This window comes from Zingiber officinale, chromosome 10A, assembly GCF_018446385.1.
Source record: "Zingiber officinale cultivar Zhangliang chromosome 10A, Zo_v1.1, whole genome shotgun sequence".
Taxonomy (NCBI): Eukaryota; Viridiplantae; Streptophyta; class Magnoliopsida; order Zingiberales; family Zingiberaceae; genus Zingiber; species Zingiber officinale.
The window spans coordinates 48,724,300-48,796,388 of record NC_056004.1 but is presented as its reverse complement, the minus strand read 5'-3'; the positions used below and the strand labels follow the sequence as shown (position 1 = coordinate 48,796,388).

Sequence of the window (72,089 nt, the reverse complement as noted above, 5' to 3'; positions counted from 1 at the left end):
TATCTAGAGGATCGTGCTGGCATCAGGTAAATCTCCTAAGTGGAGTAGGTGAGGACGCATTCCCCACAAAGGGAACAGTAGGCATCGGATCGACCTAGAGTTTCTGGCTGGAAATCCGAAGTCAGACCCGTGCAGTTCGAAGACTGTCAATATCTTATTTTATATGCTAACTTTGTTTTGCAGGGTATGTGTTTGAGACTAACACATTTTGCAGGAACAAAGGAGCAAGTCACACCTCGGATGAACAGTGTCCGAGGCGCCTCCATGGAGCTTGGAGGCGCCTCGGGTGCAGAGTGTGAGATGACTGCGAAGAGGTGCTGGAGGCACCTCGGACGGAGCTGAAGGCGCCTTGGACCAGTGCTTGGAGGCGCCTTGGACTGGCATGGAGGCGCCTTCAAGTGGATAAGTGGTGAATTCTTCAGCGCTGATCCACGCGGCTGACTCGGCGTGTTGGAGGTGCCTTGGAGCTTAATGGAGGCGCCTTGAACACCCTATATAAGAGGGTCTCGACCAGCAGCTAGATATATCAGATTCTAAGCTATTCCTCTGCTACAAGCTGCTAATGAGACGATCCCGAAGTGCTACAACAACATCCTTACAACCCGGAGCTTTAGTTTTCAGTATTCTGTTGTCGGTATAAAGTTTCTTTATTACTTTTACATTGTATTTAGTTTGTAATAACTTTTTCCGAACTTATAGTTGTTGCCCACCGGAAGTGATCAACGATCGCGGGCCTTCGAGTAGGAGTCGCCACAGGCTCCGAACCAAGTAATCACCTTGTGTCTTTCTGTGTTTTCTCTTTATTATTTCCGCTGCGTTATCTCGATTAGTTTTAAATCGAACGAAATAGCCACGAGCGCTATTCATCCCCTCCCTTCTAGCGCTTCTCGATCCAACATGAATTTCCTGCTCACCGATCCCGATCGCCTTCAGAGGATTTGGGTTCCGACGACCAGCCACTCCACACAGGTCCCGACATAGGTCTACGGGACCAGACCTAGCTACGACAGATCCCCCCGTTACTCAGACTCCCCCAGCTCCTTCTACCACTACTTCGGGTTCATAATTGTCGGGCGCTTTTGTTGCCCCACGGAGGTTTGAGAGGGAAATTCTCGAGGAAAGGCTCCAGTAGTTAAGGAAGAGATCCTCCCAGAACCTTCCCCCATTCCCGTGGGCCCTTCTTCATCACGCGTGTCTCGCCCTACTTCGGCAGCTCCTTCTGCATCCTCACCACCCTCTACCTCTGTTCACTTCGAGTTTCAGGGCACAACTGCAAGGCCTTCGACTCAACCTACTCATGATGAAACCTAGGCTGGACCCTCCCATTTGCGGCGCTCTTCCTATTCTTACTTCAGAGCCGCCATGCCCTCTGAATAGCACCAACGGGGTCAATCGGATGCTCCCACCAGTCGCCTTACTCTAAGAGGACAATTGTTGACTCGTTGGGAAGAAAGTTTACAGCAGATGCACGCCCTTCCTGTTCCCGTCTAACTGGACCTTTTCTCTGAAGGGACTATTTATGTAAGTCTCCTCTTATACTTTTCCTCATTATTTCCTTTTCTATTTTATGGATATCTATTGTCTGCCTAGGGCTTTGCCGAGTCCTTGGTGATGAGTCAAACATTCTCCTTTCTGTATCAAGAAAACAAATCTTTGAAGGATAGAGTGGCTGACTTAGAAACCTAATTAAATGACCCGGCTGCAGCTGGCTATCAGTTAAGGGGTGAAATAACAACTTTGTAGAGAACAAACGCTCTCCACAGGCAATCCTTTAGAGAGGTTGATCAGGAAATCAAGCAACTCCGTGAGGAGAAGAGCAAGCTCGAGGCTTTCTATAAACAAGAAATAGATCAATGAACTCAAGAGCTACATTCTAAAGAGGTACTTCTAATGAACCGGAGTAGAGATTTGGAAACTCAAGCCAAAGAATTACAAACATTCTAGGCTGAATTAGCCCAATCCCATTCCGTTTCATCGGAAATCGCCTCGGCTCTGGCAATGTATAAGGCAGGAGAAACCGAGTGCTGCAGGCTAAGCAAGGAGGTATATTTACATTCCTAGAGTTTGGCACTCAAGTGGGCGATCGCTTCGTCATCGCAGTAATTTATGGGGCAGTAGGAGCGCTTAGACAATTATATGAGCAAGGATATTTATCAGCTGCCCCCCTTATGGATTTCCTAGACCACCGCCGGATCTTGAGAGAAATTCTAGACGATGTTTTTGGTGAATTTAAATGACCCTGTCTGTGTGTTAAACCTTCTGTGTTTGTAATATGTTAATTAGGATGTTGATTATTATCGTTCCTAGCTTGTATTTCACTATAACCACACCTACGTATGTTATTCCAGTTTAAATCTCCAGTGAGCCTGGAATTTACTAGCAAGAAGAACCAAACATTCATGACCAGGTAAATGTTCCTGACCAGGAAATTATCATACCCTACCAGCCCTGTTTTTATACTAGCCCTCTTTACAAAAAGACGAATTAGCTAAGTGTGGTAGGGTTGTAAGTAATTAGCACTCCAAGGCCTATCCAACTTCTTACCACGAGCGTCCTGCAAGTAATAGGCCTCTGATGCTAATTTCTTAATGACTTTATAAGGTTCATCCCACTGAGGTGCTAGCTTGGTTACTTGACCTACTGGCTTGATTTGCTTCCATACCAGGTCTCCCTCTTCGAAGAATCGAGGGATTACTCTTCTGTTATAATTTTATCGCATCCTTTGTCGGTAAGCTTCCAATCTGGTTGTTGACCGCTCTCGGCTTTCACTAATGAGATCCAGCTCTGTTAGTCGCCGCTCAGTATTTCCTTCATCATATAATATTCGTCTAATGGAAGGTACCCCGATCTCTATAGGCACCACCGCCTCATTACCATAGACCAAATGGAATAGAGTAAGCCCCGTACTCTCTCGAGGGGTCATTCGATATGTCCACAGGATACTAGGTAATTCTTCCACCCAATTACCTCCTATATGATCCAGCTTAACCTTCAATCCCCACACTATCTCTCTGTTGATGACTTCTATTTGCCCATTGCTATGAGGATATGCAACAGATGTAAAGGCCTGACTGATACCAAATCCTTGACACCAATCCCGGATCTTGCGGCCCTGAAATTGCCTCCCATTGTCAAAGACTAATTTATGCGGTATCCCGAATTTGTAAAGGATATTTTTCCATAAGAACTGAATGATAGCTCCCTCTATGATCCTGGCCAGGGCTTCTGCCTCTACCCATTTGGAGAAGTAATCTACAACTACCAGTAAGAATCGCTTTTAACCAGGTACCATGGGGAATGTGCCAACTATATCCATTCCCATTGGTTGAAGGGACAAGAAACTATGGATGTCTTCAGCATTGCGATGAATCTGTGTGTCAGATTTTGATGCTTCTGGCAAGATAGGCAAGTACTTAGCAACCTCTAAGCATCTTTTTGTAAGGAGGGCCAGAAGTACCCAACCAGTAATACCTTCCGGGCCAGCGTCCTACCTCCAGCATGGTTTCCGTAGCAACCCAAGTGTATTTCTTGCAAAACATGCTTTGCCTCTTCCATGCCTAAGAACTTTAGGAGTGGTCTAGAGAAGGCTCAGTTGTGCAATTGGTCTCCGATCATAACATAAGCATGGGCTCTTTTCCAAACCAACCGTGCTTCCTCCAGATCCGCTGGCAAGATGTTTTGTTGAAGATAGCTAATCATTGGCACCCTCAAATCAATTAACTCCTCCATGTTATTTTGTATATCTATGCAAGTTATCAAGAAGGTCTGCGCTATTGACCTGTCCAGCACCCAAGTGGTCAGAGAGCTAGCCATCTTGGCTAATTCATCAGCTCGACTATTTTCAGCTCTGGGGATCTTAGTCACCGTAACCTCTTTGAACTCTTCCTTCATCTTTTCATATGCCCCTCGATATACTTGTAACTTGTCGCTGTTAACTTCGAAATTGTCTGTTACTTGCTGAGTCACCAATTGAGAATCTGAGTAAACGATCACCTTGGCAGCTCCTACATGCCTAGCGGCCTGCAACCCTGCCAACAAGGCCTCATATTTTGCTTCGTTATTGGTAGCTCTGAAATTTAATCGGACAGCTAGTTGCAATATGTCCTCTTGAGAAGATATCAAAAGAAGTCCTACGCCACTGCCCTGCTAAGTAGCCGACTCATCCACATAAACTTTCCAAGTCTCCTTAGAACCTGCTTGATGGACTTCTGTCAAGAAATCCGCCAGGGTTGACGCTTTAATAGCAGTGCGAGGCTGGTATTGTATGTCTTATTCTCCCAACTTGGTCGCCCATTTGATGAGGTGGCCTGCAACTTCCACATTAGTGAGAGCTTTCCCCATGGTGTCGTTAGTTAATACGATAATGGGATGTGTCAAAAAATAAGGTCTCAAGCGACGAGCCATGAGCACCAATCCGTAAACTAATTTTTCTAAGACTGTGTACCTGGTCTCGGCTCCCTTCAGTAAGTGACTAAAAAATTACACTGACCGTTGTACATTGTCTTGTTCCTTCACCAATACCGCCCCCACGGCCTCAGGGGTGACTGAGAGGTATACCCAAAGTGTTTCCCCTATCACGGATTTGAACAAAGAAGACAGGGTCTCTAGATACTTCTTTAGTTCTTCAAAGGCAAGAGTGCACTCCTCATCTCACTGAAACTTAGTGGTCTTCCTGAGCACTTTAAAGAAAGGCGCTGCTCGATCTGACGATCGGGAAATAAATCTGGACAGAGCTATTATTCTGCCTACTAACTTCTGCGCCTCCTTCAAGTTTTAAGGAGCTCTCATGTCTTGGAGTACCTGAACTTGCTCAGGATTAGCCTCAATTCCTCGTTCGGTCACAAGATATCCCAGAAACTTCCCTCCCCGAGCTCTGAACAAGCATTTCAACGGATTTAACTTCAACCCATATTGTCTAAGAGTGTGACATGTTTCTTCCACATCGGTAATCAAGTTTATGGCCAAACTGGAATTGATGAGAATGTCATCTACGTAGACCTCCACATTTCTCCCGATCTACTCCCAAAAGATCTTGTCCCTCATCCTTTGATATGTAGCTCCTGCATTTCTTAGCCTAAAAGGCATGACCATATAACAGAATGTGTCGTTTGTTGTGATGAAGATAACCTTTTCTTGATCCTCCAAGGCTAAGGTAATCTGATGATATCCTTGGTAAGCATCCAACATGCAGATCCTTTGACAACCGGTCGTGGAGTCTACCATCTGATCGATCCTGGGCAGTGGATAACAATCTTTGGGGTTGACGCAATTAAGATTCCGGAAGTGAATGCAGACTCTCCACTTATTGTTGGGCTTGGCCACAAGAACTACGTTAGAAAGCTAAGACGGGAATTGTAGCTTCTTTAAAATGCCCAACTTTCGAGAGCTGATCCACTTCAGCTCAGATGATTTTATTCTGCTCGACCGAAAAGTTCCTCTTCTTCTATTTGACTTGTCGGGAATCAGGTAGGAGATGTAGCTTATGCTTTGCCACTTCAGATTAACCCCTGGCATCTCCTCTGGGAACTAAGCGAAGACATCTTTGTTGCGCGTCAAACATTGGACCAGATCCACCTTGAGATCGGTGGGTAGGTAACTCGCTATGCGGGTGAGGCTTTCCGGGCGATCAGGATGAAGCTGGACCTCCTCCCAAGGAATGGGCTCCTCTGCTACAGAGATACGCTCTTCTTGGATGGCATGGACGCCACCATCCTGAGTTCTGTGTGCTTTGCGGGCCTCCACTTTAACCATATCGATATAGCGCTAACGGGAGACCCGTTGCTCTCCTTTAACTTCCCTGACCTGGTCTTCCACATGGAACTTGATTTTTTGGTGAAAGGTGGAGATCGCCGCTTGGAATTCATGTAATGCCGGTCTGCCCAGGATGATGTTGTAAGACGAGGGCGAATCTACCACGATGAAGGTGCTCCTCCTTGTTCATACCAGGGGCTCGCTGCCCAGGGATATGGCCAACTTGATCTGGCGCATGGGCTTTACTTCATTTCCTGTGAAGCCATACAGAGAAGTAGCCACTGGTTGAAGCTCATAGGTGTCTATCTGTATTTCTTTAAACACGGTTCTAAACAACACGTTGATAGAGCTTTCGGTGTCGACGAAAACCCTGGACATGCGACTGTTGGCAATGACAGCTTTGATGATGAGGGCATCATTATGGGGCAGCTCCAATCCCTCTAAATCTTGTGGTCCGAAGCTAATGACAAGGTCGGCCGCTTACTCTTGGCTACATCTAACAGCGTGAATTTCCAACCGTCGTTCATGAGACTTCCTTGCCCTGCTTGAATCTCCATCTGTAGGCCCTCCAAAAATCATGTCTATCTCTTGAATGGCCGCATTGCCTCTATTCTCCTCCTCTTGAACTTCTCCTTGCTCCCTAGCACCTCCCTGCTACTGACCATTTGGCCCCGCACGATCTGGTCGGGGCCTACTGGCTTGACCCATTGCTATACGTTGGTCGTCTATCATTTTCTGCACTTGGGGAGCCAGCTCGGGCGTCGGTAAGCCTAACTCAGCAGCGCGTCGAGAGTCGTGGGCAAATTGGAAACAAGCATTGGTGGCGTGCGTATGTGACAGATGGTAGGTACAGTAGCGAGGACCCCACGGACTAGGTCTGGGAGCATGGACCGTGGCCACCCGGGGGACTGACCAGGAATCCTGACCAGGCAGAAAGGGAGTTCGGTTTCCCGGGCGCGCGGAAGAGGTTGAGCCGGTGGTTGGGGTGTTCTTTTCTCTGGCTTGCTAACGGAGGAGGGTGTTTTATCAACCTTCCTTCGTGCCGCCTATGCTTCCTCTACATTGATATAATTGGCAACCTTCTCCACCATTTTGTCGAAATTCTTTATAGGATTTCTGATGAGGTCTCTAAAGAATTCTCCCTCTACCAATTCATGAGAGAAGGCGCTCATCAATATCTCTGAGGTGGCAGAGGGAACATCCTGAGTCACTTGATTAAAGAGCTTGATATAACCCCTTAGAGGCTCGGCCAGGTCCCTGCTTGAGGGCAAAGAGGCAGTGGTTAGTTTTTTGATATTTCCTGCTACTAGCGAAGTAGCACAAGAAAACAGTTTTGAAGTCCTGAAAACAAGTGATGGACCTGTGTGGCAGTCCATCAAACCATTTCTGTGCTGAGCCAGATAAAGTGTTCAGGAATACCCGGTACTTGACGTCATCACTATATTGATGCAACAGTGTCGCATTCCTGCATTTGCGAAGATGATCCTCAGGGTCCTTGCTACCGTCGTATTCCCCAATAGCAGGGGGCTTGTACCCTTTAGGTAGCTTCTCTTCTAGTACCCTTAGAGAGAAGGGCACTTGTTCTTCAGGTTCTATCATAGGCTCTTCCCTGGGGATAATGGCTTTTCCCTTCTTAGAATCCCTAGGCGGTAACTCTCTGCTATGGAAGTTTGTGGTTGCTCCTTCTTTTGATTTTAGCACCTAGGGTCCCGTTGATAGAAACACAGACTGGGCTCCCTTAGAAGGCCGGGGGAAACTCCTCAGGCTACTTTCTTTTAGATCCTCGATCAGAAATATTCGTTGGATCTTTGGAAACTTCATGCATCTTGTGTGGTCGGGAAATGGTGGTTTGTTTTACCGAAGCTGCACGCCTTTTGGCCTCTCTAAATAGCTCGTATTCTCCAACAGTCATGGTCACGTTGATTTTGCCAGTCTCATCCATCTTCACGTTCCAGAACAGGTAAATCTGTTCCCACAGACGGTGCTAAATTGATCCCGTTCGGAATCTGAGTTAGATGAAGGTCGGCTATGTTGTCGCTAGTGTTGACGAAAGGCGATGGAGACCTCCTACGAGTACAGTACTTCACGAGTGGGTTCCACGGGCCGCTGATGAGAGGCGGTGACGAGGATGACGAAGTAGGAGTTCCCTGCACACACTCAGACGAGCACCCTCCACGTTATAGACCAAGAACTAGGGAAAAAGTCCCCAGAGCAGGCCCTCCGACGCTCAAGTCAGGTACTTTTCCCCCAGAAGAACAGTAAAAATTGTAGAAAGTATAAGACAGATGCGAAAAGGTGAGTGAGCATACCTGTACTAGGGAGAGGACATCCCTTTTTATATGGTCATGTGTACTTAGGGCTTCTGGCAAGTGTCAGGGAATGTCGGATGTCAAACTCTATTTGGCGGTAGGTGACACTTGGCTATCAATTGGTCACAGATCGTTAAAATATACCCTGACACACAGCAAATATTCTCTGACAGGTTGTTACGATTCTCTGACTCTATTGTCATTTTTGTTGATCGAGCGAGAACAAGACAACTTCTGACAACCAGTGATCGCCAAGCCTGACTGGTAACAAGAGAACTCCTGATAACCAGCGATCGCCCAACCAGACCAAGGTACATCTGAGTAGTCCGTTATATCCCGACCAGGCGCATCAAGTTAGTGTATATGAAGCATCTCCCATGTACGGGTAACAATATGAAGCAATAAATACATACACACAAACAACATATAACATATTCATCAGCCCACGCGGCTGGAACATACATAACCACGCAGTTTATATAACACAACTTACCCAGCTGGACATAAATCAATAAAGCAACCACGCAGTTAATCTTCAGCCCACACGGCTATATTAAAAGCACAGCGAAAAAATGAGAAAAAAAACCCACAAATGCAAAGTCCACAAAACATCATAGCTACAAAGTCCACAAGAAAAGTATCAAAACATATTTAGTTCTCACAACACTAAATCCAACGAGTGTGAAATGCAAGTGAAGAGAAACAAAACCAAAAAGAAGACTATCCTCGAGTGTGACGTGGAACTGGCAATCGGGACTCTCCAAGCATCTATAATTCATCTACTTGCTATCTGGCGAAAGAAAACTAGTTTGTGGGGTGGTGAGTATTGGAACTCAGCGGGTAAGGAAAGATAGTGCATGAACATAATGTATAAATAGTAAGTGAGCTAAGAGTATATAGTCTTATAAGAGGAATAGCAGATACTAAAACAAAATCATAATAAATGCTCATACCTGAAACCATATCCTAGGCTAGTAATAGAATGTCAGAAGTAGTACTAATCTGCTACAGTACTGCTCATAACTACAGAGGAAATATGTAAGGTATATACAAACTTCGAATAAGTAAACCAAGGACTAAACACCTATAACAAGGATATATCTCAACATAAGCAAGCATAGCAAAATAAGTGAACAACAGCAGTAATTAAGCAATAACAGCATATGTAAACAGCAGCAGCCAAAGCAAGTATAATAACAAGCGTATGCACGGATGGTCACTCTCGCCCACCTCTCTGCACCATGACCCCTGTATGGTAGAAAGGTCGGGTCAGTGACAGACTGTACACCACTCCAGCTACCACTCTCTCGAGTGGTCGAGGGGACAGTTGCATAGTAGATAACTAGCTACATCTGCGACGAGGGTCCCTGCTGCTCGCAACTCCTGCTATCACTACCTATGAGTGACCGAGTGAAAGCACGACAGGACAAGCGGCATCAACTCCAGCTACCACTCTCTCGAGTGGCCGAGGATGCGGCCTTGGTCAACGACTCTCTCGACCGTAAGGGAGAATTGGTCGTTGACATGCATGTCATGATATGATACGCCAAATGCAACAGTCATCATACAAATGTAAGCAAAAATTAGGTATGTCACATGAAGCCAGCATACTCAATATAGTACATAACTAAACAACAGTTAAAACATACAAATACGGTATCTAGTATTTACTACTTATCATGGGCAACAACAAGAGACTGTATAGATATGGAAACGAATATCTCAAAGATCATGTGGAAGTATCAAGCGCGGAAAAAATAAGAGTGAAGTCAAGGTAAAACAGTCCTTATCTAAAAATAGTTCATGCTCAAAGTTCAAAGAACTATAGAATCAAGGTAAGAAATACTCACCTCAAAACATAATCTGAATCCAATACCTCCTTCGTCACGACGCCCGCCTCAATCAAAGCCCTGCATCAACGTAACAATTTTAACTAACTTCATATGAATTAAAATATCTAAACCCCTTTTTTATCCTAACAATTGGTATCAGATAAGCCTACAGCTAAGCCCACAATGAAGAAATCCAAAACCTTAATCATACCTTGAGGTAAGTTACTCTATGTCACTTATGTGCAGGACAACAATAAATTACAGTAATTAATAGGTAAAACAGATAACTAAATTTGAAACTTCCCTGGATCACAACAATAAACACTTATTGCTACTCAAGAAATTGTGATACAAGGCAAAACAATTTGGTCATGATACCATTAACCCGATCTACATGTAAAGAATTCATTTGGACCATCCAGATTGAACATTCTTAAGGGGACAATTTAAATCATGCTTAATCTGGCATGCTAATAATGAATAACCATGAATACCTAAAAGAAATAGGTCATTCATTTTGTTGGTGCAACCATAGGTCAAGGTTGACCTGGTTGACCTGACTCGAGTTGACCTGACTCGAGTTGTATTTTGATGTTTGACTTAGGAAGATTGTTGGTGCAACCTTAGGTCAAGGTTGACCTAGTTGAGTTGTATTTTGATGTTTGACACTCGTGGAAGAGTTGTATTCTTGATATGGGACAAGAATAGATGTTTGGGAGATTATTGGTGCAACCGTAGGTCAAGGTTGACCTGGTTGACCTGATTCGGGAAAGAGTCCAAGTATGGAGACTTAGCAACGGAAAAAGACCAAGCAGGGAACTTGGCACTGGAAAAGTCCAAGCAGGGAGCTTGGCACGCGAAAAGTCCAAGTGTGGAGACTTGGCACGGGAAAAGTCCAAGTATGGAGACTTGGCACTGGAAAAGTCCAAGTATGGAGACTTGGCACGGAGAAGTCCAAGCAGGGAGCTTGGCACGAGGGAAAGTCCTAACTGGGATGTTAGGCAGGTGGAAAGTCCTGGTGAGTGAAACCAGGCAGTGGGAAAGTCCTAACTGGGATGTTAGGCAGTGTGGAAAGTCCTGGTGAGTGAAGCCAGGCAGTGGGAAAGTCCTAACTGGGATGTTAGGCAGTTGGAAAGTCCTGGTGAGTGAAGCCAGGCAGTGAGAAAGTCCTAACTGGGATGTTAGGCAGTGTGGAAATCCTGGTGAGTGAAGCCAGGTGAAAGTCCGGGTGAGTGAAGCCAGGCAAGGGAAAATCCAGATGGATCAGGGATGATCGGACATCTGGTGTTGAGGAAAGTCCAAGTAGGTCAAAGGGATTGACCGGACACTTGGCGGGGAATTCTAGCAGGTCAAGGGAGTGACCAGATGCTAGGAATGAAGTACCAACAGGTCGAGGTTGACCGAATGTTGGTTTGGAAGGCTTGGGACTTGGTTTGGGCAAAAACCAAGTCACTAGTTATCTGATCGGTCTGGTGACCGATCAGTAACCGATCAGTGTGCTACTGATCGGTATCTGATCGGTCTGCAGACCGATCAGAAGGTGATCAGTAGCCGCGAGAAAGACGCCTGATCGGTCTGTGGACCGATCAGGAGCTTCCCTGATCGGTCGTGGCGACCGATCAGGAGACGATGTCGCGGAAGGAAGAGCTTCAAAGCCAAGAGTTGGGATCGGTCTGTGGACCGATCCAGCTGTGGCCTGATCGGTCCACAGACCGATCAGAGTACGCACAGAATGTTTCTGTGCACTGACTGATCGGTCTGGGGACCGATCAGCGCAGGGCCTGATCGGTCCACAGACCGATCAGGGTTCTAGCCGTTGCAACGCAACGGCTAGTTTCTTCGCTGTTTCTTCTTCGCAGGTATAAAGGAGACGAGGGCATCTTCTGTGCGACTTCTTCTTCCTCTTCTCTTCTGCTACAGAGCTGCTGTTCTGGTGCTTGAGCTTTGTTGAGCTCTTCTTCGCAAGCTTCGCGTGAGCTTCTTCCTTCGGCTGGGACTCCGACTGAGCTGCTGCTGTGGTTGGCGTCTGAGAAGCTGTTGCTTCTTCAACAGTCGACAAGAAGGCAAGGGTTGTTTACATTTGCTGTGTATTTACTTCTTGTTTCTCTTGTATTTGTACTCCTTATCTTGCTGTTGCAAGAAGTAGTTGTGGCGAGGTTTCTCCACCCATAAGGAGCTCATATTTAGCCGGTTCTCCGGGGACTCATCCACCGACGGATTGGTAGGCTTCGTCCACCTTACGGACACGCCGAGGAGTAGGAGTTCATCTCCGAACCTCGTTACATCGGTTTGTTTTTCTTCTCCTTAGTTTCTTCCTTGTATTTCCGCTGCGACTAACCCTAACTGTAGGAAGAACGCGAGAATTTGGGGCGGCTATTCACACCCCCCTCTCTAGCCGAGTACGAACGATCCTAACAAGTGGTATCAGAGCGAGGCCGCTCTTCGACGGATCAACACCCGGGGGAGCACGGGCTAGAGATGGATCTCTATGGAGAAGATGTCACGATTCAACCCTTCTACGAGTCTCACGACAACTTCACATATTGGAAGGTAAGGATGATGTATTTTCTTAGGACTAATATGTTAAATTGGTTTTGTGTACAAGAAGGGTTTTCCCCTCCGATGGATGAGGAAGGAAAACCTATCAAGAAGAAGGAGTGGACGAAAGAGCAAATCCGACAATCCGAAATCAATGACGAGGTAACAAAAATTATTGAATTTGCTTTACCTAATAATGTTTTGTGCAAGATAGATAGGTACAACAACGCCAAGGAATTATGGAACAATTTGGCAAAACTCCATGAAAAGGAGCCTAGTGAGCCAAGTAGCTCACATCATGGAGGAAGCGAATTGGGAGTTGAGGGCTACTCAACATCCAAGGAAGAAGAGGAGGAGAGTTCTTCTTCAAGATCGGAGCATGAAGAAGAAGCTTCTACCTCCGGGAGGGATGAAGAAGAGAGCATCCATCCATCCTCAACCCTAGGTAACTCAAACACTTTAAGTTCAAGTAAATTGCATATAATGTGTTTTGAGTGTAGGGAATTTGGACATTACAAGAGTAAATGTCCAAAGAAGACTAAGAAGACTCCACCGGCGCCAAAGATCAAGGAAGTCGGAGTCCCAAAACGCAAGGGCAAGGAGCACGTGGTGTGCTTCCAATGCAAGCAACGGGGACACTATAGGAGTCAATGTCCAAGGGGGAGGCAATCTCACAAGGACAAAAGACCAAGCACGTGTAAAGGGGGAGCGAAGGCAAACCCTAAGGTATCCTCTAAGGTTCATTCTTGCACTTCTAATAAGATACATGCTAGTAGTCTTATTGCAATTGTCAAGAATGATAAGCATGATAATCATAGAAATCAACATGTGTGCTTAGGTGCTAAACATCTTAGCTTAGATAAGAACAATACTAGGAAGGCCAACCCTAGGATTAACTCATCTAAGGCTAAGGAGAACCTAGGTAGAAACCCCAAGACAACTAGACATATGCCTAGGAACACCTCAAGAAAGAATGATAAATTAAAACTTGAGGTTTTAGAGAAAGAAAATCAAGTCTTGAGGTCAAGACTTAACACTCTAGAAAAGGCCCTAAAGAATTTAGAGAAGTCAACTCTAGGGTCTAAGGGTCAAATCTCAAAGCCCAAGGACAAGAAAGGTTTGGGTCACAAACCTAAGTCCCAAATGGTCAAGCCCACCTATCATAATGTTTCATTCGATTATGGAACAAAATCTAGGGCTAGGAAGACCACCACCAAGGTCACAAGGGGAGTCACCCCTAGAGTTGATCTTGATGAGTCCCAAATGACCAAGGCTTTAAAGCCTAAGAGGGTCATTAGGAGGGTTGCTAGGGAAGTTATCCCTAGTGAATATTTAGTGAACCCAATGAGCTCTAATAGGTATTGGGTTCCTAGGAGCATCTTCTCTACCCCATAGATAGGTTAGAGAGTGTCAACTCCAATTAGAAGGGTAGTTAACCCAACTTTGAGGAAATTGACACTCAAGGAGCATTTTCAAGGTTTTGAGAACTTTTGAAAATGAAATGGAATTATCATTTACTCCTTTGAAGAGTTAAATGTGCCTAAAAGATTGGAAATTTCATTTTTAATCTCAATTGGCACAATTTGGGAAAATCTAGAGAACTCTCGAGGAAAAATGAAACATGCCAAGTTTTGAGGATAAATTTGATCTTTAAGTGGCATGAATTAATCTAGAGTTCAAGAAGTGTCAAAATTAGGATTTTGGCATTTTGGGGCAATCTAGGATTAAATTTGAAGTTAGCCGAGTGGTTAAGGATACTTAGATAGGTAATCTAGGTATATTTATTTATGCTAAATCTTGCCATGATTGTTTGCCTTCACATGTCATGACATCATGTTTAGTTTTATTATCATTTGAAATGTCATGATAATGCTTAGGCTAGTTTTTATGTCATGTTTATTTAAGTTTCAAACTTTATGTCACGACATCATGACATTGGCACATGTCTTCATTTATGATACCATTTTATGCCATGTCATCATCTCTTGCATTAATAATCAATTGAATTGATTTAAGGATGAAAAACACATTTTGATATTGAGATCAAATTTGTGTTTAGAAAATGCATGAGACCTTAGTCTAAGATACCTAAACCCATATCTCACATCAAAATTGCCATGGATGTGTTTGATACACTTTAGATGTGTGTGAGATATTAGGATCATGAATTAGGATCAAGGTGCATAGTTCTTGTACCTAGATGAGCCTAATTCAAGAAATGGAGGATCATAGGGAAAGCTTGTGTACAAGTCATGTACATTTAGCCCTAAGATTATGGTCCTAAATTAAAAGGTTTAAAATCATTTTGAAATTGATTTGGAAAACCTTGATGAAGCCATCTTAGTGATTGCATTCATCATTGAACATTGTGATACAAAGTTGAGTTAAACTTGAACTATTTCAAAGTTTTTGAACTTTGTATCAAGATTGAAAAATGGAAGTTATTTTCATAGAAAACTATTTTTCCATGATAGTATATGTTATGAGGAATGTATCCTCAAAATTTCACAATTTTTCGAATTTTCTGGAATTTTCTAGGAGTTTCTGAATTTCGGGAAGGAAATTTCAGAAATCTCCTGTCAGAGTCTGGATCGGTCTGGGGACCGATCCAGGGAAGTCCTGATCGGTCTGCGGACCGATCCAGTGAAGCATGGATCGGTCTGCAGACCGATCCAGTAAGATCCAGAGAGCTTGGTGCGATCTGGTGAAGGCCTGATCGGTCTGGTGACCGATCAGTGACGATCCAGTGCGATCAATGAAGCATGGATCGGTCTGGGGACCGATCCAGGGGGCTTTTGATCGGTCTGAGGACCGATCAGTGCGTGCCAGTTTCTAATTTTCAGCATGTGTCTGAAATTTCAGTTTTTGGGAGTTGAGTTTCGGGTTTCTAAAGGTTTGAAACTCTCCGAGACATTGTTGGTACAATGGTCAAGGGGGAGTTGACCTTTAGGGGGAGTTTTTACCTAATTGTCAAGGGGAGTTGACTCTTAGGGGGAGTTTTTACTCCTTAAGACTTTTGAGGATTAGTGACATAGGATTGTCACTAAGTTGATTGTTGAGTTTAGTATCAAGGGGGAAATTAAGAGTTTCAATGAAATGTATGGGACTTTCATTAGGAGGAAACTCTTGACCTTGATTCTCTCTTTTTGATGTGTGTCAAAAAGGGGGAGAGTGTTGGAGAATGGGAGAATGTTCTAGATAATGTTCAAGGAAGAACATTGAAGAACATTGGGAAACCTAAGTTAGGTTATCGGATTAACCTAACTTGATTATGGTTTTGTCAAACATCAAAAAGGGGGAGATTGTTGGTGCAACCATAGGTCAAGGTTGACCTGACTCGAGTTGTATTTTGATGTTTGACTTAGGAAGATTGTTGGTGCAACCTTAGGTCAAGGTTGACCTAGTTGAGTTGTATTTTGATGTTTGACACTCGTGGAAGAGTTGTATTCTTGATATGGGACAAGAATAGATGTTTGGGAGATTATTGGTGCAACCGTAGGTCAAGGTTGACCGGGTTGACCTGATTCGGGAAAGAGTCCAAGTATGGAGACTTGGCAACAGAAAAAGACCAAGCAGGGAACTTGGCACTGGAAAAGTCCAAGCAGGGAGCTTGGCACGCGAAAAGTCCAAGTGTGGAGACTTGGCACGGGAAAAATCCAAGTATGGAGACTTGGCACTGGAAAAGTCCAAGTATGGAGACTTGGCACGGAGAAACTTGCACGATCCAATAGGAAAATCCTGGTGAGTGAAGTCATGCAATTGGGAAATCCTAGTGAGTGAAACTAGACAGATAGAAAGTGCTGGTGAGTGAAGCCAGACAATAGGAAAGTCCTGGTAAGTGAAGTCAGGTAATTGTGAAGTCCTAGTGAGTGAAGCTAGGTGGTGAGAAAACCCTGATGAGTGAAGCCCGATGGAAAAATCCTGGTGAGTAAAACTAGGAGGAGAAAAGTCCTAGTAAGTAAAGCCAGACATTAGAAAATCCAAGTGGATTAAAGGTTGACCAGACACCTGATGTTTGAAAGTCCAAGTGAGTCTGGAGGACTGGACACTTGGCAAGAGGAGAAAAGTCCAAGTGAGTCAAAGGATTAACCGGACACTTGGTGGAAACGTCCAACAGATTATGGTTGACCTAATGTTGGACAAGGAAATCCTACACTTGGATTAAGCAAGTTACGGTTGAGCAATTCATTAGAACAATCAATTGGACCTAAGCTAATTGATTAGGTAATCAATTAGGAGGTTATTGCGAGAATACAGAAAGGGTCCAAATTGATTGGTTAATAGATTGGGCCAAGCCTAATTGATTGGAGCAATCGATTAGGGTCAGGAGATTCGTGAAGAGGAATTCATGAAAAACAAGGTTGAATCAATTAGCCTTTAATTCAACCACTTTGAATCAATCGATTAGGCAGTGTTTTGTCACGAGAAGAGGGAATCAATTAAGAAGGTTTAATTGATTGGGCTAATCGATTAAGATCTTTTTACGAGTAAATAGAGAGTTGCAGAATCGATTGGGTAATCAATTAAGGCGTCTTCTTCTTCCTCTTCTCTTTTCTTGCTGTTCGTGCTTGGGCTTTGTTGAGCTCTTCTTCGCAAGCTTCGCGTGAGCTTCCTGAGCTGCTGCTGTGGTTGGCGTCTGAGAAGCTGTTGCTTCTTCAATAGTCGACAAGAAGGCAAGGGTTGTTTACATTTGCTGTGTATTTACTTCTTGTTTCTCTTGTATTTGTACTCCTTATCTTGCTGTTGCAAGAAGTAGTTGTGGCGAGGTTTCTCCACCCATAAGGAGCTCATATTTAGCCGGTTCTCCGGGGACTCATCCACCGACGGATTGGTAGGCTTCGTCCACCTTACGGACACGCCGAGGAGTAGGAGTTCATCTCCGAACCTCGTTACATCGGTTTGTTTTTCTTCTCCTTAGTTTCTTCCTTGTATTTCCGCTGCGACTAACCCTAACTGTAGGAAGAACGCGAGAATTTGGGGCGGCTATTCACACCCCCCTCTCTAGCCGAGTACGAACGATCCTAACACATTTAACATACTACCCAAACGAAAATCCATACCTAATTCACCTAGCAAACTCCAATTCTAGGTTTAACAAGCTATAAGTCAAGAATGCTATAGACAGATATGTAATACACAACTCCTAACACATCAAGAAATTCCAGATCAGTGCACCTCCAGAAATTCGTACTGAGACCTAACAATTCAAGAAGCCAAGATTGCAACAGTACAACACCAACACCAAGAATCCATCGCATAGAACATAAACCAAATCCAAAGGCAAAGATGATCATAAACTTGAGTATAATCCTTCAAGAACCCGAAACAACACAAGACTAACAATACCCCATTTAGTTCTTCAGTGATTACACAAGATCAGGAAAATGAAATCAAAACCCTAAAATAACACCACTAGATCTGAAGAAAATTCGAGAAAACAACACAAAACACAGCGCCGCATCGTTAACCACACGAAACTCAAAACCTCGATCTACCGATCTAACATCCCGAAACTGTAAATGCCTTACCCAATCTCGATGTCCACAGCTTCCTCTCCGGCTGGAACCCTAGGGCTGGCGACGGGGGGTCGAAGCTAGGGTTCGAGCTTCCCCTCCTTGACCGAAGGTCAACCCGCGATTGGAGACGACGGGGTCGGATGGTGTGGCTACTACGGAAATCGCGTGAGGAGGAGGAGAGGTCGGCGGGTCCAATTGCGAGATCACACGAGAGGGAGAGGGAAGGAGGTTCGACGGTGGTTTGGGGCAAAGAGGTTTGGCGCGGGTGGAGAAGGGAAGGGATCGGCGAGAGAAGAAGAGGAAAAGGGAAATTAGGGAAAATAAACTTAGGTATTGGTTTTATACCTTAGGTTAATAGAATGAATCAACTCCCAAATTTGAGTATTCCAAGCAGACCTTTTCCAAAGCCTATAATTTTATCCCTTCAAAATACACCCTATAGGCTCCGATTAAATCTCAGAAAATTCCTAAAAATTTTGTTAAAATTATTTGTCAAATAATCTTATTATTTAAATATTATTTAGGTACTGTATTTTACACTTCACGAGTGGGTTCCACGGGCCGCTGACGAGAGGCGGTGACGAGGATGACGAAGCGGGAGTTCTCTGCACACACTCAGACGAGCACCCTCCACGTTATAGACCAAGAACCAGGTAAAAAGTCCCCGGAGCAGGCCCTCCGACGCTTAAGTCATGTACTTTTTCCCCAGAAGAATAGTAAAAATTATAGAAAGTATAAGACAAATGCGAAAAGGTGAGTGAGCGTACCTGTACCAAGGAGAGGACAACCCTTTTTATATGATCATGTGTACTTAGGGATTCTAGAAAGTGTCAGGGAATGTTGGATGTTAGACTCTATCTGGCGGTAGATGACACTTGGCATCCTCCTATAGGTCAGAGGAAGGTGCTGCTATCAGTTGGTCACAGATCGTTAAAATATACCCTGACACACAGCAGATATTCTCTGACAGGTGGTTACGATTCTCTGACTCTGTTGTCGTTTTTGTTGATTGAGCGACAACAAGAGAACTTCTGACAACCAGCGATCGCCAAGCCTAACTGGTAACAAGAGAACTTCTTATAACCAGTGATCGCCCAACCAGACCGGGATACATCAAAGTAGTCTGTTATATCCCTACCAAGTGTATCAAATTAGTGCATATGAGTCTGCTGCGAGAAAACCTAGCCAGTATAGATGGCTCCTTCCCCTTCTTCCTTATTCCTGATGTTACTAATCTGACTTTTTGACCTGAGCATCCCGACCAGTTCACCTGTCCACATTTGTAACGACCCACCTTCTGGGTACTGGCTGTAAGGCCGGTCGCTACAATTATGCTGTGCGGAAAGCTGGGCTAATTAAAATTTTAGTCTACTAATGACGGATACAACTGCTAAGAAAGGTCTAAAGACCTTCTTTGCTAGTGTACATATGCTAAGGAGGGGAAACTGAACATCCCAACCAACTACAGTCCTGCCGATCGATCCGCAGATCGATCGGAGCTATGGGGCATTCGGTTCCCAACTGGATCGGTCGGGCAGACCGATCCATGTGTGGCTGGATCGGTCGGGCAGACCGATCCAGGTGTGTCTGGATCGGTCGGTAGACCGATCTAGGCACCCGAAACCCCTGGAACTCTACTGTATCGTGCTGGATCGGTCGGCTGACCGATCCAGGAGGATACAGTAGCATACTGTATTTGTCTGGATCGGTCGGCTGACCGATCCAGAAGCCTGGCACACTGCAACCACTCTAACATATACTAATAACTATTCTACCATACATTGGCAACATTCAAGACATAATATAATGCATGTTCACTAGTTCATACCATTAACCATACTAGAATGCGAAGCATAAGGGAAAAGAGAACAAGACTTTAATAACTAGGCTTGCTACAAGTTCTAATGCGTAGTAAAATAAAACTAGATCCCTAGGATCTTTATTCCAGTTCCTGCCACACACATCCTCATCTGCACTGACCTCCAGCCTCCACTGCTAGTCCATTTTCCTTTTACCTGTATCTGCAGTATAAGGAAAATAGTATCTGTAAGCTAAAAAGCTTAGTAAGAAACCATCTACCTCACTAAATCATGCATACGATGCAAATATGCTTTTAAATCATGCTGTTTGAAAAACATACTGAATATGCAAGCATGACATGACATGGTATCATACAAAGCATGGCATAACATAAGCTGAGCATAAAATAAAACTGATCATAACATGTCTATAACTGTATATGAAGCTATCATATTTAACAACTGAAATAAGCTGAGTTGATACAAAAGTGAGCTAAGCTGAAGCTGAGCTAATACTGAATTCCATTATGTTTTAAAACTGATTTGGAAAACTATTATAAATAATAGATGAAAATACTAAACATGCTGCTGTAGGGCCTTGGCAACTGTACTTGCTGTGCGCGCATCCCTATCTACACCCGGGATTGCAAGTTCCGAATCTAGTAGGGTTTACTAGGTTAGCTAAACCTAGGGACGACTATGGGAGTCCAGCCCAGTGGATATCTAATCCAGTACAGTGCCGCTGCTGAAAGTAAAATACTAAAATGCTAATTAGCTGAATCTAGGTTATCTGAACCTAGAACTAGGTTGTCTGAACCTAGAGGCGACTGTGGGAGCCCACCCATTGGACATCTAGTCCCATAAAGCTGGAATAAAACTGATATGCTGTTTTAAATGCTTCTATACATTTAACTATGCTGTTAAAACTGTCTAATGTTGCACTAAACATTTTTATCGAACACCTAGTGTGCTCCAACTCTCCTCTCTAATGGGGAAACCACCTCTAGGCACCCGACGACGTCTAGAACCTCTATCTGAAGAGGAGAAACGCGTCCGGCCCATCCAGAGATACTCAACTAACCCCTAAATCTGCGAAGAGAATTAAATACACTCTAGATGTCGATAAAAACCTACATATAACTAAAGTATAAGCATGCAATCAAACGAGAGCTACTTATACTGCAGGTGAGGGGTTTCTTACCTTGTGTGCTAGATTTCTTACAAATCTAATCGCTAGGAATTCCGGTGGAGACGACTTCTCGACGATCCGCTCGCGTCCACGTGCTCTACTCGCCTCGTGCTGAAATCGTCGCCGGAAAGTGACCTTGGGACCCTAGGGAGAGAACCCTAGGTTGTTTGGGTGTTGGCGCCGAGAGAAGGAGAGGAAGGAGGGGTTGGCGTCGGTGAGGGTTTGGAGAAAAGAATTGGCGTGAGGTTTTGTGAGGAGAGGGCTGCCGAACCAAATTAAACCAAACTCACACTTAAGTTTTTCCTATTTATATTAAGCGGATAACTATGCCCAACTTAAATATAAATATATTTGATTCTCCTTTCCTTTCAGCACGGCCCTGCTGGGTTCACCGGTTACTAAGGCTAACTAAAGGTTTAGCAGACCCGAGAGGTCCCGGGTTCGATTCCCACTTAAGCCTTTTTATTTTTCTAATTATTTTTGCTACTTCCGCTACTCGAAAAATTCCGGAAAAATATCTAAAAATTCCAGAAAAATCATAGAATAATTCTAATGCAAGTTTGAGAATTTTCGGGCGTTACAACATTCCCGACCTGGACCTCTCACTCGAGTAGCCTATCTTAGTTCCTGACCTGGACATCCTGACCGAGCATCCATCCTGAACTCCTGACCTGGACCTTTTGCCCGAGTAGCCCATCTAAATTCCCGACCCAGGCATCTTGACTAAGCATCCATCCTAAACTCCTGACCTGGGCCCTTTGCCCGAGTATCCATCCTGAACTCCTGACCGGGTCCCCTCGCCCGAGTAACCCATCTTAATTCCTGGCCTGAGACTCCCGATCAAGTGTTAGCTGAGTAACGACCCTTAAACATTACAACTCCTCTATGGGGCGATACATTTTCTTAACCTCTGACTGCCACGTCGTCTTGACTTCTGACTGTCACGTCCCCTTGAATTCTGACTGTCACGTCCATTTGACTCCTGACTACCACGTCCCCTTAACCAGACCCTACCTTTATGCACGGTATCATCTATAATAATTGATAAAGTTTGATATGAATCTATCAAGTAACATGGCACAATATAGTTACTAAGAATTTCCTGATCTGATCAAAATTCTAAGGAAAATGTGTCTGTTTCGGTGCTGAACGAGGAATGGGTCAACTCTTTTGAGTGATGAGCAAGAAATAATTTTCTTTAAGTCGGGAAGTCGGATGTTGAGAAATCAGCACTAGGAAGTCACGTACTAAAGAATCGGATGCTGGGAAGTCACCACCAGAAAGTCGGATGCCGAGGAATCAACATTTGGAAGTCAGATGCCGAGAAGTTAGCACCAGTTGGATGCTAAGAAGTCAACACCAGGAAATCAGATGTCGAGGAGTAGGATGCCGAGGAATCAACACCAAGAAGTTAGATGTCGGGGAATTGGATGCCAAAAAGTCTGCACTATGAACTGGGATGCTGAGAAATTGGATGTTGAGGAATCAACACCAAGAGTAGGTTTTCTCTGAAGAGAGTCGAACACAATGTTAGAAGGGAATCAAGTTTTACTTTGACATTGACCTTTCGACGCTTAAATTAGAAAAGAATGGAAATGAAAATAGTAATGTTGTAGTTGTACGTATTGGATTGATCATACCTTTGGTTGAAGATGTACTTTTTATTATAGTAAAAGATGAAATTGTCACATTAACAGTCTCTCTAAAACGGTCCTACAATTTTTGAAAGGAAGTAAATGATAAAGACATTTATCCTAGTGTATCAATCCTTTGTATAGGAAAAGTCAGACATTCAATGAGGTATTTATACTCGTTGACAATTAACCCCAAGATAAATTAGAGTAATCATCCATGTAAATATTAACATGTGAGAATAAGTTGTCCTCGTGGGATGCCCAATTTCTAGAGGATGTCAAATTTACTATATATAATGGGATAAGATATAAATTTCTTATAGACGTATGCTCTCGGAAAAAAAAAATTCATTTCATCCCCTAACTAATTTGATGATTGATTATAAATTGACACTATAATTATTTTTTTTCATATAATTAGGACAAACTGTGAAGGAAGTCTCAGAAAAATAAAATTACCTTTTATTACAAAGGATGACAAGTAAAAAATCATTTACTGAAAGATATTCACTTCACGCATCCTTCGTAATTCGTCCACGGATTATAGGACAGAAGATAAATTGTGAAGTCAACTTATTAGTCAAATTTATTAGGAAATAGTAGAAAAAGTAAAGTATCGTTTACAGATTATAAAATAAAGAACCACCTCTTCATTAATTAATTGAAGCCCTTTGCTATGAATACGACTAATGGGTGAGGTCGTGAATTTTCATTGAACTCTGGTCTGACTTTTGAATCGGTAATTAATATTTATATTTATAACTGTCTCCTCACGATGGATTTGAAACTTTTTGTATTTATGTTCTGCATTATAAATAACTACTTTAATTGCAGAGGCTTCTCTGCAAATGTTTCGACTTCTTTTATAATGAATGAATCTGAATTGATGGATGATGATCAGACTTTTTTCCATAGCGGATCGGAATCGTCGAAAGAAAAAACCGACTTCTGTCTAAGTTAATTGAAAAAGATCTTACATTCATTAAATCTTGACTTTGTTCTATATAATCCTAAGGATGTTCCGGATTATGATACCGTGATAAAATATTTAAATTATTTCTTAAAAATTTATAGTTTGATATTCAGTTATAATATATTTATAGAATTTTTGTTTTTCAAATAAGGAGTACAATCAAAGAATGTTGAATTTTTGGATTGGTCGTCACGTTCGCTTCCCGATTTATTTTGATGATCGATAAAAAATTTCGATGAGATCGAATTAATCATCTCATAAAATTAATAAAATTAACTAGGATTATAATCCCAAAAGGCTAGATAGAATGGAAAGACATAAATTGGCATCCACAGTTTTAATTCTAACTACCCGGTCCAATATTACTTGATTTATTTATTTTTTAATTTTATTCTAAATAGCTTCAATAGTGATCGGTCGAGACTTTGGATCTTTACCTTACCTCCATATTAACATTAATAAAAAAAACTATGATTCAAATTTTGAACATAATTATTGAGAAATTTTGCAAGCTGACGGGTGGTGCATAGAGGAGGGAAGGAGTTTTAGGGTGTGTTAGTAAAATAAAGTAACTTTTAATGTTATTGCATTTTAAACTTGCTTACCATCTTGAATGATAACATGGTAAGATTATCATAGATACACGAAAAAGAAAGAAAAGAAATATTTATGATAATTATATGGCCATAGTAATATTGGTGAAAATTTTGTATCATTACTGAAGGATAGCAGCAAAAGTTTTTGGTCATGATATTTCGATCCATTCCATCGTAATAAAATATATATGTGACAAAACATAACTTGAAAGTATCGTCATTGCAAAATACTATCACAATATATATGACACTTAACTACAATGTCTTAAATATATTTTGTAAAGTCATCACAAATTACAACAATTTCAAAACCTATCAAAAATGCATTATTATATAATGACTAATGATGCGGATGTAATTGAGTAGGGCATAGGAGCAATAAGGGAATAAGGGAGGGGAATTTTGATTTTTTGGCATGAGTAAGGGTTTGTTTTAAAGACAACACTGTTCACAAGGGTGAGGGGGGATGGGTGCCTCTGTATTCCGCCACCGCCAAGCACAAGGAGAGGCGAGGATTTGGTTCGTGCAGAGTTCCGGTGCCAAGGACGGACTTTCTTCCTTTTACGCTCCTTGCCGACGCTGACGCTGACGCCAGCCGCCGGCCGCTCCCCTCCTCTCCTCTACCTCCTTTCCTCCAGCCTCTTCACGCCATAGTCGTCGCCGTTCCTCCCCTCGCCGATGCTGACGCCATTGAGAAGGATCGTCACTGCCTCTGGCGGGCGTTGCCGCCAGCAACCGCTGCCTCCTCCCGCGGTCGTTGCCGCCGCGGCCGTCGCCGCCGCCTCCAACAGCTGTCGCTGAGTCCAGCAGTCATCGCGGCCAACTCTAGTGGCCACTGCCGCCCTCCGACTCCACCTCCCGCGATAGCCACCGGCCGACCCACGGCCTTCATCGGTGGCACAACATCATCGTTGGTGGCACAGCGCCATCGTCGATGTCAACCCTCCTATCGCCAAATCGGAACATCCAACGCCGCTGCCACGTTCGTGACGCCTGTTTAGCCCTCGATCCGCGCTTTCATACACTTCGGACACCGATTCGATATTCGATCTATGTCGGCGTATGGTTTCGACGATGAGCCGGCTCTCGAGCCACCACTAATCCGGCCTTCAGTTTACTGCTATTGCACTACTGTTGTGATATGTATTCTGCTCTGTGTGCTGTGTTCCGGCCACCGAGCCGCTGTGTTTCGTATCTCTATTATGATTGCGAGTTATTGGTATTATCCGGCCTACGCGCCGTGTCCCGACCTGCGAGCCGTTATAGTATTCCGGCTCAGGAGCCCTCGTCATATTTCGACCGATATGCCGCCTCTTGGATCCATGTTGCACCGGATTCCATGCCACCGCCTCCAGATCCGACTCATCGGTTGCCTCACTTTCGTCCACTCTTCAGGGTCGCGACGACTCGACCCGCATCGCGACCAGCCCATCGATCCATCCGAAGGCGTCCCCCTAGGCTAGGGTACGTTCTTGTACTCATTATTCGTTCATCTTACTGTTCTACTATTACTCGATTGCTTATACATTCATGGGATTCGCCTCGAGCATTGGGGGGTACTAGGGACTGGGGCAACCCGGTCACTGACTGCAGGTACTGTTGACCAGAGACTTCGGACGACTTGGTCAACACAGAAGACAGCTCACGATCCAGGTCATAAAGATACGATCAATATTCCAGACACATCATTCCGATATCCCCGTTTTCTCATATTCCCGACCAGAACAACTAATTTTTTTACTGCCCACGTTTATCCTTTCTTATCCAAGTACATCTTTGGCAGCAACAACACAAATGGAGGGCCTGACCCATGCCCAACTCTACAAGACCCTAACCTAGCTATTTCTTTTGTAAATAACTAATAGTGAGTATAAATTTTTAATTAAAAAAATATCAATTCTAATAACAATTTTTAATTTTTAAAATTATTCTAGTATTTTTAAAATGAACATTAAATAGACTCAGATCTAGCCAAGTCCAGATAGCGTAATCACCTGTACCATATGTGGGCATAAAAAAAAAAACCAATAAAAAAACGTGGAAGTAACGGAAAGGAGGTGAAACGAGCCTTCAATGAACAGGACTGGCATCAATCAAGTTCGCTGTGCTTGAACAACCTGGATTGATCGGTCTCAACTGCTTCCGCTCTACAAAAGATCCCATGTACGCACTCCGATGGCAACAACACCTATCCTTGAATGGAACCTCTTGCCGCCGTTGGTTTGCAGTGTTGGACACCAAACAATATGTAGTCGGAGATTTACAGGAAATTAGCTGAATCTAAATACTCGAATTAAATTAAACTCACAGTTAAGATGACCTGAGCAGATAATCTCAGGCTGCCAGCAGGGGCTGATTTTTCTGACCTCAGAGTCTGAGCAATCAGATCGTCCGAGCAGACTGAAGGATAGACAGGCAGAGCGGGAGACCAGTCGGGCAGATCAGAAGGGGAGTGGCCGACCCAGCAAATGAAGAGTCCAACCGAGCGGACAAACAGAGCACCAGACCGAGGCCTGCGATCGACGCAGTTTCCTTGAAACAGATTCATCCCACCTTCGGCTGTGCTTCGAGGTTTTCTCGGATTGTCTGTTTCCCAGGATACAACGGCAAGACCACGAACGCAACCAAGCACTGGTTGTTCGTGGCGAACTGAGAATGCACCTGAGTGCTATCACAAATTGTTTAGCCGAGCGGATGCACGACTGAGAGAAAAGAATCAGGGAACGAAGGTGGAGGAATTCTCTTGCTTTCGCTTTGCTTTCGTTCTTTTTCTTTTCTTTGCTCAAGATCCAGCCTCCTTATATAAGAGCTCTCATCTTGCCTGCAATAAATGATCACATTATGATCATTTAATGCTGAGTTTAATTTCGTCATTAATAGGTTTAATGTCTTCATTAATGTCGAGACGTTACAGAATCATTATTAATGAGATTAATGTCGTCATTAATACTGAGACGTTACGAAATCACCATTAATGTCGAGACGTTACGGAATCAGCATTAATTTCACATTAATGCTTCCATTACATCCTTGAGCAAGATTCAAGTGACTATATGTTGGTTCATTCTTTTGGGTAAATTTTACCTCAACCGGTCCGACATTCGACATGCACAAGTCGTACTCGCGCACGAGTCAACCTTGGTTCGGTACAATCTGGGCCCTGGATTTGCACCCACCCTTGCGCACTCACGCGTGAGAGAGCTCTCCCCATGCATATGTTTACAACGTCAATGCATGTGTCATAATATAAACTAACAATAAAGCCAAGAGACTTCTAATGTGGGACTAAACTCATGCACAATAGTCTCTTCGTCTCCATCTCTTTATTCCATTCACATTTCTAACATGCAGCAACCAGCAATGCGTAGCTCCAAGGGATCGGAGTAGGTAGACGATTGCTCCTGTAAAAGACTAGAAGTGGAGGTGAATGCGACCGAGAAAAAAATAAGATGACTGCAGCAATGAATCGCAACGATGGTTAATTAATTCAACTGCAGAGGCTGAACAATTATTAGTTTTCTCTCCTCATTTGTTGCTTTTTGTTCAGTTTTCGCCAGTTAGTTTTTTTTTTCAGGAAAGTTTGGTTTCAAAAGAATCAATAACTTGCCCTTTCTAACAAGACTTTCTTCAAGATAGATAGAAAGAGGGAGGTCTCTGCACTGACTTCCCTATCTCCCTCTTATTTTTACGGACTTTTTCTTAGCATCGTAATATCGCAGGAGATTTCTAATTTAGTAACACCAATAAGGGTCAACTAGGCCATAAAAAGTCTCAATGCCCAGATCAATGATTGTTACTAGTTCTCGAAATTAAATCATACTAACAACTTATTGGTTATTAAATTTGGGTAGTCTATACATTCTGTTCGCCCAAATTAAGGTTTCTTGCGGCAAAAAGATAATTTGCTCACCTAGTGCTTTATCAATCTGTTCCTAAGTTAACACGAAAAAGATAAATTACAGATGACTATAAATTATTAGTGCAAATGACCAAGGTACGAATGAGAACATTAAAGTCTGTGACTTGTACATCAAAATTTTCTCTAAAACTAAATTGTACTGCCACAGTCATTTGGGACCATCTCGCTATTCTGAATATTCAATAGATACTTGCACACGATTTATAAAATTAACCTGCCTAGCTAGTTTTGTTTCTCTCCGAGATAATTAACTACATCGAACTAAGACTCGAGTTTTTCATGTTCTCTTTATCGCGCGCTAGCGAATATATAATGACGAACGTGCTAAAAGAGATAAAACAGAATTATCAAAATTGACCGGATCAAATTACCAAATTAAATCATATTAGTATTTGAATTATTCTAATAATTATGTTATAATTATTCTCAGAATAATTTTGTTATTTATTAATTAGTTAATTGACCAAGTACTTTTTGAACATTATATATTGTATTATCCTTAGGGCAAATATCAATGAACAAAAGATTTTATTACTTTCATATTATTTCTTGCTCTCTCCCTATTCTTCTTCTTACATAGTATCAGAGCCATCGCTTTTTTTTTATTGTATCTTCCCTTAATTCCTTGATGTGGAGATCCTATAAACGGCAAATTTTAAATTTTTCCCTCAAGCCTCTTCTTTTCTCCTACGTATTTTAATTTTCTTATTTTTCTCTATTTTTCAGAACATACGAAAAATACTTATTTTCTTCCTCTGCCAACCCCTTTGCTTCTCTTTCCTCTTCCTTAATCTCTATTATTTTTTTTCGTCTCCGTGGGTTTTCTCCACTGCCACCAGATAAGTTATTTTTTACTTTAGATGTCAAATACTCAACGACATCAAAGAGGCCAAAAGTAAAGTTCAGACCGATATCAGATTTGTCACATCGTTGGTCATACTGGAAATATATGTCCTAAAAAACTTGATTGGTCTAAGGTAAAATGTCAAATTTGTCTTGGAATTGAACATTTTGGTATTCAATGTCCTAGTCCATTTGACTCAAATTTCATTAGTGGTCCTACAGCCTCAAGACAACCATCTATTTCACAAGTATATCCTAAAGTTCTTTCGTCTATGTCTACTTGTGGTAAAATCTATTTAGTCAACAATCATGTATTGACTTTAATGACACTTTTAACCCAGTCATCAAAATTACATCTGTCAGACTATTATTATTAATAGATGTTAGTTCTAATTGGCTTGTACGATAATTGGACATTTCAAATGCATTTCTCCATGGTCATCTTGAGGAAACTGTATTTATGGAACAACCACCTGGGTTCATTCATCCACAATTTCCATCTCATGTTTGCCAACTCAAGAAATCCTTATATGGTCTTCGACAAGCTCCTCGTACGTGGTTTCATCGACTATCTAATTGGTTACAAGCTCAAGGATTTTCTGGATCAAAGATTGATTCGTCTCTATTTCACAAATATATTGACGGAAATATGATATTTTTTCTTATTTATGTGGATGACATTATGATAATCGGCAATGATCACAAGGGAATCACAACTTTATTAAGTCTTCTCAATCAAGAATTTCCTACTCGAGATTTGGGTATTGCTCGTTTTTGTCTTGGTATTGAGCTTATTATACATGAGGATGACTATCTTCTCTCTCAGAGTAAATATATTACTGGACTTCTTCAAAGAGCCAAAATGGATAGAGCACGTCTGGTCTCTACACCAATTGCTATAAACAACTCTCCAATTTCATCCTCTTTTGCTCTATCTGATCCACAGATTTATCAAAGTATTGTTGGTGTCTTGCAATATGTCACTATCACACGACCTGATATTACTTTTACGTTAAATCGTACTTGTCAATTCATGCATGCTCCAAATAAACAAAATTGAGATAATGTAAAAAGAATACTTCGCTATCTCAAAAGGTAGATCCGCTACCTTAACGGCCCCCCTAGTGTCGGGCCCACGGATATGGAGGGAGGTTCATGCAGGCACATGGCGGGGTAAACCCCAGGTCGTTAGTTCCTAAGAATCGACCCCTGACCATTACGCCAGAGATACCATGCGCCCACTGTCTGCGCTACGCCCTGGGGGCAATACTTCTATTCTACATGGTCTTCTTCTATATCGTCAATCATCTCGAGATTTACATGCATATAGTGATGCGGATTGGGCAAGTTCTCCTGAAGATAGAAGCTCTACCAGTGGATATGCAATATTTCTTGGACGAAATCTTATCTCATGGAATTCGAAAAAGCAACCTACGATATCTCGTTCAAGCACTGAGGCAGAATGTAAAGCTATAGCAAATACAATGTCAAAAATTATTTGGCTTCGATCACTTCTCTCTAAACTTTATCTTGCATCAAATATTGCACCAAAAACTTGGTGCGACAATATTGGAGCATCATATTTTACAGCAAATCCAATCTTTCATGCTCGTACAAAACATGTGGAAATTGATTTTCATTTTATTCGTGAACGTGTGACAACTCAGCAGTTATCCGTCTCTTATATTTCTGCTGAAGATCAAATCGCTGACATCTTTACTAAGCCACTATCCAGACAACGTTTCAACAAGTTAGCAAACAAACTCAACGTTAGAGATCTCCCATTGAATTTGTCGCCGCGGGGGGGAGGGGGGGGGGGGTAAAAGAGATAAAACAAAATTATCAAAATTGACCGGATCAAATTACCAAATCAAATCATATTAGTATTTGGATTATTCTTAGAATAATTCTGTTATTTATTAATTAGTTAATTGATCAAATATTTTTTTAACATTATATATTGTATTGTCCTTAAGATAAATATCAATAAACAATAGATTTTATTACTTTCATATTATTTCTGGCTCTTTCCCTATTCTTCTCTTACACGTGCAATTCAACCAGTAAATTAAGCATCCACAGTCAAAAAATTTCTGGCACAAGTGGAGGATCCAAGTTCAACAGATACCAAATTAAGTTAGGTATAACATTGAATCAATTTAATTATCCTTTATCATGCATGTCGTTTGGACTTGCTCTTATCCATCTCCAAGTGAATAGGCACTTTAGTCCTTCTCCTATGCATTTAATTTGATTGCCTCGAATGCAACAGTACAGACGTTAAGCTGTCTTTACAGAGAGTTTTCCTCCAAATAAAATTTGTATTAAAGGATGTTAGATTTTTAACCACCAATAGATGACGAGATTATCCAACCTAATTAATTATTTTTTTATATACATTTAATTTTATTAGTCAAATTTTATGTGTAGTTTTGCAGCAGAAGCCAAATATACGTACTCATCTACTGCTAATATCAGTTTTTTTTCTTCTCTCTAACAATTAATTGCAGCCCTTGTTTCCTTCTTTACTTTTCTATGTTAAGTAGGTTAATAGCCACACCAACCAACCTCTTTAATTTGGTTTCAAAGCATAAAGAAATATAATTAAAATCACTAAACTTCTGCTTCTTTTCAAGAAAAAGAACCTTAACCAATTAATCAAGAAATTGAACTACATCGATACGCATTGCTTAATCTATTTCCTTCATGCATGGTATAGAGTTGAAAATTCAAAATATCAAAGCATATAATTGTGTCAGTTTTTTTCTATCACGCTTCTTTTAATTTTCTCTGTTTTATTAGGCGCATATGAGGAAACGCTAACCATGAGTGATTAATTGTAACTATCAATATTGGCAGGTTGGGTGAACAGAGCATATTTCCAAGATAAATATAACTGTCGAAGAACAAGATGCAAAAGCAAAATTAACTATCTGATTAATTAACAACTTGATGGCTTTTTTTATCCCCTTCATCCTTCTCTTATTTGCCACCTCTGCTGTGTCTTCCTTGGACTACAGGAATGCCCTCTCCATGAGCCTCCTCTACTTCGAGGCGCAGCGCTCCGGCCACCTCCCTTACCACCACCGCATCCTTTGGCGCGGCCACTCTGGCCTTACCGACGGCCTCGAACAAGGAGTATTACTCCATGCTACTTCATCTATATATATATAGCTATAGGGAGTGAGTGAAAGTACATGACGCATAATTAATTTTGTTTGCGGCAGGTTGATTTGGTCGGAGGATACTACGACGCTGGCGATCATGTAAAGTTCGGCCTGCCCATGGCTTTCACGATAACCATGCTGTCGTGGAGCGTGGCAGAGTACGTCGACCGTATCACGGCAGCCGGAGAGTTGGAGCACGCGTTGGAGGCTATCAAATGGGGCACCGATTACTTCATCAAAGCTCACACTCATCCCCACGTTCTTTGGGCTCAAGTAATACTCGAACGTGATCAAGGATAAACTACATACCGATCGATCGTTTAATTATAATTGACTTATTGCCGGAAATATGATTTATAAATTAGGTGGGCGACAGCGGCAGCGACCACTACTGTTGGCAGCGGCCGGAGGACATGACCACGTCGCGACAGGCCTACAAGGTGGACGAGGAGCGTCCCGGGTCTGAAGTTGCAGCGGAGACGGCAGCGGCCATGGCGGCGGCGTCGATAGTGTTCAGAGACGTCAACGCACATTACTGTCACGTCTTGCTGCACCACGCCCAAGAGGTTGGATTCATCTTAATTTATTGATTTAAATTAGAAGCAACTTAAAATCAGACCATCATCCAAATTTGAATTTAAGTAGTTATTCGAGTTCGCGGACAAGTATAGAAGAAGGTACGACGAGAGCATCGAGGCGGTGAGAGATTACTATCCGTCGATGAGCGGGTACGGCGACGAGCTCCTGTGGGCGGCGCTGTGGCTCCACCGGGCGTCCGGAAGGGAGGAGTACTTGGACTACGTGATCCGAAATGCCGAGGAACTGAACGGAACGAGGTGGGCCATTTCTGAGTTCAGCTGGGATATCAAATATGCTGGTGTTCAGATTCTCGCTTCCAAGGTATTTGCATAAATTCTTCACTTAAATTTCAATCAAAATATTTGTTTGCTTATAGTTGAAGTTAATTCTATTAATTAATGTAGCGATTGTGACATAGACCAGAGCAAATTGATAGAAATTAGTTTTATTTGTACATATACACGTATACCGTACACATCGCATCAACTCTAAATTATTACCACCAAACACCAGCCAACGTGAATGATTTTGTATTTAATTAGCTAAAATATCAATATCAGATGCTGTTCAATGATATATCGGCATGTATTTTTTGAGTTGAAAAAGTGAAAAATGATTATATGACTACTGTGGTAAAAATATTGACAGACGTCTAAATGTAAAACGAAAATGGTAAAGCAAATTTCTCAAACACTCGGACATTAAGTTGGGAAATTATATTTTCAAAGCTCACACCTTGATTAGTTTCATTTTATCGCAAGCACCCAGTACTCTTTTCTTTTCTTTTCGTTTCGGCTCTTAGTAGTTCAGAATTTGTCTAGGACATAGTTGAGTTAGTTATATTAGGGTAGATATTGGTACAATAGATAAGAGATTGAATGTCGATGAAATCGAGAAAAATATCCTCCCTATAGTGGTCAACTGTAGCTTTCTGATTTATCTTCTCACAGATGACCATGACGCCAATCGTGTGAAGTCGTTGGGGTCGCAGATTCTACCTTAGTAGTATATATGAAAATATATTTATTAAATTTTTATAAAAATATGATTTGTTTGTTAGAATTTTGATAGATCTAGGATGAGGAAACAAGTATATAAGAAATACTTTATATGAAAGTATGAGGATAAGAGAGAGACTTTATAAAGAGAAATATTTTTTAGTTATTATTCTTCTTCATACAAGGTTCCTATTTATATACTTAGATTCGTCATGCTTTCACATCCTTGTACAATTAATACATCACATCATTAAATATAAGACAATTAGATTTTGTTCTTTTCTTTACTAATGACTCTTGTCATAAAGAGTTTCATTGAATTTAATAAGATAATTGAACTTTGCTTAATTAATGAAAAGTCACACGAAGTCAAATTGATTTTAACAACTTCCTTACATGGTTGATGAAGTCAAGTTGTTCATGACATTGTTCTTGTATGATTGAAGTAGACAATTTGTCTTTGAAATAAATTTATATGCTAATATCTACCACTTTTAAACTTGTTTTTCCTTAAACACCCAGCAAATTCCTTAGGTATTGGAAAGCTTCCACTTTTAGAGGCTTTGTAAATATATCAGCTACATGATCACTTTATTTCACATGGAGGAATTTTATTTCTTTTAACTTAACATACTCCATTATGAAATGAAAGCGAGTATCGATATGCTTGGATCTTTATGATGAACTGGGTTTTTGGTTAAAGAAATTGTTGTTTTGTTATCTATATAAATTTTGGTTGTAGCTTCTTGTTGCAATATAAGATCTTGGAATATATAATCTCTTTAGACAAATAGCATGACAAACACAAGAGACTACAATAATATACTCAACTTCACAAGTCGATAGAATAACAATTGATTATGTTTTGAAGACCAAGTGAATGCAGAATTACCAAGATAAAACACGTATCCAATAGTGCTCTTGTGATCATCATAACTTCTAGCCCAATCGCTATCACTGAAACAAAAAACTCCATATTTTTCGTTGATGAATAAAGAAGCCAATAATAAATTGTCCCTTTGATATATCTAAGAATTCTCTTAGCTGCATATAAGTGAGAAGTTTTTAGAGTTTCCATTTACCTATTTACCAAACCAACTTCAAATAATATATCAGGTCTTGTACATATCAGATACTTTAGGCAACCCATAAGACTCCTGTAATAAGTCGGATTCACAAGATTACCTTCTTCGTCTTTAGTCATTCTAGTGTCATATTCAATGGGCATATCCATAGCATAACAAGCTTCCATTGAGAATTTCTTCATAATCTCTTTGGAATATTTTTCTTGTGATACAAATATTCCCTCTTCTTTTTGTTATACTTTAATGTCAATGAAATATCTTATCAATCCTAGATTTGTCATTTTAAACTCTTTCTCTATTGATGACTTGAATTCTCTAATCATGGAGATATTATTACCTATAAAAATTAAATCATCCACATAAGGATATACCAATAGAATATCTTCATATGAATTCTTCTTCAAGTATAAAGAATGCTCATCAATTCTTGAGTTCCAAGCTCTAACAGATTGTTTGTGTCCGTAAAGAGCTTTCTTTAATCTGTATACCTTTTCTTCTAACCCTTTGATGATAACCACGGTGGTTGCTCAATATAGACCTCTTTTTCAAGATTTCTATTTTAAAAAGTAGATTTTACATCCATTTGATATATCTTTCATCTAAGATGAGTAGTCTTTCTATTTCAAGCCGAGCTACTGGTGCGAAGACTTCTTCTTAGTAAATCTCATACCTTTACTTGTATCCTTTAGCAACTAACCTTGTTTTGTTCCTTTCAACTTTTCCTTTTGCATTTGTCTTTGTTTTGAATACCCATTTGACTCCAATAGTTTTGTGTCTTTGTGGAAATGAAATGAGCTCCCATGTATTAGTTTTCTTTATAGTATGAATCTCTTCTTCCATTGCTTTTCTCCACTTTGTATCCTTGGAAAGCTTATTCATAAGTTATAGGATCATATTATGAAAATAGACACAAATTATTAAGAGCAAAGTCGGCATCAATCACTCAACTAGAGTCATATATGTCTTGGATGCTCTTCATCTTTTTCACAATTAGATTGTTTGAATCATCACTCTTTGACTGAGTATCAACATGTTAAGGTGATGATACTTCTTCACTCTCTCCTTTCTTGTCTTTCTTGTCTTTATAATCTTCTTCAAATGAGATTTTCTTCATGTCATTATTATTGTTGTTGTTCCAATTCCATGTTTGTTCTTCATCAAATTTTACATCTCTTGATACCACGAGCTTTTGAGTTATGGAATTCTACAGTTTGTACCCGCAAGCATTCTAGTAATAGCACAAGAGAATATATTTTTGACATTTTATCTTCAAATTTTGTCTGTTGTTCTTCTTGTACTTTTGCATATACTATGCTCCCAAAAAAATACGAAGATGATCCACCCTTGGTTTGTGTAAACTCGAAGCTTCCTCTGGGGTGATGTCTCTAATTCTTTTAATGGAAACCTGTTCAATAAGTATACAACATAGGAAACATTATCTCTCTAAAATTCTTTTGGGATATTTTTCTCTTTTAACATACATCAAACCATATTTAGAATAGTTCAATTTTTTTTTTTGAAACATCATTTTGTTGTGGTGTTTAGGGCATTGTGAGTTGATGAAGAATACCATTTTCCTTGCAAAATTTTTCAAACTCCAACGATGTTTACTCACCTCCTCGATCAGTTCACAAACATTTTATCTGATATTCACTTTGTTTTCAATCAAAATTTTAAATTACTTAAATTTGGTGAAAACTTCTTTATTCTCTTTTAACATATATACCTAAGTTTTTCTATTATAATCATCAATAAAAGTCAAGAAATACCTATTTCCATTAGAAGAGATAGGTTTGATGGGTCCACAAATATCAAAGCACACAAGTTCAAGTTGTGAAGATGCTTGCCTTAGATTGTACTTGTTGAATGACTTTCTCTATTGCTTTCCTATAACATATATCTCAGAACTTTCAATCTTCGATAATCCAAATACCATGTCATTTTTTGAAAGTCGGTTTAATGCCTCAAAATTCAAATGCTCATATTAAAGATGCCAAAGAGTGAAACTATCTATAGTGCTTGCCTTGAAGTAATTCTCTTCATTATGCTTAACTTCAGTGAGAACATTATGTTCTTGTCCATTGTGACATGAATATAATAAAATTATTACTCTTATCATGAATATTAAGAGTCAAGTCCTTCATTTGTATATCATATTCTTTCTCTAATAGTTGACCAATGCTCAAAAAATTATTTTTTATATCAGGAACATAATAAATATATGAGATGCATACTTTCTTTCCATTTTGCAATTCAAATATAATGTCATCTTTTCCTTTAATTGACCTTTGTGATAGATCTCCAAAGGTGATATTGCCTATTGGTCTCTCAACAAACTTCATGAACAACTCATTTCTCCCACATATGAACCATGTAATTGGTTGAACAAATTCTAGCCCATCCCATGCCATATTCAACAATATAGGTCCTTCATTGTCCACCTCCTTATTAACAAAGTTCACTTTTTCTTCTCTATTGTTAGTGTTATACCAACATTCATTATAATGATGACCATACTTCTTGCAAATGTGACATTGAGATTTAGTTTTATCATACCTCCATCCAATGTTTCTAAATTGTCCACAACCTTGACCTTGGCTTCCACCAGATGTTTCTAAATTGTCCACAACCTTGACCTCAGCTTCCACCATAGTCTCTTCCATGTCCTTTTTGATTATCTTCATTTCCATCGTTCTGATTTTGAGTGTGCTAATTTGAGTCAGAAGTACGACTACCTCTTCCTCTCCATGTAGATTCTCTTCCTCATTGAGGACCTCCTTTGAATGATTCATTCTGCTTGAATAATTGATTAGCTAGGAGTGCTTGCTCCAAAGTTCTTCTTTTACTTTTAGACAATATTCTTTAATTTGTTCATGTGCTTGAAGGGATCCCATAAGTTCATCCACAACCATTACCTCCAAATCTTTTGATTCCTTGATCGCCACCGCTACAAAATCAAACTTCATGTCTAAAGACCTTAAGATCTTTTTAACTACTCAAGCATCTTTTAGCTCCTCGCTACTTCTTCTTATTTGATGAACAATGTAGATAACTCGGGAGAATTAATCAGAAACTATCTCTAAAGCCTCTTGTTATAGTGCTTCAAATTGAGCTCGTAGAACTTATAGGTGAATCTTTTTTACTTTATCTACTCCATTATATGTTGTCTTCAATATCTCCCAAACTTTTTGTGATATTGCTACTAGAGCAATCAATTCAAAAGCGGCTTCATCTACTCCTTGATAGATAGTATATAAGGCCTTCTTCTCTCTTTTCTTCATTACCTTATGAGCTTGTTCATTTCCATCGCTTGTTTTGGCTATAGTATAGCCGGCCTCCACAAGATCCCATACATTAAGGGAACCTGATAGAGCTCTATTTGTATACTCCACATTCTGTAGTTATCTTTCGATAACATTGACACTTGAAGGGAGTTCGTCGAAGCCATTGGTGTATATGGCTCTGATACTATATTTGTTAGAATTTTAGTCGATTTAGGATGAGAAAACAAGCATGTAGGAGCAAGAGACTTTGTAAAAAAAAATGATAATTCTAGTTAGCCTCATTGACTATCTCTAGGGGTGACTGACCTGGCCCCATAGAAGTTTTCCACCGACCATCAGGGTAATCAGGGAGAGCAAGCAGTGGCCAACCTAGAAACCTAACATGCTTTAGTTGTGCCCTCAATTTGGAAAAAAAATTTCTACAAATATGTCATAACTAGGGATCCAACTATAAATATCTAGGTGACAACCTAGATATCCTACCGCGGTACTATAGCCCGAGGATAACAAAAGACTTTGTAAGAAAGTATGAGGATGAGAGAGAGACTTTATGAAGAGGAATGCTTTCTATTTTTTATTCTTCATCATGTTGGGTTCTTCGGGCCGCGAAAACCCCTTTTTCGCGTCGCGGAAACCCCGAGTCACCCAAAGCAATGGATCTCGTGCAAAGATTCGTAAACAAAAATTATCGAAAAACCTTTTTCTTGTACGAGTTTGTATGAACTTTAGATCTACACTAAAGTTAAGATCATTACCCTTGTAGCGAAGCCCTTCGCGTTCCCGCTTGTCCAAGATGTCGCCGGATCTCTAGTTGTCAAAGTAGACAACCTCTATATGTATCTACACGGACACGTAGGTGGAGAAAACCTTACGCAAAGGTGTGCTAGCACCTTGGTAAGATTCGGCCAAGGCAAGGAGGAGAGGGAGAGGAAGAGCTTCAAGAGAGGAAGAAGAAGATACACCACTTGAATGAAAAATCAAAAATGCACATTCATCCCAAAGTGGCCGGCCACTCTACCTTGTGAAAACTCCCAAATTAATTGCATTAATTGCAATTAATATGAAGCCATTAAAGAGAATGACTTTGTAACTTCCATGAGGTGGCACCCATGATGATGTGGAGTAACATCATTGGTCCACATCAATGTCAACTCACCAATGAGGTGGCATAAAGTCAAGTCTAACTTGACTTTTAATCTTCCTCTCAAGTCAAGTCAAACTTGACCAAATCTCTTCCATGGTTGATCGAATCCAACCATTTGATTCAAGCCAACTTAATATAATGAATCTAATTCATTTAATTAAATTGATTCAATGAATCAAAATCTAAATTAGACTCATTGAACACATGAATCAACTTGAGTCGAACTCAAGTTAGCCCAATTAGGATTACTCTTAATCCAATTTGATTCATCAAATGAATCTAATCCTCTTGGTTCATCATATGAACCTAATCTCCATCTAATTGTCCTAAGTGTGTGACCCTATAGGTTCTTGTAACGTTGGCAATGCCCTAAACCCATTTAGGAGCATAAGTAATGAGCGGTATCTAGCAACACATCATTACTACCCAAGTTACAAGAATGTCGAGATCCGACATCACCTTGTGACTACCAATTGTGACTCCTCACAAAATATGTGACATTGTCCTTCTATCCTAGACATCTAGATTGATCAATGTGAGGCATAGACCGTGTCATCCTCTAATCAATCTAAATCTTGAACTCCAAGTAGACTCACTCGATCAAATGAGCTCAACATCTAATGTTGACTTATTTGGGCATGGCCATGCACTTCGTGGTCTAACTCTATCAAGAATATTGATGTCACTCCCGTCATATGGGAGGGATAGATCCCATCTACATCACTCACATCCCTCTGCATAATTTGTTACATACCCAGTAATCGCCTATATAGTCCACCCTGTTACGGGTGACGTTTGACGAAACCAAAGTACATAACTTCTTATGTAGGGATCCATGGTGACTTCAGGTCTAAGGACTAATAGTCATACTAATAGCCACATGAGAAAGTATATGACACTCATATAACGATCCATGATACTTTCTCATGGCGGGTCATTCAGTATACATTCTCCAATGTATACCCATGTGTCAGCTTGATATCTCTATATCCATGACTTGTGAGATCAAGTCATCGAGCTGACCTACATGCTAGTCTTATTGCATTAACATTGTCCCTGAATGTTAATACTCGACTAGGAATGATTTAGAGTAGTGTTCCCTATATCATCTCACTATCGATTCAATTAATCGATTGATATAGGTATGAACCTGCTTCTACTCAAGGACACTATTATACTTAGTCTATTTGGCACTAATACAAATAAGTATAATAACCAAACAAATACCTTTATTAATATACAAGAATATGATACAATGAGTCCATACAATCATCAAATGATTGGCTCTAGGGCTCTAACTAACAATCTCCCACTAGCACTAGTGCCAATCAGTATAGGCTCTAAGGCCTAATGACCTAGTGTGACCATCATGCTTTCTCTGTGCCAAAGCCTTGGCCAAGGGATCTGCGATGTTAGCCTCTGTAGGTACTCTGCAAATCTTCACATCTCCTCTATCGATAATCTCTCGAATGAGATGGAAGCGCCGTAGTATGTGCTTGGTCCGTTGGTGTGAGCGAGGTTCCTTCGCCTGTGCTATAGCTCTTTGTTGTCACAATAGAGCTCAACTGGGTCAGCGATGCTAGGAACCACCCCAAGTTCAGTGATGAACTTGCGGATCCAAACTGCCTCCTTTGCTGCCTCTGATGCAGCAATATACTCGGCCTCTGTTGTAGAATCAGCTACTGTGTCCTGCTTCGAACTCTTCCAGCTCACAGCACTACCATTTAAGCAAAACACGAACCCTGACTGCGATCGATAATCATCCTGATCGGTCTGGAAGCTGACATCACTGTAACCCTTTACTGTTAGCTCATCATTGCCTCCATATATCAAGAAATATTCTTTAGTCCTTCTTAAATACTTAAAAATATTCTTGACCGCTATCCAGTGACTTTCACCTGGATCTGACTGGTATCTGCTCGTCATGCTCAAAGCATACGAGACGTCAGTGTAATACATAGCGTGTATGATCGATCTATGGATGAGAGATCCGATCCATGGGTCTCTCCTCTCTAGAAGAAGGACCTTGAGTCTTCGAAAGACTCACGCCATGTGACATCGGCAGAAATCCCTTCTTGGAGTTCTGCATGGCAAACCGAAGGAGTACCTTGTCAATGTATGTACTCTGACTTAGGCCAAGCAATCTCTTAGATCTATCTCTATAGATCTGTATCCCTAGAATGCGGGATACCTCGCCTAAGTCTTTCATTGAGAAGCAACTCCCTAGCCAGGTCTTTGAAGCATAGGATGTCTTTCCCAATGAGTAGTATGTCATTCACATACAATATGAGGAAGACAACTATGTCCCCTACAAACTTCTTGTAGACACAAGGTTCATCTTCATTCTTGATGAAACCAAACTGTTTGATTGCATCATCGAATCAAAGATTCCAGCTCTAAGAAGCTTGCTTTAGTCCATAAATCGACCTATGCTGCTTGCATACTCTGCCAGTATGCTGTGGATCTACAAAACCCTCAGGTTGTGTCATGTACACATCCTCAAGTAGGTTTCCATTCAGAAACGCAGTTTTGACATCCATCTGTCATATCTCATAGTCATGGTATGCTGCAATAGCAAGCATGATCCGAATGGACTTAAACATCGCTATTGGAGAAAAGGTTTCATCATAGTCAATACGATGAAATTGCTTGAAATCTTTAGCTACCAAGCGACCCTTATAGATAAGTCCATCCATGTCAGTCTTTTTCTTAAAGACCCACTTACACCCAATGAGTTTTACCCTTCGGTGGATCAACCAAAGTCCATACTTGGTTGGTGTACATGGATTCCATTTCGGATCTCATGGCTTCTAGCCATTTCTCAATCTGGTCTCATCACGCTTCCTGATAGGTGGTAGGCTCATCCTCTATGAGCACAATGTCATCATGGTCGACAAGAGAAATGAGTATCTCTCGGCTGACGACCCTATCGGACTGCGAAGAGGTATGTCTACTTGAACGGTTGTTGTTCCTCAACTCTTTGTGGAACATTATCCACAACACTTTGTGGTTCCAGTTCAAGGCATCAGTGCTATTGTTCGCATCTTGAACTTCTTCAAGATCGAGCGTGCCCCACTAGTCTTTCTAGAAACAAAGTCCCTTTCTAGAAAGACCCGAGTCTTTGCCCTGACTGGGAATGTAGAAGTAATATCCCTTAGTTTCCTTAGGATATCCAATAAAATAACACTTGTCGGATTTGGGTCCTAATTTGTCTGAGACTTGACGTCGTACGTAAGCCTCACAACCCCAAATCCTCATGAAAAATACCTGGGCATCTCTCCCAGTCCATATCCTATATGGTGTCTTTATCACGGCCTTGGATGGAACTCGGTTGAGAATGAAAGCTGCCGTGTCTAGAGCATATCCCCATAGATATGTCGGAAGATCTGTGTGATTCATCATAGATCGTACCATATCTAATAGAGTACGATTCCTCCTTTCGGATACACCATTCCATGGTGTTCCAGAGGAGTGAGTTGGGATAGAATCCCACACGCTAGGTAGTCACGAAACTCATGGCTAAGGTATTCTCCACCTCGATCTGATCAAGTATCTTAATACTCTTGCCAAGCATATACTTCATTCTTGAATTCTTTGAACTTTTCAAAGGATTCCGACTTATGTCATTAAGTACACATAACCGTATCTCCTCATCAATAAATGTGATGAAGTACCTATAACCGCCTCTAGCAACATTGAAAGGGCCACATACATCACTATGTATGAGTCCTAACAAATCAGTTGCTCTCTCGCTATGCCCACTAAAGGGCGTCTTGGTCATCTTGCCTCGTAGGCATGACTCGCATATCTCATATGATTCAAAATCAAATGAGTCCAGCAAACCATCCTTATGGAGCTGGGATAAGCGCTTGTCATTTATATGACCTAAGCGACAGTGCCAGAGGTAGGTTTGGTTCATGTCATTTGACTTGAACCTCTTGGTACTAATGTTATAGATAGGGCTCTCAAGGTCTAGAATATAGAGTCCGTTTATTAGTGGTGCACTACAATAGAACATATCTTTTAAATAAACGAACAACATTTGTCTTTTATTATAAAGAGTATCCTTTCTTGTCTAAACAAGCTGAAATTATGTTCTTAGTAAGAGCAGCACATAACAACAATTATCTAAATCTAGTACAAGCCCGGAGGGCAGAAATAGATAAGCAACAGCAGAACCCGTGCTCCATTGCCTACTCGTAGGTCCACCTCGCCCTTCGCTATTTCTCAGCGCCTGCACATCAGTACAAATGTGAGAAGCACATCCAATATCTAATACCCATGATGTAGAAATAGATAGATTGACTTCTATAACATATATACCAGTGGAAGTCTCTCCGCTTCTTCTTAAGATCCTCTTCCTGTGCCCGGTCTGACTGCAGTGGAAGCAGGTAGCATCCTTGGCGACCCCTCCTTTAGGCTTCAGTGCCTTGCCTTTGCCCTTGGTTTGGGACTTTCCCTTACCTTTGGGCTTGCCCTTGCCCTTGTGTACGGACCATCGAATGGGCTTAACCTTCTTAAGGTTAATCTCAGTAGTTCATAGCTCGGGCATTGGCTTGTCAATCTCGTTCATGTTATAGTTGAGCGAATTGACTATAGCTATCCGGCAAGGACTGCAAGATAAAGTCAGTGGCCGACTCTTGGCCAAGTGGGAACCCCGTCTTTGTAGGTTCTCTATGTACCCAATCATCTTGAGTACATAAGGACCTACGGGCCCACTGAAACAATGCCTTAGAGATCTCAAATCTCTCATGCCTCGCTTGTCCCGATATAGTTGGCGAAAATGCTCAACCATATCGTAGCGCCCATCAACTCGTGTTGCTACAGCTCGAGTTCATGGTCGCGAGCATTAGATAGGACACATCTAATGCGTCATCTTGATGCTTCTTGTAAGCATCTTTGTCCGCTCATGGGGCATTGGCGGAGGAGCCTCCGGAATGGGCTGCTCCAGCATGACGTTCCTGGTGAGAACTATTCTCAAGTTCTCAGGAAATTCGCTCCGTTGAGCTTGTCCTTCTCAAGGACAGATCGCAGGGAGAAGGAATTCGTGTTCGACGTCATGATTATCTACAACAGAAAATTTGCAGAAATAAATATCATATTCTTTAAAAATCATTTAATTAGGCCTTTAATTAAATGATGCTCCCACTGAATTCTATAATTCTTGTGGGACAAGATCCACATCATACTAACCCTTGAGTTAGCTTTGGCTAATACGCCCAAGGCTTAGTATGATCGGTAGGTAACGATTACCAATTACATCTCTATGCAACTCTTGTTTATAGAATCAATATCCGCATTTATATTAAAACTCGAGTTAGCTTTGGCTAATACGCCCGAGAGTTAATATAAACGTGATTTTGTCCTACCTTTCCAACTATTGGAAGAATGTCTATAGTTGACTCGATCCAACCGAGTAACTAGAAATACTCAATCTAATTGAGTTTGTATTCACCCATGCGTTGATAGGAGGGACCAAGATTGTCCCTCCGTACCCTACCAAGATAATTTGTATTGCTCTGCTTTGGCAGATTCAACAATACATGTGATCGAGGTAGTGATAGGTATCACGACACGGTTAGACATTTAGAGTTGGTTCGATCTAGATCTAATCTAATCGAGAAGGATGCATCTTGTGCACGACTTAGATCTAATCTAATCGCAAGGGTGCATCATGTGCACGACTTAGATCTAATCTAATCGTTAAGGCACTAATTAATTAATTAATTATTAAACATGCATCAGATACATAACAATTAATTAATTAATCTATTTGTGATTTAGTCATGACCCTACTACGATCTTCTCAAGGCAATGAGGAGATCGAATGGTCAACTTAGGGTCAACAGCTTCTCCAAGCTCCTCCCTTTGACCACCTTGTGTTGCTCGTGCCCGCCTCGGAACTCTGTCTCGTGTGGACCCTCCACCGCTCCAATTTGTACATTACAATTTGAAACTCGAGTTACATTCGAGTCTAAATCTAATTTACAACCAGAATAAGAGAAAGGCACGACGCGCAGGCCGTGAAAAAATATATAAAAATACAGCACACACAATCATATGACGGCACGCAGGCCGTATTATGAATTACAACACAAATCCAATCTTATTGGGTATTTTGGGCCATGACTATCACAAATTAATATATAATTCAAAATTATATATTTTTTCATAATTTTTCTGTAATTTTAAAAATAATTTTTATGAGTAAAATTTCGGGCGCAATCGCGGAACGGATCCCCTTGCGGGGCCCAGGGGCAGCGCCCCTACCCGCGATCTAACCATCGCGAGGGTTCCTTTGCGATCCAACAGCGCCTAAACCCGCTGCCCCAAAACGATTTGGGTCGAGACATTGCCGTTTCGGAAAAATCTTCCCGGCGGGTTCGTTTTTAGCGATTTCGGGTGCAATCGCGAAGCAAATTCCCTTGCGGGGTTAGGGGCAATGCCCCTACCCACAATCTAACCATCGTGAGTTGCTCCTTTGCGATCTAATGGCACCCGACCCCGCTGTCCCAAACGGATTTGGGGCAAAACGAAGCCGTTTAAAAGAAAACTTTCCGGTAGCCGAAGCCTACAAGTGCCGAGACACTTGTGCTTCGCTTCTACGGAAAAATTACTCATAAAAACTCTAAAAACTCAATTTTTACAGAAAATCACAAAAGGTATATTTTTCATAAAAATACAAACGAACTCGTACAAGTCTTTGCACGTTGCTCTGATACCACTGTTGGGTTCTTCGGGCCGCGAAAATCGCTTTTTCACGTCGCAGAAACCCACGAGTCACCCAAAGTCATGGATCTTGTGCAAAGATTCGTAAACAAAAATTATCGAAAAACCTTTTTCTTGTACGAGTTTATATGAACTTTAGATCTACACTAAAGTTAAGATCATTACCCTTGTAGCGAAGCCCTTCGCGTTCCCGCTTGTCCAAGATGTCGCCGGATCTCTAGTTGTCAAAGTAGACAACCTCTATATGTATCCACACGGACACGTAGGTGGAGAAAACCTTACGCAAAGGTGTGCTAGCACCTTGGTAAGATTCGGCCAAGGCAAGGAGGAGAGGGAGAGGAAGAGCTTCAAGAGAGGAAGAAGAAGATACACCACTTGAATGAAAAATAAAAAATGCACATTCATCCCAAAGTGGCCGGCCACTCTACCTTGTGAAAACTCCCAAATTAATTGCATTAATTGCAATTAATATGAAGCCATTAAAGAGAATGACTTTGTAACTTCCATGAGGTGACACCCATGATGATGTGGAGTAACATCATTGGTCCACATCAATGCCAACTCACCAATGAGGTGGCATAAAGTCAAGTCTAACTTGACTTTTAATCTTCCTCTCAAGTCAAGTCAAACTTGACCAAATCTCTTCCATGGTTGATCGAATCCAACCATTTGATTCAAGCCAACTTAATATAATGAATCTAATTCATTTAAGTAAATTGATTCAATGAGTCAAAATCTAAATTAGACTCATTGAACACATGAATCAACTTGAGTCGAACTCAAGTTAGCCCAATTAGGATTACTCTTAATCCAATTTGATTCATCAAATGAATCTAATCCTCTTGGTTCATCATATGAACCTAATCTCCATCTAATTGTCCTAAGTGTGTGACCCTATAGGTTCTTGTAACGTTGGCAATGCCCTAAACCCATTTAGGAGCATAAGTAATGAGCGGTATCTAGCAACACATCATTACTACCCAAGTTACAAGAATGTCGAGATCCGACATCACCTTGTGACTACCAATTGTGACTCCTCACAAAATATGTGACATTGTCCTTCTATCCTAGACATCTAGATTGATCACTGTGAGGCATAGACCGTGTCATCCTCTAATCAATCTAAATCTTGAACTCCAAGTAGACTCACTCGATCAAATGAGCTCAACATCTAATGTTGACTCATTTGGGCATGGCCATGCACTTCGTGGTCTAACTCTATCAAGAATATTGATGTCACTCCCGTCATATGGGAGGGATAGATCCCATCTACATCACTCACATCCCTCTGCATAATTTGTTACATACCCAGTAATCGCCTATATAGTCTACCCTGTTACGGGTGACGTTTGACGAAACTAAAGTACATAACTTCTTATGTAGGGATCCATGGTGACTTCAGGTCTAAGGACTAATAGTCATACTAATAGCCACATGAGAAAGTATATGACACTCATATAACGATCCATGATACTTTCTCATGGCGGGTCATTCAGTATACATTCTCCAATGTATACCCATGTGTCAGCTTGATATCTCTATATCCATGACTTGTGAGATTAAGTCATCGAGCTGACCTACATGCTAGTCTTATTGCATTAACATTGTCCCTGAATGTTAATACTCGACTAGGAATGATTTAGAGTAGTGTTCCCTATATCATCTCACTATCGATTCAACTAATCGATTGATATAGGTATGAACCTGCTTCTACTCAAGGACACTATTATATTTAGTCTATTTGGCACTAATACAAATAAGTATAATAACCAAACAAATGCCTTTATTAATATACAAGAATATGATACAATGAGTCCATACAATCATCAAATGATTGGCTCTAGAGCTCTAACTAACACATCATTCAAGGATACACTTAGATTTATGCTTAGCTTCCACATTCTTCAACAATTAATACATCACATCATTAAACACAAAATTATTAGATTTAATTTTTTCCTATACTAATGACTTGTAATAATGTGTTTTATTGAACTTATTAAGATAATTAAACTTTACTTAGTTGATAAAGGGTTACATGAAGTTAAATTGATTTTAACAACTTCCTTTTATTGATAAAGTCAAATTACTCTTGACATTATTCTTATATAGTTGAAGAGGTCATTTATCTTTAGAATAAATTTACATGCCAATATTGTTTGGTATATAAAATCAAGTGAGAAAAAATACTAATCAAGTGAGAAAATCTACCAGAGAAATATATATATATATATATATATATATATATAATTTAGTTAAACCATCTGGACGGTATCAGAAGTGGATTGTATAAACGTCTGGCAATACTAATCCAAAACCTCTACATTGATGGATGTGTTACACAAATCTGGAAGATTACATAATTTATCAGTAGGCCAGGCAACATGTCTGATGGTCATCTGCAAATTTAAAATTTTCTCTAATATTTGATCGTATTTCATCCCTAATTTAGTACTTGTCAGTGAATATTGAACATAATTGCTATATATTTCTTCATAAACTTTTTACAGCAAGTTCACCAAATTAAAAAAATGTTGTCAGCTGTTGATGGAAAAAAGGCAGCTAACTGAGGATCAAGTGAGAGTGCTGGAGCAGTACATGTCCAAAGCCCAGTACTACCTGTGCTCTTGCCTCAACAGGAACCCGGCTGGCGACAATGTCTACCGCACCCCCGCAGGCCTTCTCTTTGTCCGCTACTGGAACAACATGCAGTACGTCGCCGGCGCCGCTTTTCTCCTCGCAGTCTACTCTGACTACCTCGACGACGACGAGGAGTTGCATTGCCCGATGGGCCCGGTGAGCCGCGAGGAGCTTATCGGCCTGGCTAAGGCCCAGGCGGACTACTTGTTGGGGTCGAATCCAGCGGGGGTAAGCTACCTGGTGGGCCACGGGTCGGAGTTTCCACGGCGGGTGCACCACCGGGCTGCATCAAGCGTGGCGTACAAGGAGGATAAGGCGTTCATCGGGTGCGCACAGGGGTACGACGAGTGGTACGGCCGGCGGGGTCAGAACCCCAACGTGATCGTCGGAGCAATCGTTGGAGGGCCCGACAAAATGGACGCATTCAGTGACGAAAGAGGCAACTACATGCAGACGGAGGCGTGCACGTACAACACCGCGCCCATGGTGGGCGTGTTCGCCAGGCTAACTCCACTGCGCTAGCCAACAGCGTGTTCCACTTATGCTATACTTTTTCTTCTCCATATTTTTAAAATGGAATTTTGATCACAATAAACCCTTTTAGAGTTAATCTCAGTCTCATTGGGCCAAAACCGTGGAGATACACCGAGCATCGAACGGAGATAAATATTTCTCTTATACATCTACGTCGGTTATTATTTAAGAATTAATAATCATTAATAATTTATATTTTCTATTGATCTTGACATAAATTGATAGGGCATTGAAAAGAGTTACCAATCTATTTTTACTTAAAAGATATTTTATTTTATTTTTTTATCTCATGATCGACGTAGTTGATATTTACATTAAAATCAATTCTTAACTAATAAAAAATAGATGATTAAATACCTGACCTCCTTCATATAAATTAAGTCTATTATGATAAATTAAAATATCTTCTATAATTTATTTATATTTTATCATGAGACGGATTATCAGCAGACCGCTTGAGATATATCTTTTTACTCTAACTAAAAATACATTGTATTTAGTACGATTAAAAATTTTAAGTGGCATTTCATCCGAAGTGGGGATTAGTCTTTTCATTCGCGGATAAAGCGATGTTTGAGGTAAAAAAATATTGAAAATTAAAAAGGGAATTTTTAATTATTAAAATCGTTACAAATATATTTTTTAAATAATTAAAAGGATCCTTCTTTTATAAAAAATAGTGATGATATATGGAACTGTCACACCAACGATCCTATAGAGTCGATCCCATGAATATAAAGAGAGATAAATATAAGTACATAGTTGAAAGCGCATGACAAAGACGTTAATCTCAGACCATGACACCCCTAATACATTATATATCCCCTAAACACATTACAATACTCCATAAATATTTAAATTTATTTTATTTTTAATTTTTCTTTTTACTAAACAGTATAACCTAATTGGAAAGTCTAAACCCTAGAAGTAAAATCTTAAAATAAAATAGTTTGACTCTAAAATAAAATCTTAAAAAAATATTTTAATTAATTTTTTTAATTCAAAATTTAAAAAACTAATAATAAAAAAATATAAGAAGATATCTTTTTTTTTTTAGATTTTTAATTTTAAAAAATCAATTTTTCGTTGTATAAATCCCTAATCCATGAATATATCTCCTAAGCACATTACAATACTTCATAAATATTTAAATTTATTTCATTTTTAATTTTTTTTTTTACTAAATACTATAACTCAATTGGGAAGTTTAAACCCTAAGGGTAAAATCTTAGGATAAAATGTTTTTCCAAATTGATAATTTTTTTAAATATCAAAATTGCTTAACTATATTAAAAATATTATAAAATTATTATAGACACTAATTGACTACTATAATAATTAGGGGTGTAAATGAGCTAAGCTGTACGTGAGCTATTCGAACCTCGATTCGATAAAAGCTCGTTTGAGCTCGTTTAATGAGGCTCGTTAAGATAAACAAACCAAGCTCAAGCTTTACAATATTCGGCTCGTTAGCTCGTGAACATGTTCGTTAAGCTCATGAATCAACTTTTAAATAAAAAAATAATAGTTTTGATATTGAATTTATAGATTTTACACTCTACTTATGAAAAACATAGATAAATATATTAAATTTATTTATTAGAATAAAATTATAAATTTTAACAAGAATATTATAATTTTTTAAAAATATATAATTTAGTTTTTAATGAATATTTAAATTTATAATTTATATTTATTAAGCTCGTTTAAGCTCGAATAAGTTCGTGAGTCATGAATATATTCGTTAAATAAAGCTCGAGCTCGGCTCGATTATAAACAAGCCAAACTCAAACATCCAAGAGTTCGGCTCGGCTCGACTCGATTACATCCCTAATAATAATCAGGGTCGACCCTAGACATTGAATGGTCTGGTGTAAAAAAAAAAATAGATCCTTTATATAATACGGATTATGATAGATCGACCGAGCAAGTGGAGTGGTTTAAGTCCATAAAAATAGGAAAAGTATATTACCGGTCGAATAAAAGCCGAGCGAGCACCTTCGTGCTTATATATGCTCGGTCGGGAAAAATCCGCTCGAGCATAAAGGCATTTAGCCTTATATAATATTCTCCGTATATTACCGGCCGACCGTACGCTGAGTGAGCGCCCCCACACTCATATATGCTCGACCGGGCAAAGCTCGCCCGAGCATAAAGACATTTAGCCTTATATAATATTCTCAGTGTATTACCGGCTGACCATAGGCCGAGTGAGCGCCCTCGTGCTCATATATACTCAAAACTGGGCAAAGCCCGCCCGAGCATAAAGTCATTTAGCCTTATATAATATTCTCAGTATATTACCGGCCGACCACAGGCCGAGTGAGTGCCTTAGCGCTCATATATGCTCTATCGGGCAAAGCTCGCCCGAGCATGAAAGCATTTAGTCTTATATAATATTCTCAGTATATTACCGACCAACCGCAGGCCGAGTGAGCACTCCCGTGCTCATATATGCTCAATCGGGCAAAGCCCGCCCGAGCATAAAGACATTTAGCCCTATATAATATTCTCATCAGCTTACCAGCCGACAGCAGGCCGAGCGAGCACCCACTTGGTCATATATGCTCGACCGGGCAAAGCCTGCCTGAGTATAATAGCATTTAACCTTATATAATATTCTCAGTATATTACCAGTCAACCGCAGGCTGAGTGAGCGCCCCTATTCTCATATATGCTCGACCAGGCAAAGCCTGCCTGAGCATAAAGGCATTTAGCATTATATAATATTCTCAGTATCTTATCGACCCATCGCAGGCCGAGCGGCACCCACGTGCTCATATATTCTCGGCCGGACAAAGCCTGCCTGAGCATAAAGACATTTATCCCTATATTATATTCTCATCAGCTTACCGCCGACAGCAGGCCGAGCGAGTGCCTTCGCGCTCATATATGCTCGGCCAGGCAAAGCCCACCTGAGTATAAAGAAAGGATCAATAGAAGATAAGCCTAACAGACAGCCAGTTTGAACGACCGGCTGAGATATATTCAACAGGAAGCATTCTTAGCAGTATATACGACCGGCTTGAATGACCAGCCGAGACATATTCAGCAGAAGGTATTCTTAACAGTATATGCGACCGGCTTGAACGACCGGCCGAGATATATTTAACAGGAAGCATTCTTAACAGTATATACGACCGAACACAACCGACTTAAATGACTGGCCGAAATATACTCGACAGGAGGTGGTTTGAACAGTATATACGGCCGGCTTGAGCGACCGACCGAGACATATTTAATAGAGAGTATTCTCAATAATATATGCGGCCATCTTGAATGACTAGCCAAAACATGTTTAATGAAATATTTGGCGGGAAATGTCTTCTAGAAGCTTCTTCAATTATGATGATGTGTCATAAACGATAAAATGGGTACATCTAGGATAAAAAAAGATTCCTTAAAGGATTATTACACGAAGTATAGAAGATGATTTCATCTCCTAACAAACTCTAACGAACCGGAGACCACCTAAAGACTACGGAGCTCACGTGAGGTGATATAAAAATGGGGATCTTTTCCATTGGTAGGGGACGCAAGTTCTAGCATCTAAACTCTGTCTTCACTTCAATTTCTATTCTTCTTCTTCTTCTTCTTCTTCTTCTTCCATCTTAGAGAGGAATTGACTTGAGCATCGGAGGGACTAGCCAGGGATCCCTACCCCGATCTTAGGTCACTAACGTTTTGTTGGCTCGTCTCACTATGTGTAGGAGCGTTGAGGAGTCTGTTAGAGTGTATACTAAAAGTCTAGTTTTTTGTATAAACATTTAAGATTCACATTGGTCAAATTATCTACATTTACTGTTAAGTGTAGTTGTTCAATTAATTTATATTGTAGATAACATGGTGTATGGTGTCACACACAGAAGATCGTGTTATCGGTTCTTTGTAAATTATAAATAGTAGCTCACGACTAAGATGGAAAGAAACAAACCATTTGAATAGTCGTAGTGTAATTAGGTATTAGTTTATCTTGACTAATAAATTACACTAAGTACACTCTAAGTGTATTGAGTAGGACCATTTAAGGTAAGTTTTTTTTATACTGATTTAATAAAAGAACAAGACCTTAGTTATTATGGAAGTGTGTGCTCTTAATCCTAATATAATAACAAGCACATATATTTAGTATTTATTTCTTTGACTTATCAATGGGTGAGATTTAGCTCGATAAATCAATAAGCCCGATAAGTTGGGAAATGATATTACTTATAGTGTGTGTTGTTGATTATAGAAGGAAACTGTGTCCTAGTAATCTTGGTTGAGAATGCCCCCAAGAGGAGCTCATAAGGATTGTCATGTTAAACCCTACAGGTGGACTTAGTCTGACATGATGATGAGGTTGAGTGGTACTACTCTTGGACTAAGATATTAATTAAGTGAGTTGTCAGTAACTCATTTAATTAGTGGACATTTGACATCTTAAACATAGGGAGACTAACACACTCATAATAAGAAGGAGCCCAAAACGTAATTTGGGATTGGTGCGGTAGTTCAATAATAATTCTTTAGTGGTATGAATTATTATTGATGAAATTAAGTTGAGTGTTTGGGACGAACACGGGAAGCTTAATTTCATCGGGAGACCAAAACCAATTCCTCCTCTCGGTCCCTATCGTAGCCTCTTGTATATAGAGATTTATACTCACCCATACCCACCTTCTTACCCACCTTAAGGTGGCCGGACAAGCCTAGCTTGGAGCCCAAGCTAGGGCCTGCCAAACCAAGGTGTGAGGTGGTCGGCCCTAGCTTGAGTCCAAGCTTGGTGTGGCCGGCCATAATTAATTAAAAATATTTTATTTTTAAATTTTTTTTCTTTTGTGCATTCCATGGTTTTAAAAGAGAGTTTAAAATTTAAATCTTTCCTTTTATAGCTTTCTACAAAGGATTAAGAAAAGATTTGATATCTTTCCTTATTTGTAAATTGATAGGAAGATTTTAATTTTGATAAAACTTTCCTTTTTTGTAACCATGTTCATGGTTTTAAAAGAGAGTTTAAAATTTAAATCTTTCCTTTTATAGCTTTCTACAAAGGATTAAGAAAAGATTTGATATCTTTCCTTATTTGTAGATTGATAAAAAGATTTTAATTTTGATAAAACTTTCCTTTTTTGGAACCATGTTCATGATTTTAAAAGAGAGTTTTAAAATTAAATATTTCCTTTTATAAGTTTCTACAAAATATTAAAGATTTGATATCTTTTCTTATTTGTAGATTGAAAAGAGATTTTAATTTTAGAGAAAACTTTCCTTTTTGGAAATCATCCACATGTTGAAAAAAAAGATTTTAATTTATAAAATTTTTTTTTATAACCCACTATGAAGGGAAACATTATTAGAGAAATTTTTTAATAAATTTCTGGAAACAAATTAGGAAGTTTTAATGAATTAAACTTTCCTTGATTGGAGCTAATAGGTGGCCGACCATGTTAATAATGAAAAGGAAATTATTTTTTTAATTAAACAAATTTTCCTTTTCATGGAAAAGGAATTAAGAAAGTTTTTATTTAAATTTCCTTATTTGCCAAGACCAAGGATTATAAAAGAGGGGGTAGAGGTACCTTCATGGGTAACAACTCTATTCTATTTCTTCCTCTCTTTTCTTCCTTGGTTGTGGCCGGCCCTAGAGGTTCTCCCTCTCCTCTTCTCTTCTTCTTTAGTGGTTGGTTTCATCCTTCTCTTGGAGCTTTTGATGGTGGCCGGTTCTAGCTAGGAGAAGAAGGAGAGAAAGGAGACTTTGTTTCTTGCATCCCTTGGAGCTTGGTGGTGGTGGCCGAAATTCTACATCCTTGGAGGATTCTTGGTTTGGCCGAAACTTGCAAGGAGGAAGAAGAAGGGCTTCGGTGGTTCTTATCTCGGTAGATTGTTGCCCACACAACGTCCGGGATAAGAAGAGGAATATGGTAGAAGATCAAGAGGTCGTTGCATACAAAGGAAGGTATAACTAGTAATTATTTTCCACATCATACTAGTTTTTTTTTTTGTATGAATTCCAAACACAAGAGGCATTAGATTCTAATTTTTTGAATTGTAATTCGAGTTTGTGTTTTTCTTTGTTTTTCGAATTTGTGATTCGATTGTTCTTTTTGGTTAAACCAAGAGTTATATAAGGAAATTAAATATTAGCTTTCCTTAAAAGGCTTTGTCTAGGAGGTGGTGGATGCTCCCATACCCAAGAAGGCCATGTGCCTCGCCATGCAGTCTTGAAGCCAATTTTAGAAATTAATATTTAATTAAATTTATAACATAGGTTGATTTGGATCAATAGTGTTAAGTTTCGCTTGCGATCCAAGTCTAAACCATTAAGAATAGATAAGTTAAATTTGGAATCAATAATGTTAAGTTCCGTTTGCGATTCCTAATTATTTAACTTCTAAAGAACACAATAGGTTGTTTAGGAAAATGTTCGACACTTGTACAAAATTTTTGTACAGTGGAACCGGTACGATCCTCCTAGGACCAACCAACAATTGGTATCAGAGCTAGAGTTTGCCTCTGTGTGTTTGGTTTTCAATTTAGTTATGCACATGTCATACATAACTTAGGCAAGATAATAGTAGGATATGCTAACTTTGTGGTTGCAGGCTCCAACTATTATGACTTATAGATGTTGTGTGTGGTTGTACCCTTGGACATGTCAAGGGCATTATTTTGTGTGTGCATGATTGTATGTATCAAATACAGCAGGAGCTGTATTAGTTTTAGAATTTTATTTTTTTTGTTTGATCTAGAATACATGTACATTCCTTTGTGGAATATGGGATCGATATATGTAAAATTCTATTTTTATCCCGGATTGTATCCTTGCGAAGCGTTGTACTATTGGAGGACCAGAGGTACAGCAAAAAAGGAAGCTCTATGGACCCGACGACATAGACCCGATGGCGGTGGCTAAAGATGGCAGCAGCCAGGGTTGGAGCACACGAAGAACAATGATGGAAGAAGTCATAATAGTTGAAAAATTAATTTCCATATTTATTGCTTTTATTTTCTGTGATGTGTGTGTGCATGTGATGTATGCTTGATAGGTTAAAATTCCTCACCTTAAATAACTAAGTGGGAGAGGGATTTTTAACAAATTCCACGGTCTCCATTACTGGTTTGTAAGTGATGCAACAAGCTTGCGTGTTGACTCTGAGTGCCTCCCTCCACAACGGATGAGTTTGTTGTGGATCACTAGATCAAACTTCCTTTATGGATGGTTATAGGAAATTATTTAGGAACGTGTGATCTTCTCCAACTGAAGGGACATAATCCTATTTAATGGACTTAGTATCAAGTAATGGTATACAGTTAGACGCATTCAAAAGTATCCTCCCCAACGGAGTCACTGCTATTGTTTTACGTGACCAAAGGAAAACTAATTATTAATTTTATTTGTCATAAAGTTAGGATGACAAGATAATACAATTAATGGGTAAGACCCTCCTCTTACAAATGTTGAATTTGTATACGTCCACACTAATGTGACATGCATAATTCCCGGTGTTTGAGGTGTTGGTGAATTTAAATAATATTGTTTGAGGAATCAATGTTATTTTAAATTCAAAGTTTTGACCAAATATTTGACCAAAGACAAGACCAACTATTAATTTTATTCGTCATAAAGTAAGGTTGACGAGATAATTAAATTAATGGATAAAATCTCCTCTTTGAATTTGTATACGTCCACACTAACGTGACATACAAAATTCATGAGAATTTTTAAGGAGTTGGTCTTGACCAAATATTTTTGTAATTCTTAGGATTTAAAATGTTGGTCAATCCCCTAACTGTTATACTATAGGATAGACTTAGTGGTCACAATTATAATGATTGGAAATAAGACTTGGACATTAAGGTGGTCTGTCTTCTTAGAACTAAGAACAATAAAGGTGTATTTTATTCATTAGTTGTTACATGTTTAGTGGAGTTATCTACCGGTATCTGGTGTGTAGATATAGGAACCACTGATTATGTCTGTAATTTATTGCAGGGGTTCCAGGAAACCCGACAACTATATGAAAGGAAAATCACCATCTACATGAGCACTGCTGCAAAAGTAGTAGCTATTGCAGTGGGAGGTGTTTATCCTCTGAGAGGAATAAAACTTGAATTTTGAGAAATTGTCTTTACGTACCAAGTTTAGAAAGAACTAGATTTTAGTTTCTAAACTTGATATTCTATCTCTTTTGATAACAAAGTTGTTATCAAGGAAAAGAGGGAAAATATCTGTTCTGGTACGTTGGTTGGTAATTTATAAATCCAACAAATTCCACGATGCAACAAATGGAAATTAATAACACATCTTCTAACTTTTAAAAGAGAAAGTAACCTTCGGAGATGAACCAATCTTATCTTTGGCATCTAAAGCTAGGTTATATTAACTTAAGTAGGATTCAAAGGATAATAACCAATGAACTCTTGGGTTCATTGGTAGTAGAAATCTTTCCAACCTGTGAGTCTTACTTAGAAGGAAAAATAACCAAGAAGCTTTTAAGTCTAAGGGGTATGGAGCCAAAAATATATTGGAATTGGTTCATTCTGATTTGTGTGGACCTTTGACTATCCAGGCAAGAGGTTGTTTCAAATATTTCGTCTCTTTTATAGACGACTATTCGAGATGTGGGTACATTTACTTGATATACCACAAGTCTAAGTACTTTGATAAGTTTAACTGTTGGGACTTTCGGGCCGTAAAAACTGCTTTTTTGCGTTGCGGAAACCCCGAAATCCCATGCCACCGGATCCGTGCGAAGATTAAAAGAACAAAAATTTCATGTACATGTTTTCTAACCTAGATCTACACTAGATCTACATGTTAAGGAGTTTATACCTTTGATGCGAAGCCCTTCGCTTATCCCGCTCGTCCAAGGTTTGCTGGATCTCAAGGGTGTCAAGTGAACACCCCTCTATGTGTATCCACACAAAAAAAAGGTGGAGAAGAAACCTTAGAGTGTGCTAGCACTCTTCAAGGTTTCGGCTAAGGTGGAGGAGAGGGAGAGAAGAAGAAGCAAGGATGAAGAAGATAAAATCAATGAGCATAAAATTGTAATTCACACACATCTAATGGTGGCTGACCACTTTAGAGGCTTTTAAACCTCTATGGAATATCAAGAGTAACAACTCTTGATGTCCCTCATGATGTGGCACACACATTAGCCAACCTTGATGATGTGGAACATCATTATTGGCCCACCTTATGCCAACTCACAAATGAGGTGGCATTGGTCAAGTTAAACTTGACCTTTCATCTTCCCTTCTCAAGTCAAGTCAAACTTGATCTCTTCTCTCCCATGGTTGATCAAATCTAACCATTTGATTCAAACCAATTTAATTTAATGAATCTATATTCATTGAATTAAATTGATTCAATGAATCCAAGTCTAAATTGATTCATTGAACACATGAATCATATTGAGTCCAACTCAATTAGTCTAGTTTGAATTACTCTTAATCCAATTTGGTTCATCACATGAACCTAATCCTCTAGGTACATCAAATGAACCTAATCTCCATCTAATTATCCTTTGTGTGTGACCCTATAGGTTCTTGTAACATTGACAATGCTCTTAAACCCATTTAGAAGCATAAGCAATGAGCGGTATCTAGCAACACATCATTACTACCCAAGTTACAAGAATGTTGAGATCCAACATCACCTTGTGACTACTAATTGTGAATCTTTACAATATATGACAATGTACTTCTATCCTTGACATCTAGATTGATCAATTTGAGGCATAGACGGTGTCATCCTCTGATCAATCTAAATCTTGAACTCCAAGTAGACTCACTATAATCAAATGAGCTCAATATCTCATATTGACTCATTTGGGCATGACCATGCACTTAGTGGTCTCACTCTATCAAGAATAACGATGTCACTCCCATTATATAGGAGGGATAGATCCTATCTACATCACTCACATCCCTCCGCATAATTTGTTACATACCCAGTTACGGGTGACGTTTGACGAAACCAAAGTATGCAACTCCTTATGTAGGGAACCATGGTGATTTCAGGTCCAAAGACTAATAGTCATACTAATAGCCACATGAGAAAGTATATGACACCCATATAACGATCCATGATACTTTCTCATGGCGGGTCATTCAGTATACATTCTCCAATGCATACCCATGTGTCAACTTGATATCTCTATATCTATGACTTGTGAGATCAAGTCATCGAGTTGACCTACATGCTAGTCTCATCACATTAACATTGTCCCTGAGTGTTAATACTTGACTAGGAATAATTAAGAGTAGTGTTCTCTATATCATCTCACTATCGATTCAACCAATCAATTGATATAGATAAGAACCTTCTACTTAAGGACGCTATTATACTTAGTTATTTGGCACCAATACAAGTAAGTATAATAACCAAAACAAATGCCTTTATATACATAGGAATATGATATAATAAGTCTATACAATAATCATCATATGATTGGCTCTAGGGCTCTAACTAATAATCTCCCATTAGCACTAGTGCCAATCTGTGTAGGCTCTAAGGCCCAATGACCTAGTGTGACCATCATGCTTTCTCTGTGCGAAAGCCTTGGTCAAGGGATCAACAATGTTAGCCTCTGTAGGTACTCTGAAAATCTTCACATCTCCCCTATCGATGATCTCTCGAATGAGATGGAAGCGCTGTAGTATGTGTTTGGTTTGTTGGTGTGAGCGAGGTTCCTTAGCCTGCGCAATTGCTCCATTGTTGTCACAATAGAGCTCTATAGGATCTGCTATGCTAGGAACCACCCCAAGCTCAGTAATGAACTTGCGGATCCAAACTTCCTCCTTTACTGCTTTTGATGCATCAATATACTTGTCCTCTGTTGTAGAATCAATAACTGTGTCCTGCTTCGAACTCTTCCAGCTCACAGCACCACCATTCAAGAAAAACACAAACCCTGACTATGATCTATAATCATGCTGGTCAGTTTGGAAGTTAGCATCACTGTAACCCTTTACAGCTAGCTCATCATCGCCTCCATATATCATGAAATATTCTATAGTCCTTCTTAAGTACTTAAGAATATTCTTGACTACTATCCAGTAACTTTCACCTGAATCTGACTAGTATCTGCTCATCATGCTCAAAGCATACGAAACATTAGGACGAGTACATAGCATGGCGTACATGATAGATCCTATGGTTAAGGCATAAGGGATCGTATCCATGCGGTCTTTCTTCTATCTAGAAGAGGGACTTTGAGTCTTCGAAAGACTCTTACCATGTGACATCGGCAAAAATCCCTTCTTGGAGTTCTGTATGGCAAACCGTAGTAATACCTTGTCAATATATGTACTCTGACTTAGGCCAAGCAATCTCTTAGATCTATCTCTATAGATCTGTATGCCTAGGATACGGACTGCTTCACCTAAGTCGTCCTTCATTGAGAAATAATTCCCTAGCCAAGTCTTTACAGACTGTAGCAAAGGGATGTCATTTCCAATGAGTAGTATGTCATCCACATACAATACAAGGAAGATAACTGTGTTCCCTACAACCTTCTTATAGACACAGGGTTCATCTTCATTCTTGATGAAACCAAACTATTTGATTGCATCATCGAATCAAAGATTCCAGCTCTGAGAAGCTTGCTTTAGTCCATAAATGGACTTATGCAGCTTGCATACCCTGCCAGTATGTTATGAATCTACAAAACTCTCAGGTTGTGTCATGTACACATTCTCGAGCAGGTTTCCATTCAGAAACGTGGTTTTGACATCCATCTGCCAGATCTCATAATCGTGGTATGCTGCAATAGCAAGCATGATCCGAATGGACTTAAACATTGCTACTGGAGAAAAGGTTTTATCATAGTCAATACCATGAATTTGTTTGAAACCTTTAGCTACTAGACGACCCTTATATATCAGTCCATCCATGTCAGTCTTTCTCTTAAAGACCCACTTACACCCAATATAACGACCCGACCCTTTGGCCTCTTGGGCGACCCTTGTGGCGGCCCAACTGGAGGCCCTTATGTCGTCGGCCCATTTGGCGACCTCTCATGTCGTCAACTGACGACCCTTGGCCGTGCCTTCCAGGATTCGAACTCTAGACCTCCGGGCTTAAGTACTAGAGTTTATGAATCCCGGTAGCAGCGACCCTCAGGTTGACTACCGTCGGCCCTTAGTCGTAAGCCCTGGAGGTTTAGAGTTCGAATCCTGAGGAGGCAAAAATCCACTGCCAGGGATGGAATGCCCTAGTGTCGACGACATGAGAGGTCGCCAAACGGGCCGACGACAACACAAGGGCCGCCCAAGAGGCCAAAGGCCGAGTCGTTACAATAAAAGGCACCTTTTATTGTAACGACCCGACCCTTTGGCCTCTTGGGCGGCCCTTGTGGCGGCCCAACTGGCGTCGGCCCATTTGGCGACCTCTCATGTCGTATCGACGACCCTTGGCCGTGCCGTTACTCACTAGGTCTTTCCACCCCTGGCAGGACCTTCAGGCTTAAGTACTAGAGTTTATGAATCCTGGTAGCCAAGTGAGAGGCGCTCACTTGGCTACTAGGATTCATAAACTCTAGTACTTAAGCCTGGAGGTCTAGAGTTCGAATCCCAGGGGAGGCAAAACTTCACTGGCCAGGGGTGGAAAGTCCTAGTGAGTAACGATACGACCAAGGGTCATCCGTCGACAACATGAGAGGTCGCCAAATGGGCCGACGACATAAGGGCCGCCAGTTGGGCCGCCACAAGGGTCGCCCAAGAGGCCAAAGGGCCGGGTCGTTACACCCAATGGGTTTTATCCCTTCAGGTGGATCAACCAAAGTCAATACTTGGTTGGTGTACATGGATTCCATTTCGGATCTCATGGCCTCTAGCCATTTCTCAGAATCTGGTCTCATCACAGCTTCCTGATAAGAGGTAGGCTCATTCTCAATGAGCATAGCGTCATCATGGTTAGACAAGAGAAATGAGTATCTCTCAGGCTGATGACGTACCCTATCAGACATGCGAAGAGGTAGGTCTACTTGAACTGGTTGTTGTTCCTCAACTCCTTGTGGAACAATCTCATCATCCACAACACTTTGTGGTTCCAGTTCAACTTCCATCAAGGCTTCAGTGCTATGGTCCATATCCTGAATTTCTTCAAGATTGAATGTACTCCCACTAGTTTTTCTAGAAACAAAATCCCTTTCTAGAAAAGCCCCAGTCTTAGCCCCAACTACTTTGTGTTGACTAGGAATGTAGAAGTAATATCTCTTCGTTTCCTTTGTATATTCTATAAAATAGCACTTATTGGATTTGAGTCCTAGTTTGTCCGAGACTTGACGTCGAACGTAAGCCTCACAACCCCAAATCCTCATAAAAGACACCTGGGCATCTCTCCCAGTCCATATCCTATATGGTGTCTTTATCACAGCCTTGGATGAAACACGGTTGAGTATGAAGGCTGTTGTGTCCAGAGCATAGCCCCAAAGAGATATAGGAAGATCTGTGTGACTCATCATAGACCGTACAATATCTAATATGGTACGATTCCTCCTTTCGAATACACCATTCCACTGTGGTGTTCCAGGAGGAGTGAGTTGGGATAGAATCCCACACTCAGCTAGATAGTCACGAAACTCATGGCTAAGGTATTCACCACCTCGATCTGATCGAAGTATCTTAATACTCTTGCCAAGCTAGTTTTGTACTTCATTATTGAATTCTTTGAACTTTTCAAAGGATTCTGAGTTATGTGTCATCAAATACACATAACCATATCTACTGAAGTCATCAGTAAAAGTAATGAAGTACCTATAACCACCTATGGCAGCAACATTGAAAGGGCCACATATATCACTATGTATAAGTCCTAACAAGTCAGTCGCTCTTTCGCTGTGTTCACTAAAGGGAGTCTTGGTCATCTTGCCTAGTAGGCATGACTCGCATGTCTCATATGACTCAAAATCAAATGAGTCCAGCAAACCATCTTTATGGAACTAGGATAAGCATTTGCCATTTATATGACCTAAGCGACAGTGCCAGAGATAGGTTTGGTTCATTTCATTTGATTTGAACCTTTTGGTATTTATGTTATAGATGGGGTTCTCTAAGTCTAGAATATAGAGTCCGTTCATCAGAGGTGCACTACAATAGAATATATCATTTAAATAAACTGAACAACATTTATTCTTTATTATAAATGAAAAACCTTTCTTGTCCAAACAAGAAACTGAAATTATGTTCTTAGTAAGAGCAGGCACATAACAACATTCATCTAGTTCTAGTACAAGCCCAGAAGGCAGAGATAGATAGTAAGTCCCTACAGCAACAGCAGCAACCTGTGCTCCATTGCCAACTCGTAGGTCCACATCGCCCTTCGTCAATGCCCTACTATTTCTCAACGCCTACACATTAGTATAAATGTGAGAAGCACATCCGGTATCTAATATCCATGATGAAGAAATAGAGAGATTAACTTCCATAACATATATACCTGAAGTGGAAGTCTCACTTCTCTTCTTCTTAAGATCTTCTAGGTAGACTTTGCAGTTCCTCTTCCAGTGCCTGGTCTGACCTGTTAGAATGTATACAAAAAGCCTAGCTTTTGGAATAAACATTTATCTAGAAATAAGAATCACATTGGTCAAATGTCTACATTTATGATAAATGTAGTTGTTCAATTAATTTATATTGTAGATAACATGGTGTGTGATGTCACACACAGAAGATCATGTTATCAGTACATTATAAATTATAAACAGTAGCTCACGACCAAGATGGAAAGGAACAAACCATTGGAAGGTCATAGTGTAATTAGGTATAAGTTTATCTTAACTATATAATTACACTAGTACACTTAGAGTGTATTGAGTAGGACCATTAGAGGTCGTTTCTTTTATACTGACTTTATAAAGGAACAAAGACCTCAGTTATTATGGAAGTGTGTGCTCTTAATCCCAATAAAATAACAAGCACATATATTTGATATTTATTTCTTTAATTTATCAATGGGTGAGATTTAGTTCGATAAATCAATAAGCCCGATAAGTTGGGAAATGATATCACTTATAGTGTGTGTTGTTGATTATAGAAGGAAACTGTGTCCTAGTGATCTAGGTTGAGAATGTCCCCAAGAGGAGCTCATAAGGATTGTCATGTTAAACCCTGCAGGTCCGACATGACGATGAAGTTGAGTGGTACTACTCTTGGAGCTAGATATTAATTAAGTGAGTTGTTAGTAACTTACTTAATTAGTGGACATTTGTTATTTTAAACACAGGGAGACTAACACACTCATAATAAGAAGGAGCCCAAAATGTAATTTGGGATTGGTGCGGTAATTCAATAATAGTTCTCTAGTGGAATGAATTATTATTGATAAAATTAAGTTGTGTGTTCGGGGCGAACACGGGATGCTTAATTTTATCGGGAGACTAAAACCAATTCCTCCTCTCGGTCCCTATCGTAGCCTCTTAATTATAGAGTACTATACCCGCCTATACCCACCTTCTTACCCATCCCATAGGGGCCGCCAAGCTAGCTTGGAGCCAAGCTAGGGCCGGCCATGACTTGGTTCATGGGTGATTCATGTGGCCGGCCCTATTTTAAAAATTTTTCTTATGTGGATAACATGATTTAAAAGAGAGTTTAAAATTTAAATCTTTCCTTTTATAAGATTCTACAAAAGATTAAGAGAAGAGCTAAATCTCTTTCCTTATTTGTAGATTAAAAGGTTGATTTTAATTTTGGTAAAAACTTTCCTTTTAATTATGTTCATGATTTAAAAGAAAGTTTAAAAATTAAAAATTCTCTTTTATTAGTATCTACAAAAGATTAAGAAAAGATTTAATATCTTTCCTTATTTGTAGATTGAAAGGAGATTTTAATTTTTAGAGATAACTTTCCTTTTTGGAAATTATCCACATGTTTAAAAGAAAGATTTTAATTTATAAAATTTCTTTTTATTAACCAATCATGAAGGAATTAAAATTATTGGAGAAATTTTTATAAATTTCTAGAAACAAATTAGGAAGTTTTAATTAAAACTCTCCTTGTTTTTGGGAAAGAGGTGGCCGGCCAAATAAATTGGAGAAGAGAAAATTATTTTTAATTAAATAAATTTTCCTTTTCAGGGCAAAAGAATTAAGGAAGTTTTTATTTAAATTTCCTTATTTGCCAAGACTAAGGATTATAAAAGAGGGGGTAGAGGAGGCTTCATAAAAAAAACGACTCTATTATTTTCTCCTCTCTTTTTCTCCTTGGGTGTGGCCGGCCCCTTCTCTTTCTTTCTTCTCCATCTTGTGGCCGAACCTTTTCATGCTCTTGGAGTTTTAATTGGTGGCCGGATTCTAGCTTGGAGAAGAAGGAGAGAAAGCTTGCATCCCTTGGAGCTTGGTTGGTGGAAAAAATTCTTCATCCTTTGGAAGTTTTTGCTTGGCCGAAACTTGAAGGAAGAAGAAGAAGGTGCTAGGTGGTTCTCGTCTCGGAAGATCATTGCCCACACAATGTCCGAGATTAGAAGAGGAATACGGTAGAAGATCAAGAGGTCATTGTCTTCAAAGAAAGGTAAAACTAGTAATTGTTTCCGCATCATACTAGTTTTGTTTTTTTTTGTAAAAATATCAAATACAAGAGGCATACAATTCTAGTATTTCGAATTTGTTTTCGATGTTGTGTTCTTTTTGTTTTTTTCTTTTCCTTGTGATTTGATTGTTCTTTTCGGTTGACCTAAAGTTATTTAAGGAAATTAAATATTAACTTTCCTTAAAAGGCTTTGTCTAGTCGGTGGTGGTTGTTCCCATATCCAAGAAGGCCATGTGCCTCGCCACGTCAGTACTGGGAGCCAATTTTGGAAACTAATATTTATTGAAATTAATAACCTAGGTGATTTGGATCAAACGTGTTAAGTTCCGCAGGAGATCCAAGTCAAAACCTAAAAGAACAAATAGATTAAACTTTGGATCAAACGTGTTAAGTTCCGCAGGCGATCCGAGTTTAATTTAAAAGAACACATGGTAGCTAGGAAAAGGTTCAGACCTTTGTACAAAATTTTTGTACAGTGGAACCATTAAGTTTTCCGAGTAGCAACCAACAATTGGTATCAGAGCTAGGGTTTTGCCTCTGTGTATTTGGTATTAGTTTAATTATGCACATGTCATACATAATTTAGGCAGGATAATAGTAGGATGTGCTAACTTTGTGGATGCAGGATCCAACTATTATGGCTTATAGTTATTATGTGTGTGATTGGACCCTTGGACATGTCAAGGGCATTTATTGTGTGTGCATGATTGTATTATAAAATACAGCAGGAGCTGTATTTAGTTTTATTAGGATTTTATTTTTTGATCTAGTTACATGTACATTCCTTTTATGGAATATAGGATCGATGGATGTAAATTTTATTTTATGTTCAATCTAGTTTACATGTACATTCCTTCGAGGAATATAGGATCGAAAAATGTAAAATTCTATTTATGTCGCGGATCGAATCTTGCAAGGCGTGGAACCTTTTGAGGATCAGAGGCGCAGCGGAACAAGGAGCAAGATGGATGCGACAACTAGACCTGGTGGCGGTGGCCAAAGATGGCAGCAGCTAGGGTTGGCGACACACGGAGGACAACAATAGATAAAAGCCATAATAGTTGAAAATTAGTTTTTCTATTTATTACTTTTTATGCTGTGTTGTGTGTGCTTGTTAGTATGCATGCTAAGTAGGCTAGCATAGTCAAAATTCCTCACTTTAAATAACTAAGTGGGAGAGAGATTTATTTTAAATAAATTCCAAGGTCTCCATTACTGGTTTATAAGTGATGCAACAAGCTTGCGCGTTGGCTCTGAGTGCCTTCCTCCATATCGGATGAGCTTGTTTGCGGATCACTAGCTTAAACTTCCATTTTGGATGACTATAGGAAGTTAATTAAGAGCGTGTGATCTTCCCCATCGGAAGGGACACAATCTTATTAATGGACTTAGTGTCAAGTAATGGTATACACTTAGGCACGTCTAATAGTATCCTCCCCATCGGAGTCACTGCTATTATTTGTGTGACAAAAGAAAACCAACTATTGATTTGTCAAATAAATAAGTTGACAAGATAATAAAATTAAAAACCTCTTACAAATGTTTGATTTTGTATACGTTCACACTATCGTGGCATACAAAATTCACGGTGTTTGAGGTAATTTTATTTGTCATAAAGATTTATTGACAAGATAATTAATGGGTAAACCCCTCCTCTTACAAATGTTTAAATTTTGTATACGTCCACACTATCGTGGCATGCAAAATTCATGGTATTTGAGGTGTTGGTGAATTTAAATAATATTGTTTGAGGAATCAATGTTATTTTAAATTCAAAAGTTTTGACCAAATATTTGATCAAAGAAAGATCAACTATTAATTTTATTCGTCATAAAGTAAAGTTGACGAGATAATAAAATTAATGGATAAAATCTCTTCTTTGATTTTGCATACGTCCACACTATCGTGGCATACAAAATTCATGGGGATTTTAAGGAATTGATCTTGACCAAATATTTTTGTGATTCTTAGGATTTAAAATGTTTGTCAATTCCCTAGTAGTTATACTATAGAAAAGACTTAGTAGTCCCGATTGTAATAATTGGAAATAGGACTTGGACATTAAGGTAGTCTGTCTTTTTAGAACTAAAGAACAATATAAGTGTATTTAATTCATTAGTTGAAACATGTTTAGTGGTGTTATCTACCAGAACCTGGAGTGTAGATACAGATACCATTAATCATGTCCGCAATTCATTGCAGGGTTCCAGGAAACCTGACAACTAAATGAAAATAAAAACACCGTCCACATGGACACTGCTGTAAAAGTGGCAGCTGTTGCAGTGGAAGATGCTTATCCTTTAATAGGAATAAAATATGGATTATTAGAAATTGTCTTTACATACTAAGTTTAGAAAGAACCTGATTTCAGTTTCTAAACTATTATAGAATAGATATTGTGTCTATTTTGATAACAAAGCTGTTATCAAGAAAAATAGAGAAGTTATCTATTCTGGTATGTTGGTTGACAATTTATAATCCAATAACTCCCATGATGCAATAAATGGAAATTATAACACATCTTCTAACTTTAAGAGAAATCAACCTTCGGAAATGAACCAATTATATCTTTGGCATCTAAGGCTAGGTTATATTAACTTGAGTAGGATTCATTGGTAGCTGATGAACTTTTGGGTTCATTAGTAGTGGAAATCTTTCCAACCTGCGAGTCTTACTTGGAAGGAAAAATAACCAAGAAGCTTTTAAGTCTAAGGGGTATGGAGCCAAAGATATGTTGGAATTGATTCATTCTAATTTGTGTGATCCTATGACTATCCAGACAAGAGGTAGTATCGAATATTTCGTCTAGACAACTATTCAAGATATAAATACATTTACTTGATGTGCCGCAAGACTAAGTGTTTTTGATTAGTTCAAAAAGTACAAGGCTGTTGCGGAGAAAAGTCAAAGTAAAAGTATCAAGACACTACGGTGAGATCGTAGTGGCAAGTACCTCTTTGGGAGAATTTAGGAGTCACTTATCAGAAGTAGGGATTCAATCCCAACTAACTGCACCTGGTACACCCCAACAGAATGGTGTAGAAAAAGGAAGGTATAGGACTCTTATAGAAATAAGTAGATTGATGATGAGTTATTTGGAAAATTACCAAATTCATTTTAAGGATATACTCTGGAAACGGAAGTGAACATAGTACCTTCCAAAGTCAGAACTCTCTACTCATATAGAATTGCTGAATAAGCGTAAGCCTATTTTGAAGCATATTCGGATTTAGGTAGTCCAGCACATATGCTGAAGAGAGATAATGATAAGTTGGACAGGAATTCACTTGTTTATGGGTTATCCTAGAGAAATGAAAGTAGGATTATAGTCTTAAAAATCAGAAGGTCATTGTTAGCATCAATGATCGATTTTTAGAAAAGGACTATGTAATAAATCACGTGCCCATAAGTAAATTTGTTCTTAAGGAAATAATAAAGGACATGTCTAACCTAGTACCAACTGTACAAGATGAAATATCACAAGAAACTGCAACACATATCACAAATGATACACAATTACAGAAAGTGCCTCGTCATAGTGGGAGTGTTGTTAGGCAACCTAAAAAGATTCATATTTTGGGAGAGTTTTTGGACTCGATCCCTGGAGGACATGAACCTGATCTCCGGACATATGACGAAGCACTCCAAGATAAAGATGCAGCATCTTGGCAAAGAGTAATGAATAACAGAATTAGAATATATGTATTCTAATAAAATCTGGAAGCTTGTAGAACCACCAAATGGTGTAAAAGCCTTTGGGTATAAAAAGGTCTATAATAGGAAAAGAGGGATAGACAGGAAGGTAGAAACTTTCAAAGCAAGGCTTGATGAAAAAGGAAACTTTTTCATTGGTAGTCATGCATAAGTCTATCTGGATTCTTTTATCTATTTGGCAAGTGGATGTCAAGACAGCATTCCTTAATGGAAGTCTTGAAGAAAGCATCCATATAAAGCAACCAGAAGGGTTCATTGCAAAGGGCTAAGAGCATCTTATGTGCAAGCTCAATCAGTCTATGGACTGAGACAAAGCTTCAAAGGTCTTGGAACATCCGGTTTATCAAAGTTATCCAGACCTATGGATTTTTTTAGTAACCGGATAAGTCTTGTGTATACAAAAGGTGTGATGGAAACGTGGTGGTATTTCTTGTACTATACGTAGATTACATTTTTGATAGTTGGAAACAATATCAAGGTGTTATCGGAAGTAAGGGTATGGTTGTCCAAGCAATTCGTTATAAAGGACTTAGGAAAATAAGCACATATTCTTGGGAACAAGGTTCTCAAGAAAAGAATGTTGTGCTTATCTCAAGCTTTATATAACAAGCTCGTTTTAGCATGCAAAACTCCAAGAAAGGTTTTCTACCTTTTAAGCATGGAGTGTCTTTATCTAAAGAGATGTCTCCGATGACATCAAAGGAGATTGAGGACATGTAGGCAGTTCTTTATGCTTCGAAAGTTAGTCAGCCTAATGTATGCTATACACGAGATCAGAAATCTATTTTTCCAAGGGCATAGTTAACAGATATCAAAGTAACCCTAGACAAGGACATTGGACTGCAGTAAAGCATATATTAAAGTACCTTAGAGGCACTAGAGATTATATGCTAGCTTACAAGGCAGTTAATTTAGTCCCTGTGGGTTACACGAATTTTGACTTCCAATCAGATAGGGACAATAATAAGTCAACCTCGGGGGTTTGTGTTTACTTTAGGAGGAAAAGTCATAACTATGGAAGAGTGATAAGCATAGATGTTTTTCTGGACTCCACCATAGAAGCTCAGTATATGACAAGCCTCTGAGGTAACCATAAAAGCTAAATGACTCAATAACCTCAAGATGGACTTAGATATGATTTCTGGTTTGTCCAAAGATTATTACAATTCATTGTAATAATAGTGGTGCAGTAGTAAACTCGAAGAAACCATAAGTCTATAAGGCAAGTAAACACAATAGAGCGCAAGTACCACCCAATACGAGAAATCGTATAAACGAGATGAAGTTGTTGCTGCCTAGATTGCATCAAGTGATAACCTAGAAGATCCTTTCACTAAAGCCCTTAAGGCAAGAGCTTTTGATGGGCATGTTGACGGTTTGGGAATCAGATGTATGGTAGCAGTTATGACAGCTTAGTCTTTTAGTATAAGTGGGAGATTGTTAGAATGTATACTAAAAGCCTAGCTTTTGGTATAAACATTTATCTAGAAATAAGAATCACATTGGTCAAATGTCTACATTTATGATAAATGTAGTTGTTCAATTAATTTATATTGTAGATAACATGGTGTGTGGTGTCACACACAGAAGATCATGTTATCGGTTTCCTTATAAATTATAAACAGTAGCTCACGACTAAAATGGAAAGGAACAAACCATTGGAAGGTCGTAGTGTAATTATGTATTAGTTTATCTTAACTATATAATTACACTAGTACACTTAGAGTGTATTGAGTAGGACCATTAGAGGTCGTTTCTTTTATACTGACTTTATAAAGGAACAAAGACCTTAGTTATTATGGAAGTGTGTGCTCTTAATCCCAATATAATAACAAGCAAATATATTTGATATTTATTTCTTTAATTTATCAATGGATGAGATTTAGTTCGATAAATCAATAAGCCCGATAAGTTGGGAAATGATATCACTTATAGTGTGTGTTGTTGATTATAGAAGGAAACTGTGTCCTAGTGATCTAGGTTGAGAATGTCCCCAAGAGGAGCTCATAAGGATTGTCATGTTAAACCCTGCAGGTGGACTTAGTCCGACATGACGATGAAGTTGAGTGGTACTACTCTTGGAGCTAGATATTAATTAAGTGAGTTGTCAGTAACTTACTTAATTAGTGGACATTTGTTATTTAAAACACAGGGAGACTAACACACTCATAATAAGAAGGAGCCCAAAATGTAATTTGGGATTGGTGTGGTAATTCAATAATAGTTCTCTAGTGGAATGAATTATTATTGATAAAATTAAGTTGTGTGTTCGGGGCGAACACGGGATGCTTAATTTTATCGGGAGACCAAAACCAATTCCTCCTCTCGATCCCTATCGTAGCCTCTTAATTATAGAGTACTATACCCACATATACCCACCTTCTTACCCATCCCATAGGGGCTGGCCAAGCTAGCTTGGAGACCAAGCTAGGGTCGGCCAAAGTTTGGTTCATGGGTGCTTCAAGGTGGCCGGCCCTAGCTTGGTGTGGCCGGCCCAAATTAAAAAAAAAGGATTTTTATTTAAATTTTTTTTCTTATGTGGATAACATGATTTAAAAGAGAGTTTAAAATTTAAATCTTTCCTTTTATAAGATTCTACAAAAGATTAAGAGAAGAGCTAAATCTCTTTCCTTATTTGTAGATTAAAAGGTTGATTTTAATTTTGGTAAAAATTTCCTTTTAATTATGTTCATGATTTAAAAGAAAGTTTAAAAATTAAAAATTCTCTTTTATTAGTATCTACAACAGATTAAGAAAATATTTAATATCTTTCCTTATTTGTAGATTGAAAGGAGATTTTA

At 39.7% G+C, this 72,089-nt stretch overlaps 1 protein-coding gene across 1 annotated transcript; it reads left to right on the top strand.

Moving 5' to 3' along the window:
• The first annotated feature begins 31,851 nt into the window (after positions 1–31,851).
• Positions 31,852–49,056, top strand: LOC122026644 (endoglucanase 5-like). The gene is made up of 5 exons (XM_042585375.1): positions 31,852–32,037; positions 32,127–32,339; positions 32,432–32,632; positions 32,712–32,966; positions 48,427–49,056. Exons 1-5 carry the CDS (start codon positions 31,852–31,854, stop codon positions 49,045–49,047), a joined length of 1,476 nt encoding a protein of 491 aa, XP_042441309.1. The 3' UTR covers positions 49,048–49,056.
• The last annotated feature ends 23,033 nt before the right edge of the window (positions 49,057–72,089 follow it).

Excerpts from the sequence above, each read along its gene's own strand:
- LOC122026644 (XM_042585375.1), top strand. The coding sequence starts at position 31,852 with ATGGCTTTTTTTATCCCCTTCATCCTTCTCTTATTTGCCACCTCTGCT. Across the intron at positions 32,038-32,126 it reads CCGACGGCCTCGAACAAGGA|GTTGATTTGGTCGGAGGATA; the intron begins GTATTACTCCAT and ends TGTTTGCGGCAG. Across the intron at positions 32,633-32,711 it reads TGCTGCACCACGCCCAAGAG|TTATTCGAGTTCGCGGACAA; the intron begins GTTGGATTCATC and ends GAATTTAAGTAG.